The 72,089-nt window shown below is 35.5% G+C and overlaps 1 protein-coding gene across 2 annotated transcripts; it reads left to right on the top strand.

Annotated features, from left to right (window-relative positions):
- The first annotated feature begins 22,069 nt into the window (after nt 1-22,069).
- On the top strand, nt 22,070-69,628 carry Il6st (interleukin 6 cytokine family signal transducer). Of its 2 annotated transcripts, XM_047555342.1 has the most exons (17): nt 22,070-22,299; nt 33,226-33,313; nt 38,386-38,464; nt 41,503-41,808; nt 42,875-42,995; nt 49,465-49,631; nt 50,183-50,337; nt 51,449-51,608; nt 54,491-54,573; nt 55,212-55,422; nt 55,972-56,154; nt 57,992-58,093; nt 58,249-58,395; nt 58,814-58,954; nt 61,428-61,524; nt 63,248-63,329; nt 64,533-69,628. In XM_047555342.1, exons 3-17 carry the CDS (start codon nt 38,401-38,403, stop codon nt 65,271-65,273), a joined length of 2,760 nt encoding a protein of 919 aa, XP_047411298.1. In that variant the 5' UTR covers nt 22,070-22,299; nt 33,226-33,313; nt 38,386-38,400; the 3' UTR covers nt 65,274-69,628. The 2 variants fall into 2 exon arrangements, with proteins under 2 accessions (XP_047411298.1, XP_047411299.1); XM_047555343.1 differs by lacking the exons at nt 22,070-22,299; nt 33,226-33,313; nt 38,386-38,464; ... (2 more) ...; nt 49,465-49,631; nt 50,183-50,337 and adding an exon at nt 51,955-51,989 and having other exon boundaries at nt 51,549-51,608; nt 54,480-54,573.
- Nucleotides 69,629-72,089: the final 2,461 nt, after the last annotated feature.

The following is a 72,089-nucleotide window of genomic DNA, read 5'->3' as shown; positions in this document are numbered from 1 at the left end:
CAGTTTCAGTCACCTCAGCCTGCCATGACAAATTACCATAAACTGGACAGCTTGAAAACAAAAATAAATTTATTTTTTAGTTTGGAAGCTAGGAAGTCCAACATCAAGGTGTCAGCTAATTTGGTTTCTGGTAGGTCTTCCTTCATGGTTTGCAGATGGTCATACTTTCTTGTGTTCTCCCATTGGCCTTTCCTAAGAGATTCTCATTCTCTCCATCCCTCTCCCTCTCTCCCACCATCTTAAACTAAACCTATTGGATTTGGATCCCACCCTTCCTCTTTTACCTTCATTATGGCCCCAAAGTCCTGTCTCCAAATATAGTCATATTGCAGGTTAGGGCCTCTAAATCTTGGGGGAGAGGAGGAATGCAATTCAGTCCATAGATTGGTCTATAGATTTCTACAAGTGAATGTATTGAGAAACACAGAGGAAATACAGTGAGTGAGACTCACTGTAAGAAAATATTCTAGCTAAATTCATTCAACAATAAAAGTAATTGCCCACCCCGGATGCTGTCTGTGATTTCTCTTCTCTCAGGGATCTTGAAGGAGGAAACTCCAACAATGAATGGAAGTTTAGAACTGAAGACTGTTAGGAACTCTCCAGCTCAAAAAATCTAACATATTTATCTTTTTAAATACTGCTTTCCTAGTGGACTCACCCCAAATTGTCCTTATCCTGAAAGATTGGAACCGTATGTGGTTATTTTGGCACAACAATAAAGTCTAGTAAAAGACTTAAAACAACAAAGTTCAAACAATTTTGGATTAACTAAAATTTCACAATTCTTGGTTTTGCAAAGAGCCATGAGAAGCCTGTGATTCTAATCTGGAGAGTGCTTGGGTTTGTGATTTTGTGTGGGGTTGGGAGGAAGTGGTTAAGAAAATTCTTAAACAGCATCCCAAACCCTGCTTGCTATCAGTTTCTTAAGAAAGATCTTCAGAGTGGGTAGGTCTGATTCCATGAATAAGATTAGAAATGTCTAATATGTATAATCATTTCAAACCTACTCTTAGGTCAATTTTAGACAGAAAAATCCAAGAAAAAGAAACTAGATTCAGAAAGAAAAGCAGAAATATTCTTTTACATTTTTCTTCAAGAAATGACATGACCTCCTACTAAAACTTCCAGATGTTGTTAATTTTCAACAAAAACTTTTAGTTCTAGATGAACCAGAAATACTTGGCAACCAACACCATTTATTAGTTCTGAACTCATTTTTACTATAAGCTACACTATGATCAAAGTTGTAAAAAGACAGTATTTTAGCTTAATACAAAATGTTTCATATTTTTACAAAAATTGTTTTTCGGTGAACATAAGCAGAAAAATGAGTCAGTTGCAATCCATGCCCTACTATTTAGTAAAATGAATCATACTCATAAGAATATTAAGATAAAAGAATATCCAAGGCTACAGTTATGAAGAGTATAGTTTCAATATAGATTAAAAGCAATACCCCTAATTCATACCATTCAGTATCCAACAATATTAAATATAGTTGGTAAGGATTCCTGCTCCCAGCTCCCACCGCCATTAACATCTTGGGACATAAGACAGAGAAGAGATCTCCCAGTTGGAATCGCACATTTTATCAATGTATCCTAATTCACAAGCCAGTGTTCATTTGTAGAGAAGGGTCCTTGACTTGAATTCAAAGATCCTTGTGGTAAGGTGATCATGTCATTTATATGTTAAAATGACCAAGATACTTTTGAGAGTGAAGGGGAACATAATTATACTGGCTTAACAGGCATAAACAGGAACTATGCCAGGCAAACCAGAACATTTTTTTTGCCATGTCAATAGAATACTCTGTGGTTGATGCCCTAATACATTCCACCCCAATGGATAATTTTAGATAGTGGTCCTCAAGGCATGATCCTGGAATAACATAACCAGTATCACATCGTAACTTGTTTGAATGCAAAGTTCAACCCCAGACCTACTAAATCAGAAACTCTAGGGTAGGGCCAGACAGTAATGTTGTGTTTCCAAGTCCTCTATTGCAGAATGGTGGCAATGGGGCAAAGTGGGTGCCATCAGCATGAAGCTGAATTGAGCACCAGAGATGGTCAAGGGGACAAAGATATCCTCTCCCCTCACAAGCCACACTCCAGATGCCATACAGAAAGGGGGCTTGAGGTTTGTCTGTAGGAGAGTAGTAGGGAACAGTCAACTCCTCCTTCCAGGACCATATGCAGCCTAACCTGAAGTCACTGTGCTCTCCACTATTCTACTGCTGATAGCCACATCTATAGAATCTATTAGGAAAGTTCATTCAACTAATTAAAGTTGTTTAAACTCTCAGAGTTTTAATTTCCCCAAATGTAAAATAGGAATGACAGCACCTTTCACACTGGTTTGTTGCAAAGATTAATTGGGATATAAGGAACCCAATGAATACATGCAAGAAAGGGTAACAGATGATTATACTTCTTATTTAGGAATTGAAAATTTATCTCTGATCAGTTAGAGGAAACAGCATAACTTATTCCTACTTGAAAAAAAAGTCGTTTTTTAATTTGAAATAAAAATCACAGACTAAGGTTTACAGTTTTCTGCATTTAGGTTGAACCATTGAGTCCTACAGACACTAAAGGGATTTCAAACAGTACAGTTTCTCTTCTCCTACCTCCTACCACTAAAATAAACACCACACAAGAGCTTTGATTCACGCTTTCATTTCTTTTTTCACCTCCATGCATGCAGAAAAAGTCACACAAGGAAGTTCAGTGCCTAGAACAGCTATTTTTATTGTGCCCTTTACTTAGACAATTGAAAGTATGGGTTGCCTTGAACATCACTGGGAAATTTTCTACCTGACCTCTGAGACAATTCCCAAGTGAGTCGAACCTTAGGAAAACACCTAGTTTTATGCTCCAGTGCCATGTACCTGAAAGCAAGTTTTCAGAATCCAGTTGACACTTTGCTAAAGTCTTCTCATGTGCCTAAGCAGCAGGAATCAGATTTAAGATGCATACACTCTTTATAATAAGCTGAGCTTTCTTACTTATGACTGTCTTGGCAGATTTAAAAAGAGATTGCATAGATTTGGGAAAGACAAAAACTTTATGTCAGTATTTCAATATATTTTAGTAAAGTATTTGTTCCAGAATTTTTTTTGCTCTCTGTGCATTTCTCACTTACCAAACTCCCCAGTCTCTGTTTAAGTTGAAAAAAGGCAATACTAGCAGAGAATAAAGGTACCAAACTTCACTTTCAAGTTAAAAATCCTGGTCTAGGTGTAAGTCAGAAATATTTGGGAAGACTGTTTGCTAACCTGTCTTAAATTGCTACTTCCACTAATATCAACTTCCCACCCAACACCCAGGAGAGGTAAAGACTTTTTAAAGGAGGGAGGGCAAAGATGGAGAAATGAGAGTAAGCTAGAGAACTGTATAGGTAGTGAAGAGCTAAGGAAAGGTCTTCCATCCAGCCCTCTACCTTGAGGTCAGCTCCAAGGTGGGGAGAAATGATGGAGGCTCTGGAGAAATGTTGGGGATCCACTGGCATCTGGAACCCTTGGAGGCAGCAGCCACGCAGACATTTCTAGAACACAGTGTTGGAACAGCAGTTAGGGAATGGTGGCCCTGTAGAAAGAGTGCCCTAGGTAGGGAAAGCCTGAGCAGCTCCCTGAATCTCTAGCAACTCAAAGAAGCACAGAGAGCAAAATTGCCTGGTGCCCTCTGAAATGGCAAAAACCTTAGCCAACAAAGGGCCCAAGGGGTCTTATAATCCTATCCGTGGAAAATGGCATGAAATATACATGCAAAACCCAGATGGGATCAAGGACATCTCCAAAGGTGCCTAATGTGGAGGTGATGACACCTGAGGATCACTTGGGGCTGTTGTCTGGCTCAGTAGATGCTGGTGCACATCACAGCTGAGAACAGAATCCCTCTTCTACTGACTAGATGTTACCTTACTCCAGGGAAAAGGAGGGAAAGGAGAAAATCCTAAAATTAGTGGACTTATATCTGGAATCATTGAGAAAACTCAGAATTAAATTTATTTCATTTTCTGTCAGATAGATTAGGGTCTTCAAATAGAGATTAAGGTTGGTTTTCTTTTCTTTTAGGACAATATGAATATCATTCTCATATTATAGCTGATAGGTATAAGTAGAAGAAAAGGAAAGGTATATTGGGAGAGGATGATGCAGCCACAGAAAACAGTGGCCAGGATTCAAGAGGGATGGGGATCAGAACTAGAGAGTCTCCAGGTCCCTAGAAAACTACTCCAACTGTCTCTTAAGGCTGTGGTTTCTTATTTAGTTTCTCTCTCCCTCCTTCTCTTTTCTTCTCCCTCCTCCTCCTCCTTCCCTTCTTTTTCTCCTTTTCCTTCTTCTCTCTTTCTCCTCTTTTCTCTTCTCTCTCTCTCTCCCCTCTCCTCTAGTCCAGCTTCAGCTTCACCACACCCAGCTCCTCCACCACAACCAAATGACTATCCTCCTTCAGTAAGTTATCAAGATATCCAGGAGAAATATAGAACCAGACACAGTGGTGCACACCTATAATGCCAGCTACATTGGAGGCTAAAAAAGAAGATGACGAGTTTGGAGCCAGCCTGGGCCACTTAGTGAGCCCCTGTCTCAAAATGAGATATAAGGGGCTGGGGATGCAACTCAGTGTTAGAGCCTTTGGGTTCAATCCCCCATACCCTACCCCCACCCCCAAAAATGAGAGAGAGAGAGAGAGAGAGAGAGAGAGAGAGAAAGAGAGAGAGAGATTGGAATTTTTTAAAATTTTAATTTATTTTTGTTTTGTTGGTATTTTTAAGATACATCTTTCATTATGGTTTCAAACAAAGGGTGAATCTGATCCATGGGTCTGGAATTCCTCAGAGCTAAGACCTTACACAAAGAGAGGAAAGAAACAATGGCAATGTGTAAATTTTGCATTATAACCGAGGGCTCCACACAACCAAGTATCAAAGTGAATTCAACGTCTTCAATGTCGGTGATGAAGTGCTCCACTCCTGCTCACCATCCACCAACTTGTCCATCTCTAATGTCTCCCTGACCTCATTCCTATTTCCAACGATGACCAAAGGAAACTAAAATAACACATATGTATTGGATCTCTTCTCTGTACCAGGTCTTTGTGCCAGTTACCTGCAAGGTTATCTGATTTCAGTCTTTCAGAAACCTGAAATGCATGCATTATGACTAACCATTTTATAGGTGAGCAGTCTGAAACTCGAAGAACACACAGTTAATCACCACTGATTGCACCAGGCTTTAATCTCAGATCCAACATACATAATTTGCTCACCATATTCCACTGTTAAGCCCTGTCCATTCTATCTCCCAGGCATCATCAGTCCCACCATCCTCCCTCCTTTCCAGAAGTGGAAACTTCTCTAGTTCAAACCCTCATCAGCACAAGCACAGACCCTTGAAGAAAAACCTAGACCCATTTCCTCCAGTCTCCTGCTCTTGCAGTTCATCACCCACAGTATGAACAGAATTTGCTTTCTGAAGCACAAGTCTGTTCATAGCAGTTTTCTACTTTAAAAACATTAACACTTCTCTACAGTATGAAGTTCAAACTCCCTATGTAGCATGGCATCTAAGGAAGGACTCCATTTTCCTGTCCCATTAGTTTCTCACCCCTGGACTTCTGTCATAAGACCTCTTCATCATGCTTTGTCCTTTCACATTCCAGCTGCTTCCTCTTGCTGTTCCATCTGCCTAGAGCTACCTCCCTCTATTTTCTAAATTGGTGAGTCCTTATTCACCTTTCAAGAGCCCAAGTCACACCTCCTCTCAAAAGCATCTTTAAATCTCTCCAGGTAAAAGTAATTTGTCTTCTGAACTACCATGCACTTTATTCACCTGGTCAATATAGCATTTATGATATTGCATATGTTGAGTGAGACTAACTTGTAGAATAAGGAATTTTTCCAGTCTACCATTTTACCTAGCGTATTAGTCCATTGTGTTTTGCTATAACAGAATATCTGGTTCTGAATATTTTATAAAGAAAAGAAGTTTATGAAGCTCCTAATTTTGAGGTTGAAAATTCAAGATCAAGTTGCCCCATCTGTTTGCCTCTGGTAAGAAAGCACCCTGACTGCATTGCAGCATGGTGAGAAACAGAAAGGAAAAGAGTCATGTGCACCTTGGGGTAGGCTCCTATGCATAGGGTAGGCCTACCTCCATAACAAGACTGGCATTAATCCTTTCTGAGGCAGTATACCCTTAACCTAATTACCTTACATTAGGCCCCACCTACTAAAGGTGGCAGACCACCTCTCAACATCACTCCAATGGCAAACAAGCTTTCAGCACATGAACCTTGGGGGTGACATACTCAAACTATATCCAAACTATAGCACTGATTTCCTTCATTCCCTTTTTACTCTGTGGTCTAGAAGTCTCCAACTTCAGTTCCTTGTCTAAGGTAAAAAGCTACTCACTTGGAATCATTTGCATTTGCTGTGAGTTTCTCAAGGACTAATACAGATGTCTGGGAGGAAATTATTTCTTAGATGAATATTGGAAAGTGGTGAGCAAGTTAGGTGAAGAAAAAGAAGATGGAAATGATAGACCCAAAGAACAGCATAAGCTGACTTTTCTTGGCATAGAAACAGGAAAACAGTATATTGGATGCTGGCCCAGGAACCATTAGCAAATAGGTAATATGAGAACCTAGAGTTGGAGGTCATGTTAGGAGATAAGGTTGGTGGCAGAGGGGAAGTAGTGGAGAACTTATATGACATACATAAAGGGCTCGGGCAATAGGAAAGCACTGACAGATCTTCAAGGAGATTAAGATTTTCAGCATTTGTGCATGATAAATTTGACAGTTTTACTCTGGTTATAGTACTCCTAACAAACCAGTGACTTACAACAAACATTTTAAAGTATCTTACAATTTTCAAGTTGGGAATTTGGGCACAGTTCAGCTAGACAATCCTTCTGCTCTGTGTGGCATTGATTAGGGTCAATTGGCAGAATTTATCTGGTGGCTGACCTGATATCAAAGTTCCAGAATGGCTTTACTCACATGTCTGGTGCATTGGCAGGTACAACCAAAGGTGGGGATCAGCTAAGCCACTCTTCTTCTCCAGGTGGTCTTAGCCCTGTCCAGGCAGTCTAACAAGATAGTTGAACTGATTACATGGAGGCTCAGGACTCTCAGAGAGCAAGGAAAAAGTTCATCTTAAAGGAAAGTCCCCAACTGGCAGAGGATCACTTTCTTTGTCCTCCTTTGATCTATGTACTACTGAACTTGCCCAATTTCAATAAAAAGGAAAATAGACTCAACTCTCCATAGGAGAAAATTGAAGAATTTGTGGCCATCAGAGTGTGAGGATGTATAACTGGAGAAAGAGGGAAGCCACAGAGTTCTTTTAAAGTTCAATTCCAGAAGCATTCATGTGTGAATGCTTCCAGGAAATTCTCTTAACACTTTCCTCATTAGTACTATGACATTGCTATAATCGTTCATTTATTTATCTATCTCATTAGACTTTTAGGTCCTCAAGGACAACACATATGTATTCGTTAGATCCATATCTTAGTGCAGGCACATAGTTGATGCTCAATAAATGTTTATTGAGTGAATGAATTGAATAAATTAGAATGGTTAGGATCCTCTTAATTTCTGGAATTCAGGACAACTTGCCTCTTGCTTGATATAATTTCCTTCTCCAGATGCAGATCTTCTTAATGACTTAAGAAAAGTTTGATTTGCATGTGTAAAATTCATATTTTTTCAGATCATATTATAGGAATGTTTAATGTATCCTATAAATCTAAATCATTCTCATGCAGCAAAAAAAATTTTAAATACATTTACAGACATATGTGAATATAGAGAATATTTGTCCATTGTTACTATAATTTAGTAAATATTTTAATGAAACACTAATGAACAGTTACTTCTTTTTTTAATTTGTTGTAATTAGTTTTACATGACAGCAGACTGCATTTCAATTCATTGCACACAAATAGAGCACAGCTTTTCATTTCTCAGGTTGTACATGATGTATAAAATTCACATTAATCATGGCTATTTATGTGAAGAACTTTCAACCTTTGCCCACTGTATTAGTTCTTTATTATTGCTGCATAACAAATTCCTGCAAACTTAGCAGCTTTAAACAACATACACTCATTATCTTACAGTTTCTTTGGTCCAGGAGACTAGGTATGACTAAGCTGGATTCTCTGCTTCAGGTCTTAAAAGGTGCAATAAAATTGCTTTTTGGGGATGCTGTCTCACCTGTGGTTTGAGTGGGGAAGGACCTAGCTACATTCCTTGAGGTTGAAGGACTTCAATTTCTAGCTGGCTCTATGTAGGAAGAGGCTGCCTTCAGTTTAATCCATGACTGTCTTCATATGGAACCTCACAACATGGGAGTTTTATTCATTAAACACAGCAAAACTGTCTCCTTAAGAGACAATCACCTCTTTTTCAAGATGGAGGAATAGAGAAGGTGGTTTTCCTGTCTGCTTTATGGTGTGAAACCAAGAAAGCAAATAAGCAGCTTCTTAGCAAGAAGGGTGAAAAAAGGGAGGGAAAACTTTACTGGTATTTAATATTGGGCATTTGAAGCATATTGGGGACTCAGGAGGTTGGATATAATAAAATAAGAAAGAAATGCCCAGGGCTACCACTGCTGCTATTGCCAGAGGTACCAGCCAGAGCACTCCCTCTGCAAGCAAAGTGGACAGATAATCCCCATTTTTAGGAGATCTGAGGCATGTCTGGGTATGGAGATATGAGCATGAGCGACCAAAGACACTTCCCGCTAATATCCTTGTGATATCCTTGTGCGGGAAAGAAGCTGCACTTCTACTCGTGGTCTGCAGAAGAAGAAGGAATCATTTTGCAGTTGAGATGCGGGGTAGCAGCTGGGGAAGCTGATTCCTGGCAAACCTGAGTTTGGGCCAAAATACAGGCCAGGCCAAAGACACACCACACAAGATAGAGTGTGACTAAGTACAGGAGGAAATCAAACATGGAGGGGCGTCAACACAGAGGAATACTGATCATGGAAACCCACCTGGCTCTCCCCCTCCCCCTTCAATTTGGCCACTTGAAAGACCAACTGGGAGCCATGCGCCTGGCTGGAAATTCCAAAGGGCAGGGGTGGGAGAGATTGAGTTTGGAGACTGAACCCAAGAGAGCAGGTAATGTGGGATCTGCAAGTGATGGAGGGGACTAAGAATTGGCTCCTCCACTGCATGAGTGGAACCCAGGGGACATCCCTGAGGTGCAGTCTTCCAGTATGGACTGGCAACTGCTGGGACCTGGAGTTGTGCTGATTTAAAATCTTCAGACCAATCGCCATTCAATGAAGAATCTGGAGCCAAGCTAAGCTTAAACCTTGCCTCCAAGAGTTCCACCCCAACAACCCCATCCTAAGGGTGGGGAACACATCATACTCCTGGCCACCCCACCTAACACTACTGAGAAGGGAAGCTGCGACTCTTTTGACTTACAATGGAAATAATTCTTTAACTTTTCACCAAGGTCTTTTTTAAAATTTTTATTTAAATTTTTTTCTTTTTTCTTTTCTCTGTTTAATTGCAACCTGAATGGTTCATGGACACTTACATATATTCCTATTTAGATTTTTTTTCTCATTTCTAGCATTTTGAAGCCAGTTATTTTTCATGGAACAGTATTTTGAGGACTAGGATGTTTAATTACTGTATTTCAGTTTTGTTTTGTATTCTTTTATTTTTATTTTGATGTTTATTTTTATTTCTTAAATTTTTACTTTATATATTTTTTCCTCTCACTGATCTGTTTCCCTTAATTCTCTCTCTTTTCTTCTGATAACAGCAAATCTCTATTGTTATCTCTTTCACTCTTACTTTAATATTTTTGTTTTGTTTTTGTTTAGTACCAGGGATTAAACCCAGGGTCTGTTAACCATTGAGCCACATCCCCAGCCCTTTTTATGGTTTATTTTGAGACAGGGTCTTGATTAGTTGCTTAGGGCCTCACTAAGTTGCTGAGATTGGCTTTGAACTTGCAGTCCTCCTGCTTCAACCTCCCAAGATGCTGGAGTTATAGGTGTGCACCACAGCACCTGGCTCTTCCTTCAATTTTTTACTTCTCTTTTCTCTCCTCTTCCCTTATAATCATCACATCCTACATCAATTCTGTTCTCTCCTTGTCCATCATTGAAATTGTAAATCCTTTTGTAAACTTAGTTATTATATTGGGCAATAATTGATCACATCATTTCTGTTTATTGTGACAATTAACATTTTAGATGTCAAAGCAGGAAATACTGGCTTAATGTTACATATTGTTTGCATCAGTTATTATTATTTGTCTCCTCCTAAATGTTGAGGTACTGGAAACATTCAAGGACACTGTAAGTCCAAAGGGTGGAAACTCTATTGCCTCAGATCCCTACTGGGCATACACAGAAAAAAGCAAGGGAACAAATTGCTACAAACAAACCAAGATACTTCAGGAACAGAATCCACCAACACTACAGTGGAAGAAATGTCAGAGAAGGAGGTTAGAACGTTTGCAGTTAAAACTGATCTGCAAGTTAAAGGACGATATAAGGAGTGGAATCAGAAAATACAGAAAGTGAAAGATCATTTCAGTAAAGAGAGATTCAGAAAAAAAATCAACCAGAAATCCTTCAAATGAAAGAATCAATAAACAAAATTAAAAATTCATTGGAAAGTATCACCAGCAGACTAAACCACTTGAAAGACAGTTTCAGGCAGTGAAGACAAAATATATAATCTTTAAAGTTGACCAAGGGGAAAAATTTCAAGAGACCATGAACCGAACTTCCAAGAAATATGGGGTAACCTGGAAAGACCAAACTTAAGATTTATTGGGATAGATAAAGGCTCAGAGATACAAACCAAAGGAATGCACAATCTTTTCAATGAAATCTCCTAAAGTTTAAGAATGAAATGGAAAATCAAATACAGAAGGCATACAGAACACCAATATATACAAGTACAACAGACCCAACTAAGGCACATTATTATGAAAATGCCTAACATACGGAATAAAGATAGAGAAAAGCCACAAGTCCCATTTAAAGGAAAACTAATCTGGATCTCAGTTGATTTCTCAACCCAGACCTTCAAAGCTAGGAGGTCTTAGAATAACATATAACAAGCTCTGAAAGAAAATGGATGCTAGCCAAGAATACTATAGCCAGCAAAATTAAGCTTCAGAACTGATGATGAAATAAAAACCTTCCATGATAAACAAAAGTTAGAATTCACAACTAGAAAGACTGCACTACAAAACATACTCAATAAAATATTTCATGAAGAAGAAATGAAAAATAAAATGAAAGCCAGCAAGGGAGGAACTACATTAGAAGAATAGTTAATCAAAGGAGAAATTAATTAAAATTAAAAACCAGAAATAAATCAAAATGAAAGTGTTGTCAATAATCCAGATTGGATTAAAAAACAAAACCCAATAATATGCTGTCTCCAAGAGACTCACCTCATAAGCAAAGGCATTCACAGACTGAAGGTAAAAGGATGGGAAAAAAACATAACATTCAGGTGAATCTTGTAAACAAGTAGGAGTTTCTATCCTCATAACAAATAAAACAGACTTCAAAAGTTACTAAGAAGGGAGTGAGAAGGTCATTTCATGCTCTTTAAGGGAATTATACATCAACAAGACATAACAATCATAAATATTTATGCCCCAAACAATAGAGCATCTACATATATCAAACAAACCCTTCTCAAATTCAAGAATCAAATAGACCACAACATAGTAATACTGGTGACTTTAACATGCCTCTCTCAACACTGGATAGATTCCCCCAAACAAAAACTAAATAAATAAGTTATAGAACTAAAAAATACAATATTTAGACTTAACAGACATATATACAATATTTCATCCATCAATAACTAAATACACTTTCATCTCAGTAGCACAAAGATCCTTCTCTAAAATAGACCATATCTTAGGCCACAAAGCAACTCTAAGCAAATACAAAAAAGTAGGGATAATAACTTGCATTCTATCAGATCATAATGGAATAAAGTTAGAAATCAATGATAAAATGAAAAATAGAAAGTACTCTAATACCTGAAGACTAAATAATATGCTATTGAATAACCAATATACAGCAGAAGAAATGAGGGATAAAATTCAAAAATACTTTGAGGTAAATGAGAATGACACAATATATCAAAATCTCTGGGACACTATGAAGGCAGTTCTAAAAGGAGAGTTCATTCCATTAAGCTCATTCACTAAAAGAAAGTTACCAAATAAATATGCTAACATTATATCTCAAAGCCTTAGAAAACAAGAACAAATCAACACCAAAAACAGTAGAAGAGAGGAAATAATTAAAATCAGAGTCAAAATCAATGAAATAGAAAAAAAATCAAAAAATTGATGAAACAAAATGTTAATTCCTTGAAAAAAATAAATAAAATTGATTAACCCTTAGCCAAGCTAATGAAGAAAGAGAGAAAACTCAAATTACTAAAACTCATGATGAAAAAGGAAATATCACCACAGACACTACTGAAATACAAACAATAGTCAGAAACTATTTTGAAAATTCATACTCCAACAAAACAAAATCGCAAAGGTATCAACAAATTTCTAGGAACATATGACCTATCAAAATTGAATCAGGAGGACATACATAGAAAATTTAAACAGATCAATTTCCAGCAATGAAACTGAAGACACCATCAAAAGCCTACCAACAAAGAAAAGTCCAGGACCATATAGATTCTCAGCCAATTTCTACCAGATCTTCCAAGAAGAACTTATACCAATACTCCTCAAATTATTCATGAAATACAAAATGAGGGAACCCTTCCAAACTCACTCTATGAAGACAAAGATATATCAAGGAAAGAAAACTTGACCAATATCCCTGATGAACATACATGCAAAAATTCTTAATAAAATACTGGCAAATCACACACCAAAACATATATAAAAAATGGTGCACCATGATTGAGTGGGGTTCATTCCAGGGATGCAAGGTTGCAAGGTTGGTTCAGCATGTGAAAATCAATATACATAATTCATCATATCAATAGACTTAAAGAGAAGAATCACATGTGAGTGACTCTTATCTCAGTAGATGAAGAAAAAAAAGCATTTGACAAAACACTAGAAAAACTAGGGATAGTAGGAACATACCTCAACATTATAAAAGCTACATATGGTAAACCCAAGGCCAACATCATTCTAAATGGAAAAAAATTGAAAACATTTCCTCTAAACACTGGAACAGGACAGGGATGCCCTCTTTCACCACTTCTATTCAACATAGTCCTTGAAATTCTAGCCAGATAAATTAGGCAAAAGAAAGAAAATAAATGGATACAAATAGGAAAAGAACAGCTCAAACTATCCTTATTTGCTAATGATATGATTCTATCTTAAGAAGACCCAAAAAACTCCACCAGAAAATTTCTAGAATGAATTTAATTCATTAATGAATTAAGCAAAGTGGCAGGATATAAAGTTAACACCCACGAATCAACTGCATTGCTATACATCAGTGATGAGTCAACTGAAAGAGAAATTAGGAAAATTAAACCATTGACAATAGCCTCGAAAAAAAAAACTTGGGACTCAATCTAACAAAAGAGGTGAAAGGCCTCTACAATGAAAACTATAGTACACTAAAGAAAGAAATTGAAGAAGACCTTAGAAGATGGAAAGATCTCCCATGTCCTTGGATAGGCAGAATTAATATGGTCAAAATGGCCATAGTACCAAAAGCGCTACACAGATTTAATGCAATTCCTATTAAAATTCCAGTGATGTTCTTCACAGAAATAGAAAAAGCAATCATGAAATTCATTTGAAAAAATAAGAGGCCCAGAATAGCCAAAGATAATCATTAGTGAGAGAAGTGAAGTAGGTGGCATCACAATACTAGACCTTAAATTATACTACAGAGCTATAGTAACAAAAGTGGCATGGTATTGGCACCAAAATAGACACATAGACCAATGGTACAGAATAGAAGACATGGAGACAAACCCATATAAATACTCTTCTCTCATACTAGACAAAGGTGCCATACACATACATTGGAGAAAAGATAGTTTCTTCAACAAATGGTACTGGGAAAACTGGAAATCCATATGTAGCAGAATAAAATTTAACTCCTCTTACCCTACACAAAACTCACTCAAAGTGGATCAAGGACCTAGGCATTAGACCAGAGATCCTGCACCTACTAAAAGAAAATTTAGGCCAAATCTCCATCACGTCAGCTTAGGAACTGAGTTCCTCAACAAGACTCCTAAAACACAAGAAGTAAAATGAAGAATCAATAAATGGGCTGGTATCAAACTAAAAAGCTTCTTCACAGCAAAGGAAACAATCAAGAACATGAAGAGAGAGCCTATAGAATAGAAACTTTTCCACCTGCACCTCAGATAGATATTAATTTCCAGGATACATAGAGAACTCAAAAAACTTAACACACACACACAAAATAATATCCCAATCTATAAATGAGCAAAGGAACTGAAAAGGCTCTTCACAGAAAAAATAAATATGGTCAAAAAATACATGAAAAATGTTCAACATCTCTAGCAATTAGACAAATGCAAATTAAAACTACATTGAAATTCCATCTCACTCCAGTCAGAATGGCAATTATCAAGAATACCACTAAAAATAAATGTTGATGAGGATGTGGGGGAAAAGGTACACTCATACATTGCTGGTGGGACTACAAATTGGTGCAACCACTCTAAAAGCAGTATGGAGGTTCTTCAGAAAACTTCAAATGGAATCAACTCTGACCCTGTTATCCCACTCCTTGGTATATACCCAAAGGACTTAAAATCAGCATGACACAGTCACATCAATGTTTGTAGCAATTCAATTCACAATAGCTAAGCTATGGAATCAACCAAGGTAACCTTCAACAGATGAATGGATAAAGAAAATGTATATAAATATACACAATTGACTGTTACTCGGCCAAAAAGAAGAATGAAATTGTGGCATTTTCTAGTAAATGGATAAAACTAGAGACTATCATGCTAAGTGAAATAAGCCAATCCCAAAAAACTAAAGGCCAAACGTTCTCTATGATATGTGAATGCTAATACACAATAAGGGAGTGGGAGAGAAGCAAAGAAGTTCATTGGATTAGACAAAGGGGAATGAAAGGAAGTGAAGGAATAGGAATAGGAAAGACAGTAGAATGAATTGGGCATAACTTTCCTATATTCATGTATAAATAAATACACAACCATTATAACTCCACATCATGCTCAACCACAAGAATGGGATCCTAATAAGTTACATTCCATGTGTACACCCTACCATCATGTATGTCTAAAAATATATATAAAAACTTTAAAAGACCATCATTACAATGTCATATAATAAAGAGCCCACAACAAGGCAGTTTGATTGACTGATTGATTTTGGTACTGGGAATTGAATGTAGTGGTGCTTCAACACTGAGTTATACTCCCAACCCTTTTTTATTTTTTAGAGACAGAGTCTGGCTAAATTTTGGAGTCTGGCCTCAAACTTGTGATTCTCCTGCATTAGACTCCCAAGTCTCCAGGATTACAGGCATGAACCACCATGCCTGGCACAGTTTCATCTTTAAAAACCACAAGGAATGAGAGAAACTAGCAAAACGGCACTTAGATCTTATATAACCTAATCATGTATATCCCTTCACACTTAAGGGGAGGAAATCACATGGGAAACACCAGGAAGCTAAAGACCACAAGTTCACCATAAAGTCTGTCATTCACCTTTACATCAAAATAATCATCATTTGACATGTGAGCTAGACTAACTTTGTTTCCAGTTTCATTTGACTCTGATATTAAATTTGACTCCTTATTTGTTAATCATGGAAGATTGACTTATCCTAAAATTCTAAGAAAAATCAGAGTAGTCAATTTTCTGCAAATTCTGGTCCTCTCAGGGAGTATATTCATTTAATTTTTGCCTTTTCAATGACCACTGTCATGTTCCCTTAAGGAACCCAACACACTTTTGCCTAAGTCATTATTTAACACAATCTATAATATCTCTTTATTCAAATCCTATGTACAGTAGGTAGGTATCTATACAAGCCCACAAAATAATTTATTTTTAAGTTCATGTTGGTACTTTTTTTACCTCCTTCATTTTAGTATTGTCAGACTTGGAGCCAAGGAATCTCTTTTGCAACTGCAGAATATTCTTTCCAGGAAGATAAGTGAAATGAGAGTAAACAAAAGAAAGTGTTTGCCTCCCAAACTCCCCAGAATGGGATTCTGAAGCAAGTCTGAGCCATTTTGAAGCTGCAGTCCCAATACCTGATTACATTATCCTATGCACACATCTAAGAACAGGATGCTCCTAACTGCACTTCCACCCTGGAACAATCCTGGGCACGATTATTGCCCATTCCCCGGCCATTTGACAGAGTTTCCCCAGAGGTCCAGAAAGCTGAGCAGTTAGACCCCCCTCCTCTTCAATCTGCATTCATAGACAACCTTTACAGAGGGAAGCACTTAATTTATTTCAAACTCTTGCTCTATTATAGTTGTGCAAATATGAGTAATATAGAAAGTTTATGTTAACTTCTCAATTTTAAAATGACAGCTAGGAATCAGAATTGTGATCCCTTGTGACCTTCTAGCAACTGGAAGGGAACTGGAGGGGGTCTTCTGAAGTACTGGTCATGTTCTTTCTTGATCTAAATACCAGTTATCTGAGTGTGTCCAGTTTGTGAAAATTTTTCAAGCTATACTTTTATGATATATAGATTTTTCTTAATACATGTTATTCTTTGATAAAATTTTAAAATGATAGTCATTAGTTTTATTGCCATGAAATTAATTTTGTCTGTTTTCCAACTTAGAAATTTAGCTACAGCTTGATTTAAATTCATATTATATCTCAAGTTCCTTTTACCAAATGGATTACAATGTAGTTCAACCTGCTTCATTTCAAGATTTATACTGAAGTAGCTACTTTTCATTTTGTTTGATGAATTCCATGATGTTATCTTACAGAGGTTTTAAGATATACAAAGAAATTATCCCTGACTTACTATTGAGTTAATATTTAACTTTTTTAAATTTCTAGGACATTTAATGCTAATAATGAAAAATACAAAACAGGCCTGAATTTAGTAGGAAAAGGAGCAAAAACATAGGAGAGAATGAACTTCTACAAGAAAAGGGAACTTTCTTCCTCCAAAGCAGAGGGCAAAAAAGAGGAAAAGGATAAATATATATAGTAGTTGAATCTTAGGCTGGAGAAAAATCAAAGATGCTCAAAAAATAATAGTTTTTATTTCTCTGGGGAATAATGAAACAAGGTTCTGTATCAAGAATAAATGACTTAGTGGGGCTAAGAGTTCAAGGAAAAGGGAAATAGGAAACAGACTGACAAGGTAAACATGGCTGAAAGTCAAGAGAACTGAAGATACTAGTGAGAGTGCAGTTAAAACAGTTGATAAAAGGGTTCTCATTACTTAAAAAAATAAGAGAAGGTAGGAAATAAGTGATAAGCTATAAGAACAAAGACTGGAAGTCACACTGAGGACAAATTGCAAATTCAGTGGGAATGAGCACAAAGGGGAAGCAGAGGGAAAGGTGGCTATGGGTAAAAAGAAGGAAACTATCGCGTTCCCTCTGGCCGCAGAGAGAGACACGACAAACGTCTGAAGCTTTGGAAGTTTATTATGCACAGTCCCTCTCCTACACTTCTCTTACTCCCAGCTTCCGCGCACTCCCAGCTTCTCTTCTCTCAGCTTCTTCTCTCAGCTTCTGCACACTCCCAGCTTCTTCCGCCCCCAGCTTCTTCCGCCCCCTTCTTCCCCGCCTCAGCTTCTTCCCCACCTCAGCTTCTTCCCCACCTCAGCTTCTTCCCCACCTCAGCTTCTTCCGCCCCCTTACTCTCCCACCCACCAAGCTTATATACACTTCAACCAATGGGGGGGGTCACACGAGGTAAACCGCGGACAGCTGCAGGCATAGAATAGGTACACGAGGGGGCATGCTCTAATCACATCATTAACTAGCCAATCATTGGAATTCGCTGGTTGTTTACTGTATAGCTGGCCGCTTTTGGCTCAGCGTCAGGCGCCATCATGACCGTGCCCAAGGCTGGGGGTCCTGGAAACCCCGACAGGAAACAATCCAAAATTTTTGGAGGTAGAGTAATTTCTTTCAATGACTAGGTTGAAGGTGTGGCTCTTTGTATGGGTTTCTTCTAACAGTGAAGTTGATCACTGGAAAAGAAAAGGATGAGAAATTGTGAGGTCAGGAAGCTGATTCATTAACATGGATGCTGAAATCATTAGATTGATACAAGACATATGGTTAGGTTTAGGACTGACACAGAGTTTCAGAAATACAACTGGGCCCAGACAAGAAAGTAAATGGATGTTCTGCTCAGGGCCAGATTTAGGTGAACAGGAAGGCAGGCAACAAAGAAAGCTTGCCACCTGCAATTTTTTCCCATTTACCTTTGCATTTTGACAGAACTTGCTCTCTTGTTTTCTTTTTTCCACCCTCTCCCCCACCAGGAAAACTGTTATCATCAAAGTGGTATTTGGTATCAACCAGATGCCACAACTACTTTTAAAAAGCTGCCCACTGCAATCTTTGATGAGTTTTTTTCTTCTTTTTTCTTCTTATTGGTGCATTATAATTATACACAACAGTGAAATTAGTTATTACATATCCATATGCATACAATTTATAATAGTATAATTTGATCAAATTCATTCTCTTTTCCCTCCCCATCCTCATCCCTTTCCTCTTCTCTACTGGTCTCCCTTCTATTTTCATAATATTCCCCCTCTACACACACACACACACACACACACACACACACACACACACACTTATTCCCTCTCTCTCTTTCTCTCCCTCCCTTTCTCCCTCTCTCTCTTTCTCCCTGTCTCACACACACTTTTGTCTTTCTAGCTTCCACATGAGAAAACATTTGACCTTTGACTTTATGAGTTTAGCTTATGTCAGTTAGTTCCATCCATTTACCAGCAAATGACATAATTTTATTCTTTTTTATTTCTGAACAAAACTCCATAATGTGTATCTACCACATTTTCTTTACCCATTCATCTGTTGATGGACACCTAGGCTAATTTTGTGACCTGGCTATTGTGAATTGTACTGCTATAAACATGGGTATGCACTATAGCATGCAGACTTTAATTCTTTAGGATATATACCAAGGACTGGTATATTGAGTCATGTGGTGGTACCATTCCTAGTTCTTCTAGGACACTCCAAACTGATTTCCATAGTGGTTATACTAGTCCACAGTTCCACCAACTGTGTAAGTGTTCCTTTTCCCCATCTTCTCCAGAATTTGTTGTTCAGATATTTATTTTATTTTATTGTACTAGGTATTGAATTGAAGTGCACTTTACCACTGAGTTGCATCCCCAACCTTTTATATTTTGAGACAGGGTCTCACTAAGTTGCTTAATGCCTAAATTGCTGAGCCCAGCCTCAAACCTGCAATCTTCCTGCCTCAGTCTCTGGAGTTGCTGGGATATAGGCATGCACCACCCCACCTGGTGTAGTTTGTATTCTTGATGGCTATCATTTCAACAAGGTAAGATGAAATCTCAGGGTTGTTTTGATTTGCATTTCCCTAATTGCTAAAGATGTTGAACATTGTAGCATATATTTGTTGGCCATTTGCTATTTCTTCATCTGAGAAGTTGCTGTAGTTAACTTCCCCATTTATTGATTGACTTAGCTTGTGTGTGTTTGGTGTGTGTGTGTGTGTGTGTGTGTGTGTGTGTGTGTGTTGAGGGGTGTGGGTGGAGCTCTTTATGTATTCTAGATTTATCCTCTGTAAAGAGTTGCTAGCTAGCAAAGATTTTCTCCCATTCAGTAGGTTCTCTTCACACTATGGTTGCCTTTGCTGTGCAAAAACTTTATAATTTGATGCCACTCCATTTGTTAATTCTTGGTATTAGTTCCTGAGCTTTAGGAGGTCCTGTTGAGGAAATCATTGCCTATGGCTATATGTTGGAGTACTGACCCTGTTTTCTTCTGTTGCAAAATTTCTGTTCTGATTCCTAGGACTTTGATTCATTTTGAGTTGACTTTTGCAGGGTGAGAGACAAGGATCTAGTCTCCTTCTACATATAGACAACCAGTTTTCCCAGCTCCATTGGTGTAAAAGGCTGTCTTTTCTCCACTTTGTTTCTGGCATCATTATCAAGGATCAGATGACTGTTTCTGTGTGGTTTGTCTCTGCGTCTTCTATTCTGTTCCATTTGATAGGGCTTTTTAGTGACAATTTCTTAGCCTGAAGAAGTCATTTCAGGGCCAGTACTCTACAGAGGTGTCTGCAAAGTCATGTAAGTCCAGGAGAGTAGATGTTTCCTGCTGTCTTGCTGATCTGAAAATTCTCTCTCAAATATTGATTCATCATTTTAACCTAGGTCTTTAGCCACCCACACAAAATGTGAGTTTCTTGGCAGCAGGGACTAAGCTAAACCAATATAAAAAACACTTACAAAAGAACCTCACTTTTCAGAACAGTGCACCAAGGTAGGCTAATGTGTGGTTGTATACTGATCCCCTTCTATCCACTCCAACGCCTAAGAAATATTTTCATCATATGCCATGATTTAAAAAAAAAAAAAGGCTGGGAAGCATTAACACAGAAGACATTCAATAATGATAACAGCTAACATTTATTGAACACTTACCATGTGCCAGATACTTCATGTATTTTAACTCATTTTATCTTTGCAATAATCCTATTAGCTTGTTACCATTACTTTCATTTTGTAGATGAAGACATTGAAAAGACTTACCCAATCTCAGTCACAGAAAGCAGCAGCACCAGGATCCAAGTTTAGACAGTCTGGTAACAGCCATTTAACCACTGTATATGGTCTCTAAATAAATCTTTGCTGGTTCAATGTAAATTTTCCAAGTTTTTATAGTTTGTCGTAAAATAAACACCCATAAATGGCAAAACTAGAATACAATCTGGTCTCCTGCAGGTTAGATATGATGATAAGGAGCAGCAAGAGATGAGTACTTCAGCTGCAGTATCATTCTGAAGTTTGCCTGACACTCCTTTAATAGGTCCACGTCACTGTTTTTTTTAATTATTTATTCAGCAACTAAGATATCATAAGTTGTTGTTTTATTACATCTGAATCCTCAGAATAATGAATAACCTTAGTAATTGTTAATTCAGGGGTATAATTTGTTCACTAAACCATTATTGCCTTTCTATAGCCTGCCATTCTTCCACGGTAGATCTATGTTGTTTCTTTACAGACACACCCCTTATCTTTTAAGCTTTTCATCTTGCTTTGGAAAAAAATATGTGTACCAGTGCAAGCCTTTATATTCATTTTCCAGGCAGCAGGGTCGGGGAGTAGGGGTGAATTCAATGAAATTGGTTTTTACTCGGTGTTTCTTTTTATCACAGATGGGGAGGCACAAACCGCAAAAAACACTTAATTTCTTGGCAGGTTACCAGTTCTGGGATTCACTGATTAATCATACACAAACTCATTTACTAACTTAAAAAAAATTATACCGTGGCAAGGTTCGTTTACATGACTTGGACCGAAGCCGCCACCACAATCTGCGGCAATCTCGTGTTCAGTCACAGCCACCAAGCCCTACACAGTCCCCAAGGCGCTCCCACGCCTCCCCAGTCCGCAAGGGAGCCCCGCGGTCCCTCGCGGTTCCGAGTCCCTGGGGAAAGGCCGCCAGGGGAGACCGAAGGCACCCTGGTGGGACCGCGGGGTGGGAGGCGCGGGCGGCACCACGGCTCCAGTTCCTGACCCGTTATTCCACGGAAAAATGGAACATTCTGCCCCTTCCGCCTGTGCAGGGGCGGTGGGGGACGCCTTCGATCTCGTCTGGGAGAGACGACCCAGGCGCAGCCACCGGAATCCGGGATGCCGGGAGCCGCGTTACGGGAATCTCAGCCGCCTGCAGTCCCACCTCCTCCTCGTCGGCGGCCCCTGGGCCAATGCTGGGGTGCGCCGGGACTCGCAGGAGCCAATCAGCGCACAGACCCCGGGTTCGGGGCGGGGCGCGGCGGGGGCGCCGCGGGGCGGGGTTAGGGGAGCGCAGCGCCCTGGCGCTGGAGGAGGGCCGCGCGCCGCGTCCGCAAGGAAGACGCTGCGAGCGACCCCGGGTTCCGGCGGGCAGCTAGGGGACTCACGGAACTCTGCTGCGACGTCTGGTCGCTACTGAGCTGGGCGCCGCGCCTGCCTGGCCGACGGGTCGGGCCCGGCCTGGCGTCGAAGGGGACACGCGCGGTGGAAACGCTGAGGATCGAGGCACTGCGGCCTGAGGTGAGGAGGGCCAGGGCGGAGTGAAGGAAGGGTGGTGTGGCGCGGCGTAGGGGCTCGGTCGGCGCGAACCGGCGACCCGGCTCTAGAAGAGCCGCCCCTGCGTGAAGGAGGCGTCCCCGACCGCGCGCGTGTCCAGAACTTGTCAGTCCCAGTATGGAAATCCCCACATTCCTCTCTCCCTGCTCCCACCTCCGAATTCGACTTCCCCAACTTTGTCACCTCGATTTCTCAACCCTAGGTACAGACCTTAACCCGACCACGCACACACTCAGGCGCACACGCTGGCACACCCTTCCTAAGCTCCCTCCTAGAACTCCCTTGGCGATCGTACCTCTGATCACCAGAGCCCACGTTTTTCCAGTTCCACTTCAATGCCTTGAACCCTGTACTTGACCCTTCATTCCCTACTCGGAGCTTGATTTCTCTCCCCCAGAGCCTTCTTTTCATACTTAAATCGTAAATCAGCATTGTTGCAAGTTCACAATGGTTATAAGTATTATTAACATGGTTATAAGTATTATTAACATTTATTTTTGTCTTTTCTATGTATTGTTCTGACAAATCCCACATACCACTGTATCCTAAAGAGAACAAATTCGTCTTTAAGATTACATTTCTTCCCCGAAAATTAAAGGTTTTTCCAAGTAGCAAGGTTTTGTTCTTTTGTGGATGAACATTTACTCTTAACGCCAAACCAAAAAAGAAAGATCAGGATTAAAATAAGATTTTTATTAGAGTTAAAAATCCAAGGCTTATCTTTTTTTTTTCCCTTTTTTTCTTCAAAAGGAAATTCCTTTCAGTTTAATTTGTGTAGTATTGAGTATTTCAGCAACTATACTGCTTTAAAATAATTAATTAATATTGGAAGGGCAGGATGAATCTTCTAAAAGGTTATTTAGTTTAGTCCATGCTGTAAACAAACCCTTTAGACTGTGTGTGACTGCCAGCTTCAAGTTGGAACAGCTCTTAATTTGAAATTACTGACTCAGATCATCATATGAGCTGTTCGCCATTATCTTGATTTCCTAAATTTACATTAATACATATTTGTAAGAATTTTTGGACTATAAACTGGAATACTACATTTATAGAACCAACTTGAGATTAAGTTAGGCTGTGCTTTCCAAATACTTCATTTTGGGCATAATTTGTACATTTGTTTTTAATCACAAGTGAAAAAAATTACAAAGAAGAGTCAAAAGATAAACTTTGTAGTAGAATTTTTTTCCTCATCTCAGATCTGTATTAATACTATTAAGTTTTTCATAGGTAATTTAGAGCATTGTAAACACTGCTGTCAGCTAATGCAGCATATTCTTATGTAACTAAAAAGTTCTCATTTTTATTTATGAGTTGCAGTGTTTTGAGTTCATTTAAAATTTTTTTCCTGAGAGAATTTGGCATTGCAGTTATATGTTAGAGTGGATGTTGATTATTACATACCTGTGAAGTAGGTATTACAGTATCTACTTTATAGACAAGGAAACAGGCTCAGGGTCCCTCTGTAAACTAGATCTGTGTGACTCCAAATTCTTTGCTCACAAACATCTTGTGTTGATGTTTTTCACAGAGAGTTCAGTGCTACAGTTTGGTTTGAGAACTTAAAAGCTAAACCAGAACTCCTCTACAGCAGCAGGCATGTTCCCCACCCCACCCCCAAACCAGAACTCCTCTACAGCAGCAGACATGTTCCCCACCACCACCCCCCAAACTATTTCGGAGCTTCTCATGTTAATGGGAGTCAGAATTCCCTAGCCTTAATGTATTTGCAGCTTGGCTCCTAGAGAAGCATGGAATGTTCTCACAGGCTTCTGTATTTCTGTTATTGCAAAGGCAATGTAATCAGAGTTGAGCTTTCTATTGAGCTTTATTATTTTATGCAACAAAACTCAGCATTAACTACCTGCCACAGGTACTCAAAAGATGCCTGGATGTCATCAGGACCTTCAAAGAGTTTACAAAACTTGGGTTGAAAAATTACATGGATGCAAAGCAGTTTTAATTAAATATAGAGTGATACAGAAAATGTTACAGATATTAAAGAGTGATCACTTAAGGATTAGAATGAACAAGGAATCTGCTGGAGTTCAGCCTTGAAACCTGGGTATAATTTGGATGAAGGGAAAAAAAGTGGGAGCCCTTTTATAATATAGAACAGAGGACATAATATAGAATGGAATCTAAAGAATGTAATAGATGACTAGCATGTGGAAAGGGTCAGGAATATCTAAGGTATATTAATTATAGTAACCAATACATATTTAATGCTTATTTTGTACTGGTTATATGTTTCGGGCATTTTCCTCCTAATAAAGCATTTAAACCTCATAACCTTATGAGGTAGATCTTTTTTACACAAAGGGAAAGCCAAGCACAGAAAGATTAATTACCTTGTCTAACCAATAAGTGGTAGATCCTAAATTTGTATTTAGATAGCCTGGCTTCAGAATCTGTGCTCTTAACCTTAATGCATATGCTTTTTCATTTGTCATTCTTGAGTGACAGAGAGTAGAATAATGTGACCATACTAGAGATCTTTTAAGCCCATTCTTGGGCTAAGAATGTATCCACTTGTAGAGTGGATAAATAAATAAAAACCCACTGTTGTCCACTGAGTACTTAAAAGTATGTTAAATATTAAGACGTAAAATAATTATTGTGCAAATTTACAAGTCCTTTTAGGGAACTATATAAAAGTGCACTGGGAACAAAGATGTTTGTGAGAATGGGGGAAATTCCGCAGAAGAGATGTTCCATCTGAGTTAAGAGTAGAGCAAAGCTGAGTCAGGAAGGCATTGTAGAGGCAGGGCATAGCATAGAAAGAAGTACAGACTCTGAAAGAAAAACATATGTTAGAGGAAGTCTAGTAGTTTGCTGTGGCCTGATCTTAGAATCTAGAGATGATAGGAGGGAACAATGAAAGATAAAACCAAAGTGTGAATGGCATGCTGAGGCCAAACAGAATGAGAAGCGTCAATATTTGCTTTGCAGTTGGAAAACTACAAAAATAATTTCAGCATGATTGGAGTAAAAGCCAGATTGCTTGCAGTTCTCTCCGGAAGTATGGTAGTGAGGTAACTTGAGGGAGAAGTCTAAAGAAGGATTTTATTTATCTGTTTTGCAGTGCTGGGGATGTAACCCAGGACCTCCCACATAGTAGGCAAACTCTGTGACTGAACTACAATGTCCCTCCCACCCCCTACCCAAGCACAGAGTCCCTTTTTTTAAGAAGAGAGAGACTTGAATATTGGGAAAGATCTGCTGGAAAAAGCAGGCACACCAAAGCCAAATTTTGAGGTGCTTGAAATAGCTAAAGATTTTGGCATTATTGTTCACCCTGTAAACAGCTTTTTTTTAAGAGTGAGTGACAGCTTTAAGGTAGTGTTTTAGAAAGATTCCTCCACCAACAGTGTTCAGAATGCTTGGGAGGTAGGAAAGAGACTGGAAGTAGGAAGGTTGTTAAAAGTAATGAGGTGACCAAATTAAATCGGTTGTGATAGAGGATAAAAAGAGACAGGTGGGAAAGACATTGTGAAAGAAGTCTGCATGAGACTTGTAACTGAGAAAAACCAAAGTATAATGGACAAATAAGGGAACTGTGGACTGTATTGACTCAGGCAGTTGAAGAGGGTGGGGAAAAAGTCCCTGTAAGCCCCTGTAATTTAAAAAAAAAAGAAGTGTGTATTTATGTTTATGTGCATGCATGAACATGTACACATATAGGTACTGTTTTCAGGCCTTTTAAATTGATTTGAGTCAGAGACAGAATATGCGGGATGATGATATAACGGGGGAATTAAAAGAAAGATCCAAGCCAGAATTCTTGAAATTATTTGGTTTTCAGGTAATAGTTCAAGTCACATGTATTCAAATAAACTTCCATTTTAAAAGTAGCTGCCAAATACTTTATTATTCATAGCCAGGAGATAAAAACCAGCAGAGAATTCAGTAAAGGAGACAAGAATCAACTGCATCATTTAGTTACATAGGAACCAGAATCAGTTGCCACAATGCTACAGATCTCCCCACCCCGTTATATAGTATATTTAGTGAGATTTAATAAGAAATGTTAGCTGATAGAGGACTCTTTTATTATATGACTATCGTATAGATTATTGGGGTGTTTTAGTCTGTTTGTTTTAGATTATTGCTTTAAAGCTGCATGTATACATACCCAGAGCAGAACTCCATTCCCTTTAGCACAATAAATTAAAATTTGTTCTGCCTCCAGATTTTCATTTTCTCTTCAATAATCAGTTTCATCCTTTGCTCTAAGAGAGATTGATTTAATTGTTACTTCTGAATAGTGTTTTATGTCAGTGTCTTCTGCATAGTCTTTTTGTTTTTGTTTTTGGCAGTACTGGGGTTTGAACCCAGGGCCCTACTCTACCATTGAGCTACATCCCCAATGCCTTTTTAAATTATATTTTGAGACAGAATCTTGTTAAGTTGCCCACGCTGGCCTGGAATTTGGGATCCTCCTGCCTCCTGAGTAGATATCTCTTGCATTTGGATTTTCTGTTTTATATATGCCCCCTCAGTTCCACCACTTATGCAAAGTTAACTCATCAGAGCTATATGTCATATAGCACAACTCTGGTTAGTAGACAGGTATCCTGGGATTTTGCCATTGCTAATCTTGACTGACAATTAAAATCAATGATTTAAAGTTCATGTGTATGCTATTTTCTCTGTCAAGAAAACTCTTTAACTTATTTTCTCTCTAAGCTTTGAACTTCTTGAATGCAAGAATTATTTATTTGGCTCCAATTACATTTGTAATTTTTTTTCTTTTTTTCCTTCTTTTGCTCTACTAGGGATTGAACCAAGTGTACTTTACCAGTGAGCTACATCTCAAGACCTTTTTTTTTTTTTTTTTTTTTTTTTTTTTTTTTTTTTTTTTTAATTTTTTGATTTTTTATTTTGAGACAAGATCTTGCTAAGTTGCCCAGGCTGGCCTCAAACTTGTGATTCTCCTGTCTCATCATCCCAAATCACGGGGATTAGGCATGCACCACAGCACCCAGTTTGTAATGTTTTATTTCTTAAGCAATGGTGAGAATATGGGTGCTTATCAAAGTACTCTTTGAAACCTCTTCATTTGACTAATAAAATAGTCAAAGATAATTTGTAAAAGGCCTTCTCTGTGAAGTCATTAATACATTTCATATTCTCTTCCTGAAACCTTGCAATTTTGTTTTTGCATTTAGTTCTGTAATAAATCTGGAGTGTTATGTGCATGTGATAAAATAGAGCTCTTTGTTATTGTTTTTATTTGTTTGTGGAACCAGATGTCCTAATAATATTTATTGAATAGTCCTTTTTACCCCAGTGATGTAAGATGCCTTTTTAAATATTTCAGATATTAAATTCCTAGTTTATGTGTATGTTTTTTGTTTTGTTTTGTTTTGTTTTTGAGATGTGATCTTACTATATTGCCCAGACTGGCCTCAAACTCCTGGTCTAAAGTGTCCTCCTGCCTCTGCCTTCTAGTATCCAGAACAATAGGCACACACCATTGTTCCCAGCCTGTAAATTTTTATATGTACTTGAGTCTGTTTTATTTTGTGCCATTGGTTTCGTTGTATATTCTCCTGTGCCAGTACCATGTTTTAATTACTCTACCAGTATGTTTTAATAGATGATACAGCAAATATTCTCTTTATAATTTTGGCAAGTTGACTTTTGGCTATTTTAAAATTTTTTATATGAAATTTTAAATTGGTTTGCAAAATGCCCTAATTAACTTCTTTGCTATTTGAATTAAAGTTGTATTGCATTCATTGGGTTTGATCCCCACCACATTAAAAAAAAAAAAAAAAAAAAAAACTAAGTGAACAAAATGAAGGCATTGTGTTCATGTTCATCTACAACTAAAAATATTTTTTAAAAAGTTGTATTGCATTTATGTATTACTTTGTGAATAATTGATAGCTACATATATATATTTATTTATTTATTTAATTATTTGTGTGTATATGTGTGAGAGAGGAAGAGTGGTGCTGGGGATCCAATCTAGAGCCTCATGAATGCTAGGCAAGCACTCTTCATTTGAGCTAAATCCCCAGCATGCCCCGCTTTTACATAAAGACCTTAGATATTATTAATGTACCTTTTAGTAAGGTTTTATACTTTTCTCCATAAAGTTCTTGGATAGTTCTGATTAGATTTTCTCTAATCTCTGTGGCTTGAGGTGCTTTTATTAGTAGGATTTTTTTCTATTACAATTTCTAATTGGTTATTATTGATATATAGGAAAGCTATATTTTTTAATAATCGTTTGTTCAACTACTAAGTTAAACTCTTAATCCTAGTAGTTTATCATTTTCTCATTTTTGATAGATTATCTTGTGTACAAATTTTTCTTTTACCATTTTATCTTATTTTATTTTTGGCCCCCCCCTTCTGGAACAATGTTGAATAAATGATGACTCCAATAATCTTGTCTGAATCCTGACTTTAATAGAAATCTTCCAATTTTTACCTTTAAACCTATAAACATTTACTGTAGGTTTGTGATAGTAGTACTTAAGGCAGCAGCAGCAAGAGCTGTACTAATAACAGCTATTACCATTATTGAGTATCTACTGTCAACCAGATAGATTCTGAGCACTTTGTGTGTTGATTAATCTTTGCAGCATTCCTAGGTGGTAAGCAGATGATGATGTTATGTCCATTTTTACAGATAAGGAAAAGAAGTGAGGAATATTATATAACTTTCCCAAGATGAGGGACTGGGATCTGAACACAATCTGGTTCAGAGTCCTTCCTCTTATAATACTTCATTAAAATAATAGTCTCAAAAGAAACAAAAAGGTCTTAGTTTTCTGATGCTTTGTTATTATTTTTAAATTTTAGGTGAACAGTTATTGAATATTACCATATGCTTTTCAAGCAACTGTTAGAATGATTGTGTTGTTTTTCTTCTTTATTAATGCAGAAACATTAATATCTTTTTTATTTTGAAGTACAGTAGTCTGCCTCTGTCTACAGAGGTTATAATCCAAGATGTTTCAAGGATGTCTGAAACCATGGATAGTTCTGAACCCATAAATGCTGTATTTTTTCCTATACCTGTATATTTATGAAGTTTTATGTATGAATTAGGCAAAGAGATTAACAAATAAGGTAGAACAATTAAAATAACAGTATACTATATTATTTCAAACCTAACGAATTATTTACTTTTGGAATTTCCATTTGATATTTTTGAACCTTGACTGACTGACTATAGGAAACTGAAACCGTGGGATAGAAAACTGTGGATATAGGTTTATATGCTTATATTTTTAAGCTAAGTACTTGTTAGTATCACATTTTAGTTTTGTTTTCAAATATATTTAGACTTTTTTACACAAATATTTGTAATAATTTTGACAATATTTTTGCTATGTAATTTTTATTTATTTGGTATCCAAATGTCTGTGCAACTTATATTTCCAACCAAAATGGAGTAACAAGGAATGTTTTTTGATTTTACAACCAAAAAACAAAACAAAAAAATATATGAAACAATGGTTATCAAGGCACTGAACATCAGATGATGAAAGATAGTGATGTTGATTGATTGATTGATTAACTGACCAATTTGATATTGGGAATTGAACCCAGGGGCACTTAACCACTGAGCCACATCCCCAACCCTTTTTATTTTTTGAGACAGTATCTCACTAAATTGCCAAAGTCCTCACTAAGTTACTGAGGCTGGCTTTGAATTTGCAATCCTGACTCAATCTCCTGAGTCACTGGGATTACAGGCACGTGCCACCAGGCCCAGCAAGACAGTGATCTTGGGAGATGAGAAACAAATGAGGTAAACCCTGCAATTGCTCTTGCTCGCTGCCTTGAGAGGTTTTAAACCATGACACAGGTAGGAAAACCATCACTGAGCTACTGGATACTGTTGATTTGAAGAATGTGACTGGGGAGACCAGAGTGGCTAGTAGAGTTTACAGAACACAATACTAAAGAGAGGACCCTACAGAGAATTCTGGAAAGCTTCAGAGGTCCTTTTCAACTATTCAGATGATTACTGATAAATGTGAGCCTATAAAGAAACTATGAAGGGCAAGGGGGAAAAAAAGAAGAATTAGAAGTAACAGGGCCTGACATTCCCACAAAGTCTGAAATAGTGCCTCTTCTCACCAGTCAGGTTAGAAAACATCTTAGTTCATGGGCTATTAGGAAGAATATACAGAAGAGTCTTACCTCAATAGAGGGATTATAATTAGCCCCAAGTATATCATCTCTAAAAAACTCAACAAACTTGAAGTGTAAGAAACATGATGAAAACTATACTAAGGGGCATCACAATCAAATTGCTCAGTTGCTCAATCAAATTGATAAGAGATAAATCCTATATATAGCCAGAGGGGATAAAAAGACTTTTCATGCAAAAGATTAATAAAAGTGATAGCTGGGTTTTTTTTAAAGCATACAAAGAACACTGATTTCAAGATTTGTAAACCTGTAGTTATCAAACAGTGTAGTAGTTGCATAAAGATAAGTAAATGGGTGAATGGAACAAAAAGAACAGAATTTTGCAGACTGCAGCCCACTTCCTATTTTTATAAAGTATTATTAGAACATTAGCCATCCCATTTGTTTATTATCTTGGCTACTTTTGTGCCACAACAGTAGATTGGCAATTTCAGCAGAAACCTCATGGTCCATATTTACTTTCTAGCCCTTTACATAAAAATTCACCCATTCCTAGAAATAAAAGTGCAGAAATAAATCCACATATATATAGACAACTGATTTTTCACCAAGGTGCAAAAGATAGTTCACTTAAGAAGGAATAGCATTTTCAACAAATGGTTCTAAAACATTTGGTTACTTATATGTACAAAATGAATTTAAAATTCCTACTTACAACCTGTATAATTATTAATTCAAATGATTCAAAGACCTAAACATAAAACCTAAAACTTGGAGAAGAAAACAGGAGAAAGAAATCCTTGTGACTTTTGGCAAATATTTCTTAGATACTACACCAAAAACAGAGTCCATTAAAATAGACTTCATTAAATTAAACCTCTGGTTTTCAAAAAACAATGCTAAGAAGATGAATAAACCACAGGGATAAAATTATGTGCAAATCAATTTTCTAATAAAAGCCTTGCATTCAGAATATATTTTTAAAACTTTCAAAATTTAGTGATGAGAAAACAAGAAACCTAATTTAAAAGTAAGCAAAATATTTAAACAGATATATCACCAAAGAGAATATATAGCTAAATATACACTTAACTAAATGACCCAGCAATTCTACTCCTAGGTATTCCCCATCCCTCTCCCCAGAATTAAACCATTTGTTCATACAAAAACTCAGCACTAAATTACAGTACATTCATTGACATATTATGTATATATTCAAAAACGGAAGTTTTTCTCCATCTGACATAGGTCAAGTGCTTTCTACACTAAGTATGATTATAGATTCTAGGAATATAGCTGGGAACAAAATAGGCAAAATTTCTACTTTGTATTCTTATATTGTTTTGGTACAGACAATGTATTAGTTTCCCAGGGCTACTGTAAAAAGACTACCACAAATTGTGTGACTTAGAGCAACAAAAATTTATTCTCTCAAGGTTCTAGAGTCTAGAAGTCCTGAGTCTAGAAAGAAGCCTTTACTTCTTCCTAGCTTCTGATTATAGCAGTTCTCAACGTTCCTTAGCTTGCAGCAGCATCAGTCCAGTCTCTGCCTTTTTTGTCATTTGACATTCTTCTGTGTCTCTCTTCTTTAAAGGACACCATTCATTTGGTACTCAGAGCCCACTCTATTCCAGTATGACATCTTAACTAATTACATCTACATGGCACTATTTCCAAATGGGTCACATTTTCATATATTGGGAGTTAGGACTTCAACATATCTTTGGGGGAATGCAGTTGAACTTGTAGATCCTTCTGCCTTGGTCTTACAAGTTATAGGGGTTGTAGGTGAGTGCCACTGCACCTGGCAGGAATTAATCTTTGTATTAACTTAGATGTGCAGTATATAGAGTTAAGTAAAAAAAAAACAAGTAATAGATTATTTATACTTATGTGATTCCAACTTTGTAAAATAGAAAAGTATATATTTAAGCAATATAAAGTTATAATGTATTCATAGAAAATTTTGCAAGACTTTTTGGTGGAATTACAGGGTATTTATTTTCACACGACATTTTTCTACTTTTCATTTAAAAATTTTTTTAAATATAAATATATTTCCTTGTGTTATTAAATTATATCAGTCTTAATGTGTTTTAAACAATAATGGAGGATTCCGTTCTTGGTCTAAGTTTTAACTTAACTGTATTTCAAAAAGGAGTCACCACTACTCATACTAGAATTTAACCTAGTACTGAGCAAACCTTAAAATGAATTTGTGACCATTTATGCATAGAGTAGATTGCAATTGGAGAATTAGCAGTTTTAATTTAGTGCTATCAGAAGACAAAAGATAGGATTCCATTAAAGTACTGCTTTTATGAATTCAAGAAAGCATCCTTTTCACATTTCTGTGGTATTCCATAGATATCAAGGAATTTGGAATTAAGTGTGAGTGAACCTTAATGTTTTCTAGTATGTATCTAAACATAACACTAGACCAGTGTGGTCCCAATTACTCTGGAAGCTGTGACAGAAGAATCACTTGAGCCCAGTAGTTTCTGGCCAGCCTGAGCAACATGGCAAGACCCTGTCTAAAAAAAAAAGGAAGAAAGAAAAGGGAAAAAAATAAATAAATACCACTAGACTATTTAATACTCTTACACAGTTTTTATGGGATTATTTTATTCTGAAGATCAAAGGGTCTCTAAAATGGGATACTTCATGCAAACCTGAAAACTAATAGCAAATAAGGATTTTAGAACTATATATATAACAAATGTTACCAAAGTCAGTTTTCTGAACAAAACTGTTCTTTCCTTACAGCAAAACCCAATAAAAGAACATGACATTCGGAGATAGAAGACTTAGTTTCAAATTCCTGCTCCTTCACTTACTATATTTGTGATTTGGGGTAAGTAATTTGTCTTGTCAGAATTTTTGTCTTTTCTTTGCTAAAGTCCAGTAAATAATTGCTGCCCTACCCACCTGCTTCCCTAGGATATTGGGAGAATTAAGTGAAATAATTTATGTGAAAGTATTTTGTGTAAGGTAAGAGTATCCAAATGTTAATGAACTCATAATTGGTTGTAATGGAATAGGGTAGATAGTTTTTTAAGTAATTTAATAATTATTTAATGTAAGTATAATCCGCATTTTGCAAATTAATTTAAATTAGCAATGTACTATAAAAGATAACATATAGAAATTTCCCCTGTCCTAATCCCTGTTCAACTTATTCATTCAATAAACATGGCTTTGCTTTATATTTCATAATTATACTTTACATGCTGTTCTACAATTATAGTAGTAATCTAATCATAGTAACAAACTGATAACTCTACCTCACATGTAACGCTGATGCATTTTTCATGGGTTTTTTTGTTCTTGAGTTAGATTTTTAAGAAAAAAATACAAAAATCACAGTCTCGGGCAATAAAAATTTATAAGGGGCATAACTCAAGATATTCATCAATTATAAGTCTGCTGCTTTTCCCCCTACTTAGAAAATCCATGGAAATGAAAGTGAGAATAAACAACTAGAGTAGTTATCTCATATTCTAATTTTTTAAATAAGTCATTCATAAACTTTGTTACTTTAACATTAATAGTATCAAATTACTTGTGACACATTTCATAGCTACTTTTAACACACTGCTATGTTGAACTCCCATGGTTGAAGAATTACTGTTATAGAAGAACCACTCAGTTCTTTGCTTTGTCTGTCTATAAGTCATGATTTGGCTTTATATATGCAGATTACAAGAAAAATAAATGTAAGCAGGATTGTTGCAATATATGCATAGAAAATTCTACAAGAAGTTAGGAGAGGGTAGTGCTCTTAATAGAATTTTAAATTGAGTGTTCACTGTCAGTAAAATGAAAGGAAGGAAAAAATAAGCAGAATACTGTTAGTTCTGTCAATTTTAAAATAAGACAAGGCCCCAAATGAAGTTAACTGTATAGCATATATTTTATAAATTACTGCTGTTGTCCATCTCTTAGATTTGTACTGTGAAATCAAGTGTTTTAATAAATTTTTTCCTCTCACTTCTCAATGATTATCTTTAAAAATTAGGAAATGTTACTTTACAACTGTTAAAATGTGAATCTTTTCTTTGCCCATGTCCTTTTACTTGTGTCTCATGACACTGCTCAGTTAAATGAGTGCTTTCAGGTAATCACAAATATTTTCACTATAATCATAAATATTTTGTTTTGTATTTTGTTATAAGAATATAGTACATCAATAGAAAGATTGCCAATTTTCCAGAACTGTAGAGAAATCTCTACAGTGTGAGCCAAGTATCTGGTAGAATGAGTGATCAGGTTCACATTACCACACATATTTTCTTTGTTTTCTGTTTTCATTAGTAGTTAAACAGTGTGGTAGAGTTTTCCTGAATGGGGCTATTAAAAGTGCTTCCCACCACCCCCCCTTCCTTTTTTTTTTTTTTTTTTTTTTAACCTTGGTTGGAATCAAACCCAGGGCCTTGCACATGTTGACATGTACTCTGCCACTGAGCTATGTCCCCATTCCTAAATTAGACTATTTAAAGTTGGGGAGTAAGGAAAGAAACAGGTGGAAGAAAAGGATTCCTGCAACTTAGTTCTTTTATACCTTCTAATGCAATCTAAACAATTCATTATCAATTAATTTTGTACGAATTGATTTACATGGTTAGTAAACACATGGTCAAGTTAGGATATATATTTAATAAGAGAATATTCTGTTCTAAGTGTAATACTGTGAAGCACCAATCAAGAAGTTAATAGTTAGGAAATAAAGTTCACACATTCTCTTTTATTTAAATTATATGATTTTGTTTTTGTTGTAGTAGGGATTGAAACTAAGGCCTTGCAAGTGCTAGGCAAATACTCTACCACTAAGCTACATCTCCAGCCCAAATTATGTATTTTTGCATAAATGCTAAAGTCACATTGGTTTATCACTGGAAAGTTGCAAAGAGGGTAATAGAGAGTTTCCCTCCTACCTCAGTTTCTCAAACACCCAGCGACAGTCAGCGTTTAAACTTCTATCCCTTCTAGAAATATTTTATTCATGAATAATGAAATGGGTATTTTTTTTACTTTTGTCTTACCCACAAATAATAGCAGATGTACATTTCTGTACCTTAACTGTGTATTCTAGATTACATTATGTATCTATAACACAGGACTTCTTTTTTTGGAGGGTAAGGGGGTACTGGGGATTTTGAACCCAGGGGCACTTTACCACTGAGCTATATCCCCAGCCTTTTTTGTTGTTGTTGTTGCTTAGGGCCTCAGCCTTCTGAGTTGCTGGGATTGCAGACATGTGCCACCTTACCCACCCTAAAAAAATTTTTTTTTTAATGACTACATGTATACAGTGTTTAGGCATACCATAATTTAGTGCCCTATCAAAAATCTTTAGGTTATTTCAACCATTTACTGTTGAAAACAGACCTGCAGTGAATAACCTTGTACATGAGTTGTTTTGCTCATATCTGAAAAGATAAAATAACTAGAAATAAAATCATTAGATTCAAATGTATATGTATTAATTTTTACTGATATTGCAGTATACCTTATATAGCTATGTTCCTTATCTGGGTATAGCCATCTTTGTTTTTAATTAAGATCTAATTTACAAATAATAAAAATTTACAGTTTTAAGTGTACAATTTATTGAGGATCTAATCCAATTTGTACTGTAATCTGCAAGTGAGTAACAATACCTTTATTGCTTAGTCTCACAACACTGTGTTGATAACTTTCTGGGATTTATGTTTTTGTCAATATTATATAAGTAGAATGGTATTGGGATAGTTTTTGGTTTGTTTTTGTGTACTTTCTTGATATTACGTAAAGCTTACACACTCCAAAGTCCAAACTTCATGAGCATACAGCTCAGAGAGTTCTTAACATTGTCCAGCTCAAGATACAGAACCTGCCCAGCACCCTGGAATGCTCCCTTTTGTCCTTTTCCCCATATAAAAATAGCCACTCTTCTGACCTCATCACCAAAAGTTAAATTTTGCTTGTTTTTGAATTTCATATGAAGGAAATCATGTGGAATTTGCCTTTTTAAATGTCTGGTTTGTTTCATTCTGTATTATATGTGAGATTGATCCATGCTGCATGTACTTGTAAATAATTTGTTTTCATTGTCATGACTCAGTTACTTGAAAGAATATACCACAGTTTATCTGTTCTAGTGCTATGGATATTTGGTTGCTTTCCTTTTGCAGCTTTTTTTTTTTTTTCTTTTTGGTGGTAGAGATTGAACCCAGGACTTAAAGGCATGCTAAACAGATGCTGTACTATTGGGGCTATACCCCCAACCTTTAATTGATAGAAAATGTTCTGTGTATCTTTGGAAGAGTTAAGCATTGGTTTCATTTGGCTCTAAATCTTGTTTATGTAGCTTGTGTTTGGTTATAATCGAGGTCTAATTTATAAATACCAAAATTCACCAATTCTTGATATACAATTTGATAGGAAACCTGTGAGTCTTTTGCATTTCTGCAGTCTCTGAGCAGAAGCCCTGACTGCCTTTTTTCTGAATTATCTTTTCAAGTTTGTTGGAAGATAGAAATAGTTTCTTCTTGTATAGCAAAGAGCAGGTTTTCTTACAACTTTAGAAGATAGAGATAATATCTCCTTTCAGAGTAAATGGCAGGCATATTTCCTGCTTATATTTAAAGATTTGGGTTTCTTAATCTTGGTCTGTTTCTCCCTCTGCTGTAAGGTGTCACCTTACTCTTCACAACACCCTATAGAGACTTGAGGCTTCAGTTGCTGGAACAAAAAATGTCCTAACTCTGACTACTGCTATTACAAAGAGTAATAAAAGTCTTTTCTCTCTGACTTAAGAAGTTTCATCTTTCACCAGATTCCCTGAAACTCTGGCAGGCTAACATGTTAGCTCAAAAGTAAGGTAAAATCTCACCTCAGAACCTTTGTAGTTCTTGACAAAATTCAATAAATTTTGTCAAATCTATGGCATCTTATAGCCAGCACCATAATCAGGTCATAGAATATTTCCATCACCCCAAAAAGTTTTATTTGTGCCCTTTCTCTACTTCAGTCCAGGGAACCCCTGATCTGCTACCTGTCACCTTAGTTTTGCTATTTCTAGAGTTTACTGTAAATCAAATTACATATTACAACTTTTGTGTCTGGCTTCTTTTATTCAGCATAATGCTTTTGAGCTTCATTCATGCTATTGCATGTATCACTAATACATTCCAATCATTTTGGGTTGTTTCCAGTTTAGAACAATTATGAATAAAGCTGTGAACATTTGATTATGTCTCCATGTGGACATGTATTTTTATTTTTTTAGGGTACATTCTTAGGAGTAAAAATGTCAAGTCTTACAGTGTGCTTTTAACTTGATAAATAACTGCCAAATCGTTTTCCAGAGTGATCATTTTTCATTCCTATCTGGGTATTTTTATTTTGTATCTCTCATTTCCAGTGAGTTTGAAAGTATCTTCATATATTTGCTTACTTATATTTCCTTTCCTATAAACTGCCTATCAAATATTTTTGCCTATTTTTCTAGCAGTCTTAGAATTTTTCTAGTGATTTATAGCCATTTTTCATATATTAGGGAATATTTTTGGTCATGTCGTAAGTTACAGATTTTTTTTTCCATTTGCCAAGTGTCTTTTAAAAGGTTTCTTATAGTGGGTTTTACCATGAAGAAATTTGTGTCTGAAGTTCTTAGTCTCACAGTTATTCACTGATGTGTTAGACTTCATATGATATAGAAACAGGATTGATCTCTTAAGCTGAAAGTATAAATTATGTTTTCTGTCACTTCTATGTAATAACTTCAGCAGGAATAAAGAAAAATATCCTGAAGACTAACTTTCTACATTCTCGTAAGAGTTTTACCACCATTTAGAAAACAGTTACATAAAGGAAATAGGAAAAAAAGTGTTTTAAGCTAGGTGTATATTAAAAAGTATTAAAAATAATATGTGTCTGTTACAGAAATATCTATGCAAGATGTTGGCGTTGCAGATTTGGCTAGTGAAAGCTTTGCTTATTTTCCTCACAACTGAATCTATAGGTAAGGTTAATGAAATGCCCTACCTTCTAACTCCACAAATTAGGTTTATGTATTTTTATATACTTGTATAATTACACTTACGTTTAAAATTCCATTACTATGCTTATGTTTATTCTTTCTAGTGTTATTGAATGTGTAATGTTGCTTTAAAATGATTTTAATGAATAAAAATACTCTTAATAATTTGTTTTATGTAAATTCTGTTATTCAATAATCATAAATGAGATTTAACTATACTACAGTAACTATAAGGTGGGGAGGGCAAAAAAATTATTAAAATAAAAGAATTGGAGAAAAATATGTTAAATCTTAGCACTTCACTTCTTAATTGCCAAAAGTGTCTCTGAGTAGTGTGATTGTATTACTGTTATGAAGAGATAGCTGAAGCTATTCAAACTGTAGTCTGTAGCCTGATGCCCATCTGAGAACTAGTCATTACTGATCCACTATGAGATAAATACAGAAATAAAGAACACACATTTAGAAACTAACAATTTGGTATAGCCATGACATCCAAGTACAGAATTAGTGAACATAGCAAACAAAAGTGTAAGTCTGATGGATTGGAAAAAGAAAAAACCGATCTTTCATCAAGATAGTTTAAGAAGCCTTGCTTCTTAAGTCCCTCTCCAGCAGTGCAACTTCTTTGAGGGTATTTTAAGTGACAGAAAGTTGATGCGGAAAATCTTTCTTTCTTAGAAAGGCCTTCCTTTTTTTTTTTTTTTTTTTTTTTTTTGTGGTGGTGGTAGTGCTGGGGCTCAAACCCAGTCTCACATATGCTAAGCAAGCACTCTGTTCCTGAGCTATATCCTCAGCTAACCTTCCTTGTTGTTGCTTTTTCTGTTTTGCAGTATCGGAGATTGATCCCAGTGGTGCTTTACCAGCTGAGCTATGTTCACAGCCCTTTTTTTGTTTTTTGGGACAAGGATTCACTAAGTTGCCCAGGTTGGCCTCAAATTTGTGGTCCTCCTGTCTCAGTCTCCCAAGTAGCTGGGATTACAGGCACACACCATCACATCCAGTCTAACCTTCCTTATTTCTTGAACCCAATTTTCTTTCTTATATTTTTCTCCATTAATTATTGATTAGAGTAGCCCGATTTTCTTTTCCAACAGTTCAACTTTTCAAGTATTGAAGGACCATTTTTCTGTGTCTGTGGGCCCTTTTTCCCAAACTAAACTTAGCCAGTTATCCTAATCATTTATTTTAGGATATGGCTTCCAATCCTGCACATGCTCACTGCCCTCCTCATTCTTTTCTTGGTTGCCTGTATCACATCATGTTACCATCCCAGTTCTCCATCTTAGCAGATGTAGGACTTTGACTCATCATTTAGTCTGTGCCTCAAATTTTCACTCCTGTAAGATAGGGATAATAATGATCCTTAACTCTAGGCTTATTGTGATGATTGAGTTAATATAGGCTAGTGTCCAGCTTACAGTAGACATTACAAAAAGGATAGTTATGGTATATTATTATAAAAATGATTGAATAAAATGCACTTTATTTTAAAAATATATCAGAACTAGACACTAAACATGATCTGACTAGTATCTCTGTTACTTACTTTGATCTGAACATCATTTTTATAAAGTAATAGCTTCCTAGCTGCTAAAATATAGCAATGTTTCATGTTAAACTAGTGATGAACAAAAATTCTCAGGTTATTTTCAGGTGAATTACTTTTTCTTTTTTTTTCTTTGTGGTGCTGGGGATCGAACCCAGGGCCTCGTGCTTGCAAGGCAGGCACTCTACCAACTGAGCTATCTCCCCAACCCCTCAGATGAATTACTTTTAAGCCATATACCTAAATCAACCTAAATCGGAGATACTTTCTCCATTGCAAATGTCATTGTATTAGTTTTAACCTATTCTAATCTTTCAACAGAATTGTACATTTTTTTTCTCTTGGAACTAGGAATTGAACTCAGGCCTTGTGCATGGTAGGCAAGTGCTCTACCACTAAGCTGTGTCCCCAGCCCTTTTATTTATTTTTATTTTTATTTTTATTTTATTTTTATTGACACAGATCTCACAAGTTGCCTAAGCTGACCTCAAACTTGCAATCCCCTTGCCTTAGCCTCCCAAGAAAGCTGAGATAATAGGTATGTGCCACCATAGCTGGCACATTTTATTTTTTGACCCAATATAATTTTTTGTTTTTTATTAGGAACTCTTATCCCATGCTTTTAAAATTAATACATTTCTAATACATGTAAATAAATGTAATCTATTAAATTTCTAATACATTTACATTACATGTGGCTAATGTATTTATTGTTAAAACTACTAAGAATTCCTATAAGAAATAGGAAATTCTATTCCCTACATTTGTTGTTAAAACCAATATATTTGGTCATCTACTTACATTCAGTTTTTGTTGCCCCCTTACTATTTCCTTTGTTGTCTAAATTTTGTTACGTGGATAATACATTTCTGTCTTTCTGTACCCCATCTAAACCACCCCTCCTTGCCCAACAGCATTCAGGACTGGAGAAAGGAAACTACCACTGCCTGTCTTCTGGAGAGTTTAATTAAGATTCTGTTCAAATCAAGGAACAGGACAGATGGTGGGCAAATATGAGTCATGCTGCAGTCAGTCAATATCTCCTAAGAAAAAATGTGAATATTATATGAGCTGAAGCATCTACAGGTTTTCTTAATCTAGTTTGGTATTTTGTGTATTTCTTTACAAATAGACATTAAATTCAAACCACATTAATTGTCAGTTGTATATCTTTTTTTTAGGGAATATTTTAGTGAAAGTTGGAGTCTTCATTAAGTGACACCAGCTAGAAACCATTTTGTACCAGCAAAACTTTTTTCTTTTCTTTCTCTTTCTTTCCTTTCTTTTTCCTTCCCCTCCCCCTTCCCCCTTCCCCCTTCCCCCTTCCCCCTTCCCCCTTCCCTTCCCTTCCCTTCCCTTCCCTTGGATCAAACCTAGGACCTTACACATGCTAGGAAAGCACTCTACCACTCAACTATATCCTTTGCCCAGTCCATTTTTATGTTTTAAGAAATTTTGTTCCTTCTTTCAGGTGAACTTCTGGATCCCTGTGGTCACATTGACCCTGAATCTCCAATAATACAACGTGGCTCTAATTTCACTGCAGTTTGTGTGTTAAAGGAAAAATGTATGGATTATTTTCATGTAAATGCTAATTACATTATCTGGAAAACAAACCATCTTACTGTTCCTAAGGAACAATATACCGTCATAAACAGAACAGCAGCCAGTGTCACCTTTACAAATTTAGTTTCACCAAATCTTCAGCTTACTTGCAACATTCTTACATTTGGACAGATTGAGCAGAATGTTTATGGAATCACAGTTCTTTCAGGATGTAAGTTTTGTTTTGTTTTTTTGTCTTATTTCTGATTTTATCATGACTATTGAACTACATTTTTGATGTTTTCCTTTAGTCTTTTTGAAATGGGGTAACTTGTAGGCTCAGTGACTTCTGGATATGCTTTTAAAAAAAGTAAGCATAGAAGTAGGACCTACATTTGCTTTAATATTCAGAAATCCTAAAGAATAACACAAGCATTTTTCCAGTTTTCTAGAAAAATATTTTGGCTTCAGACTCCCCCCCATAAAAGTTATTATTGATTTTGAAATCCGTGAATATATTCATAGGAAATTTCAGTATCCCTTAATTGCTGTGAAAATGTATATGTAAAGCAGCACCCTCAGAGTGGTAAATAAATACTGGAGAAAGACCTTCTTAATGATCAAAGTAAAGTATGTAAACTGTCCCAGTTGTGGTAGCACATGCCTGTAATTCTAATGGCTCAGGAGGCTGAGGCAGGAGGATCATGAGTTCAGAGCCAGCCTCAGCAACTTAGCAAGGCCCTAAGCAACTCATTGAGACCCTGTCTCTATAATAAATTATTTTTTAAAAAGGGCTGGGGATGTGGCTTAGTGGTTAAGTGCCCCTGGGTTCAACCCCGGTACCAAAAAAAAAAAAAAAAAGAATGTAAATTATGATCCAAAAATAGGTTATCAAATTTGCAGATGACTCAAAATTTTAGCATTTGCTTTTCTTGCAGTAGAGTTTGGGAAAATAGTAAGAACAGAAAGATAAATGAATCATTTTTGCTGCTACTAAATTGCCTTTTATCAGCAGAGAAATTATTGATTTTTTTTTTAGCCAGTTATTAATGAAAATTGATTTTTATGTAGAAAATTAATGTGAAACAAACAAGTTAATGACAGCTATGATATAAAATATGTATTACTACCTATAATTGAGTTTTAAAGTTTGATTAGAAAGAAATTAACTTTTCAGTCACCAGTCTTTCATTATGTCCATAATTTTGTCTTGGGTTTGTTTTTCTGTCTAAGGGGGTATATAAATTGGGTAATATTTGTGGATGTGAAGATTTTTTTAATTGATCATTTCCTTTTAGTTCCCCCAGAAAAACCTAAAAATTTGAATTGCATTGTGAATGAAGGAAGAAAAATGATGTGTCAGTGGGATCCTGGAAGGGAAACATACTTGGAAACAAACTTCACTTTAAAATCTGAATGGTAATTTATTTTAAGTTTGTGCTATGTTGGATTTATTAATTAGACTTTTTACTGGAAGTTTTATTTTATCAAGCAATAATATTGAATCTAAAATTTTAAACAGTATATCTTCTATTTTGGAATATCTCAAATATATATGAAAGTAGAAAGAATTTTATTATAAATCCTCCTGTGTACCCATCACCCCACTTCAACAATGATAGCACTCATGACCAGTCTTACTTTATGTGTATTCCACCCCATATTATTTCCAAGAAAATCTCAGACATCATCTACTCATAAATATTTCAGTACATAGCTCTAAAAGACAAGGACTTTTAAAAAACATAACCACATACCATTATTATACCCAAATAATTTAAAGAACTTTAATATCAGTTTTTCAGTTAGTACTAATTTCCTCAATTATCACATAGAATGTGTATGTATGTACATATATGCATGTTTGTGTGGGGGTGTATTTTATATTTGTTTGAATTAAGATCCAAATAAACTCCATACATTGCAAATTGATACTTGTCTCTCTCAAACTACACTATCTGCTCACTTTTTCTTTTTCCTTACAATTCAGTTGTTAAGATAACTATTATACATTGTTTAAGATATTGTCATCCCTAAAAAGTGCCAAGAGCTACAGATTTGATTAAATTTGGGTTTGATTATTTTTCCCCTAGAAAATATTTCTTAGGAGTGGTATTTACTTCCATGAAGATCCACTGCATAGTGTCTCATTGAAATTTTTATCTGATACTAAAATTGAGCCTTGATTTCAGGTGTTGTTGGCCTATTCATTCTTTTTAAAATTTCTCATTAGCTGGGTGTGATGGCTTATGCCTATAATCCTAGCTATTTAGGAGTCTAAAGCAGAAGGATCATTAAGTGTGAGGCCAGCTTTGGCAATATAGCAATACCCTGTCTCAAAATAAAAACAGGTCTGAGGGTGGAATTCAGTGCATAAGACCCTGGATTCAATCTGCAACACCAAAAAAAATTTTTAAATAAAAGAAAAATTTCTCATTGGTTTGTTTCAGACATTAAAAAGTTGAAAGAATTTTATAGTGAATAAATTCATACATACCCATTATCAATTAACATTTTTTGTATCTGCTTTATTATGCATCTATTATCTATATATCCTTCCATATGAATTGATAGATAAATGGATCTATCAGTTCATATTTTTTGTTATACATTTCAAAGTACAGGCATTAGTACTTTTTGTCATTAAAGACTTCAGTATAGGGCTGGGGAGATAGCTCAGTTGGTAGCGTGCTTGCCTTGCAAGCACAAGGCCCTGGGTTTGATCCCCAGCACCGCAAAAAAAAAAAAAAAAAAAAAAAAAAAGACTTCAGTATATATTATTAAATTACTTTCTTAAACATAAAAAAGGTTGAAAAAATCAGATTCTCCAATTAACATTTTTCTATATTTGCCTTATCTATTTATCTATGTCTCTTTCTCTTCATCTATCAATCCATCTCTCTTTTTAGCACATTTCAAAGTGTAGGCATTGATATTTTTTATCCTTAAACACCTTTGCATATGCATGATCGAATTCAGTATATGCGTGCAAGTTTTGATTTTGTTTTTAGGTGAAATTTACATATAGTGAAAAACACGACCTTAACTGTATCCTTTAGTGAATTTTGGCAAGTGTATACACCTGAATAACTCAGACTAAAATGTGGAACATTAGTAACACTCCCAGAAAGTTCTGTTATGCTCCTTCTCAGTCAATCCCAGTCACCACCCCACCCCATGAGGCCACTCCTTGTCTGAATTTCTTCACCATAGAGATTATATTTGCCTGTCATATTCATGTAACAATACAGTATACACCCTTTTGTGAAAGGTTTTTATGACTCAGTACAGTGCATCTGAGATTGAACCTTATCACATCCCATTAGTTTTTCCCCTGAAGCTCTGACCAGTCATAAATGATTATTTGTTTTTAAGTTTTAAAAAAATTTGGTTTGTTTTTTTTTTTTTTTTGGTTTTGTTTGAGTTTTTTGTTTGTTTTTGTTTGTTTTGTTACAGTAGTGAGAATGGAACCCAGAGCTTCATGTATGTTGGGAATGCCAGGCAACTATACTGCCACCGATCTACAGCCTCAGTCTTTTTTGTTTGTTTTTTGTTTTTTGTTTTTTTTTTTTAGTTGAGATACTTAAAACTTTCTTATATTGATAGGTTACTTTCTTCAGATAGGAGAAGCAAAACAGTGTTAATATCTTATTTTTATTACCAGTCTTATAATGATTCTGTAGCATCCCCAGAAGTAGATGAGGGATTTCCTCCCTAATTATGAAATTTGATATATTTCAATTCATTATAGTTATTATTCTTACTGATGCCCATACTGTCCCATCCTTAAGTTGGACAAGTTATGCAAATTAGCTTGTGAATCCTTTGACACAATTTCATTAGTCTTTGATGTCTTTCTTGATTTCTGATAGGATATTTTCCAGGGTCTGCTTTTTTACTCAACCATTTCCCAAGTGTCCCTGGTTCCATTTAGTATGAACTACCATAATCTATCCAACATTTATATCTCCTTTCTTCTGCACAGAAAACTCTTACTTCCCAACCTACCAATATAATTATTCATTTACCACATCCCACCATAAACACAACTACAGAATAACAGGGTCAGTATTAGCATCAATAGTGTGATTACTGAACATTTTAATATTTTTTCCTGCACAAAGAAAATATGTAGTCAGATTACTGTATTTTGAAGTACTTGAAATAGTTACTTTCTATGTGGTTGTACCATAAACTCATTACATAAATTAATAATTTTTTTTCCTTTTTTTTTCTGGTGGTACTAGTGATTGAACTCAGTGGTGTTCTAGTACTGAGCTACATCCCCACCCTTTTTATATTTTATTTTGAGACATGGCCTTGCTAAGTTGCTGAGGCTGCTCTCAGACTTCTGATCCTCCTGCCTCATCCTCCCAAATCATTAGGATTACAGGCATGCATCACTGTGTCCAGCTAGAAATTTTTCTGAATAATAATGTAAAATAATAAATTATCCTGGACTGGGGATATAGCTCAGTTGGAAAGAGTGCTGGCCTCGCAAGCACAAGGCCCTGGGTTCAATCCCAGCACCACAAAAAATAAATAAATAAATAAATTATCCCCAAAAGTCAAATCTTTGAAGTGAAGTATATTCATAGAGGTCTAGGTTCTATACTTGTCTCTTCTTTATTATTTCCTTCCTTCCCCTAAAGGTTATCCATTTGGGATTTTGGTTTGCTTTATCCTTTTATTTTTAAAAATAATGTTTGTATATAAATATTCTAATGGAGACATAATTTATACTCATGTGACTAAATAGCATTACTTAAAATTCTCTGTGGTGACAGAAATCAGAAAATAGTTGCCTGGTTTGGACTACAAAGTGACTGAAGAAATTATCTGCCTTGAGGAGCTGGGGTTGTAGCTCAGTGGTAGAGCACTTGCCTAGCATATATGAGGCACTGGGTTTGATTCTAAGCACCACATATAAAAAATAAAGGTCCATCAATGACTTAAGAAAACTTTTTTAAAGAAATTATCTGACTTGACAAATTCTTATACCTAACCTTCGGTCACCTTTTTGTGTGTTGTGCTTGGAGAAGCATATTTTGCTTAAAGAAGGATATTGCTGGCACAGTAAAGATTCTGTTTCAGGGAAGGAGAAGAACAGTACAGTAATTCCCCCTTATCTGCAGTTTCAGTCTGAAAATATTAATTGGACAATTCCAGAAATACACAATTCCTAAATTTTAAGTTGCACGTTGTTCTGAATAATTTGATGAAATCATGTAGTATCCCTCTCCATCCTGCTCAGGACACAAATCATCCCTTTGTGCAGCATATCCATGATGTTATATGCTGCCTGCCTGGTAGTCACTTAGTAGCCATTTTGGTTATTGGATTGACTGTTGATAATGTGGCAGTGCTTATATTAAGTAAAATTTATTTTACTTAGCAGTGGTCTCCAAATACAAGAGTAGTAATGCTGGCAATTTGAATATGCCAGAGAGAAACCATCCAGTGTTTTTTCTTTAAGTGAAAAGAAATAAGTTCTTAAATTAACAAGGAAAGAAAAAAATCATATACCAAGATTTCTATGATCCAAGAAAGAATGAATCTATAAAGTTGTGAAGCAGGAAAAAGACAATTGTGCTACTTTGGCTATCAGGCCTCAAACTGCAAAAGTGATAGTCACAGTACATGACAAATGCTAGTTAAGAGACATTCTTATTTGTGAATGAAAGATATGAACAGAAAACATGTTATAATTGATAGCAACATGTTACACCAAAATGCATTGAGCCTATGAGAAGATTTCAACAAGTGATCTCCTGAGGCAAGTGACACCAAGACATTTACTATAAGTAAAGGATGGTTCTGTGGATTCAGGAATACATTTGAAATGAAAAATACTGAAGAGGCTACATCTGCCAGTGAAGAAGCTGTTGCCAGAGTTGAAGAGTTGAAGTTGATTAAGGAAAAGGGATACCATCTGAAAGAAGATGCCCAATAGAACCTACATTCATTAAGGTACAAAGGCACCAGGGCATAAAATATAGGAGGACAGATTAACTCTGGTATTATGAGGCCACACTTCAGGCAGATGAACTCACATGCTGTCAACCAAAAAAAAAAATTGCCTGTGTTTTAGTAACAATCATGTTTTAATACCAGAATTACCAAGTGTGGGTGATAAGCCATCTGGTTTATGGAATGGTTCTATCAGTGCTTCATCCCAAAAGTAGAAAAATCCTTGAAAGAGGAAGGATTGAAAGTTAAAGTCATACTGATAATCGTGCATCTGACAATTTTGAATCTGTTTGCTATGAAAATGAAAAGGTCAAGGTGATATTTTTACCTCCAAATACAATTTAATTGCTTCAGCCTCTTGACCAGAAAATAATTGACTTGTCAAGGGCACATGTGGCCATCTGGTGTTTGAATACATTCAATCAGCAATTAATACAGATCATAATTTGTACATAATGCGGTGCAGAAAATCATTCACTATTGCTGAGGTAATAACTTTTGTCAAAGCTGCAGTGGATGAATTAAGACTAGAAACTAGCAAAGTATGATGGTGCGTGCCTATAATTCCAGCTGCTTGGGAGACTGACACAGGAGGATCATAAATTCAAGCCTGGGCATCTTAGGCCCTGTCTCCAAAAAAAGGCTGGGGATGTAGCTTACTGGTAGAGAGCACTTGGCTCGCATGTGCAGTGCCCTTGGTTCAACCCAGTGTGATTAGAAAAAAAAATCCAGAAAATGTGAATACCCACTATAAGAATTTATAGAGTGAAGTGTGTGATTTTAAAGGATTCTCAGGGAAGTTAGGAAAATCATTTACATAGTAGGACAAGTTGATGGAGAAGGATTTGCCAACATGCTTACTAAAGAAGTAAAATACTATATTGGAGGCCTTTGAGAAGTATTAAATGAGGAATTAGAAGAACTTGTTCAGTCCTCTACAGAGGAAGAAGATGAAGAAGAAGAAACTGAAACAGAACCAGCAAAGTAAACATTCCAGAAATTTGCCAAAGTATTCTGAATTGCACAGACATTAAAGAACAAAATTATGTAATATAATCATTAGATGGAATGCATTAAAAGCACTTTTATGATCACCAAAGGATTATATCCTCTCTAGCAACACTTCAGTGAGTTAAAAAGACAACAATTTCCAATTATGATGTTCTTCCAAAAGGTTTCAGGGAAAAAAAAAACTTCAACGATCAAGGATCCCCAACTGTTGACATCATCTGCTGCAGACATCATCATGGTTTTCTTATCTATGATCAACTGAAACAGTAATATTCAGTTATTTTCTCACAATGCCTATATCATTCACCTCACTTCATCTCATCATGTAAACAATATATCATCTCACATCATCACAAGAAGGGTTAGTACAATAAGGTTTTAGAGACCATATTCACATAACTACAGTATATTGTTACAATTGTTCTGTACTATTATTTTATAGAGTGAAGTGTAAAGTATAAATTTCTTCCATACCTAATTTATAAATTAAACTTGATCATAGATATATGGGTAAAAACATAGTGTATATAAGGTTTGGTACTATCTGAGGTTTCAGGCATATACTGAGGGGTCTTGGAATGTATCCCTTGTGGATGAATCAGGACTACTGTACAAGGATCGCAAGGAAATTGATAATTTTTGGAAAAGAGTCACAAGAAATAGAGCATAAAGTTCTAAAATACAGTATTCTTTGATTAAAACTTTGAAATAATTTTGTCTTAAGATATAGTTTTATAGAAAAGCAGGTTAATTTTTAAGAAAAGTCACTTGATTTTAGTTACAAGCTAAAACAAGTGCAAACTTTGCTGAAACAATCTGAGTCTCATCCAATTCTTTTCAAGTAACTTTTCACTGTAATTTTTTCAAGTCTAATTTTAATGACTAATTCTTCCATTTTTGTATTTAGGGCAACAGAGAAATTCGATGATTGTAAAACAAAACCTGACACCCCAAACTCATGCCTTGTTGACTATTCTCCTGTGTATTTTGTCAACATTGAAGTCTGGGTAGAAGCAGAGAACGCCCTTGGGAACATTACATCAGATCATATTAATTTTGATCCTATAGATAAAGGTAGTTATAAACCTGAATTTGAGAATTTAGTAGATTAATGATGTATCAGTTATTTTTCAGATTTTAATTAATGTAGAAACAAGCATTTATTTAACAGTGATTTTACAAAGTCACTTCTTTTTATTCTATCATCAATATTAAATAAAATCTGGGAAAAGAAAATGAACCGTAATCCAACCACACTAACAATGATTTTCACTTTAAATGTTATCTTCTAGTATTTGTTCCATTCTGTTAACATTTTATACCATTGCAATCATAATATACATGTTCCATTTTTATTCTTTTCACACTTTGATTTATCATATTTACTTGCTTTTGATATCTGAACCTGAAAAACATAATATACTAAAATGACAAGGAAAAGTAGTTTCTTTATAAATCTTTTCTTTCCATTTTATAATATAGCACAACATTTTCAGAGAAATTAGTTTATGTGCTAAAAATAAGTGACTATTATAAAGATAAATGTAAAAAGAGTATATTTCATTTTCTTTTTGAAGTTGTAAAAGTAAAATGTGATTAACATTAGATTCTATTTTATTCTTTAGTGAAGCCTAATCCACCACGTAATTTATCAGTGAGCAACTCAGAGGAACTGTCCAGTATCTTAAAATTATCATGGATCAATCCAAGTATTAACAGTGTGATAAGACTGAAATATAACATTTTATATAGGACCAAAGATGCCTCAACTTGGAGCCAGGTAAATTAAAAGTTACTGTTTATTCAAGTAATCTTTCTTGAACCTGTAACTTAAATGTCTCAATCATTTTCTGAATGTCTGAATTTCTGGTTATGTGAAATATTTTGCTTAACCCCTATTGTAGATCTTTATTTCTAACAAGAGCAAACAGGAAAACATCCAGATAGAAAAATACAACTATGTCGTATACAGTAACCTTTAAATGAAATGTGGAAGTGATGCAGGGTGACAGAAAAGAACACTTTTGATGGGAGGTAAAAGAAACACAAATAATAAGCAAATTAAGTAGAGGAACAAAAATAAAGAGAGTATTAGGATGAAGGTAGAGCAGGTGTTGGCACACTACAGTTTACAGACAATGTTCAACCTGCCATCTGATTTTGCAAAGTTTTATTGGAACACAGCCACACTCATTTGTTACATACTGTCTCTATTTTTGTGCTGCAATGGGAAGAGTTGAGTATTTGCAACAGAGACTCTGGCCCTCAAGTCTAAAATAATTTACTATCCCTTTATAGAAAGTTTGCCAACTTCTGAGGTGGGAGGTGGGGTGGGGCAGGGTGGGCTTGGCAAAAGAGAGAAGGGATAAAAGAAATGAGATAAGCATGTTTATTTCCCCTGCTTGTTCCCTGAAGCAGGATGTGTCTGTCCACCTAAGATTGTGCCCATCAAGGCAGCCCTCTCTATTGGACCCTCATCTTTCAGGCTCTGGTTCCTTGCCTCATCCCTCAGGCCTTAAAGATGGTAATAGCTACAAGCCCCAGAGTGTTAACTGCACTAAAGGAATCCCTATACTCTTGTTCATAGTCCTTTTACAAAACCCTCTTCGAATTCATTCTTAGTGGGATGTGTCATCTGTTTCATACTAAGATCCTGAGTGGGAGGGAGGAAAAAAGGAAAGAGGGAGAAGGAAGGAAGAAAGGAAGATAAACAGATGTTTCCATACTCATCAAACCTAAGAATATTTACTGATTTTTGACTTGCATTTATTTCTCTCAGAGGTCGAGTTTAATTTGTTAGTCTTATTAAATTGTTTTCTAGAATTGTATACAATTTAGTCCTAATTTTTTGGGATTTGTTGTTGTTGCCGCTGAATTAGCTTTATTTTCAGATTCCTCCTGAAGATACAGCATCTACCCGATCTTCATTCACTGTCCAAGACCTGAAGCCTTTTACAGAATACGTGTTTAGGGTTCGCTGTATGAAGGAAGATGGTAAGGGATTTTGGAGTGATTGGAGTGAAGATGCAAGTGGGATCACATATGAAGATAGTAAGTAAATAAATAAATGAAGATACAAAGCTAGTAGAATTTCTGTGAATCATGTCTGGTTTTAATAACAGATCTCATTGCTTCTTATTTTATGATCAAACTAAATTGTTTTATACTTTCATTTTTAAGGATATCAAGATAGAAGATTTAATATACATTATTGATAGTTTATATCTATTTTATACTTACACTTTCATGGAAAGGTACCTTAAATGCCATCAAAAAAACCTTTGACTTAACTGTTGATAAGTACAGAACATTTTATTCAGGAAGAGTGGTCCCACAATACCCCTAACTAGAGAAAAGATATTTCTCTTATATCTTTTATTCATTTTTTTTCTATCAGCACTTGGTAAGCCCCTGGAAATGGAATGATCTGGGATCTGAATTGGTTGATTTTCATTTTCTTTATTCCGCTCATGGATAATAGAAAATGTATAGTGAGGAATACAGCAGGGTGTAATGTCTAAAGTAAATTTCCTGCGCAAAGCAGCTAACATTACCATGTCTCTTGTGTAACCATCAAGCAATAATCCTGTGACATATAGATTTTTCATTTTGAACCTTTTCCTATTGCAGTTTCACCCTTTAGTTGTCAGCAACAGCAGCTGTGCTTATCTGTATCCCTTCACTTCCAGCTGTGTTGGAGGTTTAGGTCATTGTGTGAATTGAGAATGTCAAAGGCCCAAAAGTAATCTTCTCCCCTGAGAATTTCCTCTTTGTGCCAGGAAAGAAAGCAGTCCTGCTATTTGCTATTTGAGAGTCCTCAACCAAAAATCCTTTGACTTGACCAGGAATTCTTAACCTAGGATTCTTAGGTCCTTTAGAGTTACACAGTTCTTTGGAGAAATTCATGAAATACTTCAAAATGCAGGCAAAATATTGTGTGGTTAGAGTTAGCTTGTACATCTCTCTAGGGTGAGGTGTATAATCTTAGATAAGAGATCTTTGGAGCCAAGAACATGAACCATTGGACAAAGCTTTTCCTAAACTTAAAGAATGTAGCCTCTAGTATCTCTTTATGTTAGAAAATATTTCAGGCCCCTAAATTTTTCCTTAGAACATCATGTTCTTCACTTTGTTTGTGTGCTGCACCATACTTGTGTATATGTTTATTTGAACCTCTGATACTGAGCCTTTTCCCCAGATTCCTGACCTGTTTGTCCTATTCTGTTTTGTCATTTATCATTATTTCTTCATGACCAGCATATCACTGCTTACGTTTTATTCCTATCCTGACTTTACTCCGTTAAATACTGTACTTACAATTCTACTTATCAGATTTTTGAAATATCAGATATAGGAATGTTTTTAAACCTAATTACAGTGGTCCCTCCTTATCTGTTTCACTTTCCTTGAGTTCAGTTTCCTACAATCCAAAAGTACAGGATGGAAAATTTCAGAGATAAACCCTTAATAAGTTTTTAATAACTGTTATTACTACATATTATTATTTATTGTTATTGATCTCTTACTGTGCCCAATTTCCAAATCAAAGTCTATCATTAGTATGCATGTATGTATGTATAGGAAAAACATAGCATATATAGAATGCAGTACTCTCCAGAGTTCCAGGCATCTACTGAAGTCTTGGACGGCATCCCCTATAAGAGGAGACTACTATACTGGTACTTTACACTTTTTTGTTAGTTTGTTTGTTTGGTTTTTGGTTTGTTTGTTTTTTTTTTTTGAAAGGTACTAAGAATTGAACCCGAGAGCACTCTACCTCTGAGCTACATCCCCAGCCCTTTTTATTTTTTTATTTCCAGACAGGTTTTGATAAGTTGCCCAGGGTGGGCTCAAACTTTCAATTCTCCTACCTCAGCCTCCCAACTGACTGGTATTATAGGCATGGGCCACATGCCTGGTGATACTTGACACTTACATCCTCCTATCTCTTTGAATTATTCCAACATAAAGTAATAAACTTATGTTACATTTAGTTTCTTTTTATATTCTATTTATGTGCTTAGAGGTTTTAGGCATGTATTTTTGTATTTCTGTATGATTTTTCAATTTGATATTTAATAATAAATAGTATCAACTTATTTATATCGTGTGTGTGTGTATATATATATATATATATATATATATATATATATATATATACATGTACACACACATATTTGGTGGGGTGGGGATGCTCGGAATCAATCCCAGTGTCTTCCCCAGTGAGCAACTCTAGGCCTATTTTAAAATATTATTGGTGTCAACTGATTTTTTTAAATTAATATAATTGTAAGATATGGCATTCAATAGAATGAGAAAAGATTTAGAATAAAATTAAGCAGTAATGTGTTGATCATGAAGAGGCAGTTAAATGACAAAGCAGAGAAGAGAGAATAGGCAAATCAGGAAGACCGGAGGAAAGGCTGCCAGCACAGAGATTAACGTGGTTGTACATATGAGTATAGTGCAGCATCTGTACAGAATAAAGAACATAAAATTATAAGAAATAAATAATGACATCTTTTGGTTATGACTTAGAACACATTTTTATCTTTATAATTTTGAGATTAGAAAAAGTTCCTTTAATCTGTAGGTAGGCTTAGTGGCACAGGCCTGTCCTATAGTCCCTGCTACTTAGGAGGCAGAGGCAAGAGGTTTACTAGAGCCCAGGAGTTTAGGGCCAGCTTGGGCAATATAGCAAAACCCTATTTCAAAAAAAATAAATAAAGTAAAATTATTATCTAAATCATCAAGCTATTACCCTGTCTGAAGAAAAACTCAGATATATCTTGATGGGATAGGGAAATGCTGTGAAGAATTAGAGACATCATGTAATTGAAGAGCAAGAATATTAAGAACAAAGTAAGAATAATGGATAGGATTTTACCATATTGGTCAGATAAAAATATTGTAAGTTTTTGTGCTTTCTTTAGGACCATCCAAAGCACCAAGTTTCTGGTATAGGATAAATCCATCCCATTCTCACGGCTATAGATCTGTACAACTTATATGGAAGGTAAAAAAAAAAAAGTTTCTATTTTCATCTCTTATAAATACATTTTAATGTTATAGTGTGTTTTAATACTTAAATTTGACGTCTTAATATCAGCAAAGCATTTGATATTTTTAACAAACAGAAATACAAAGCTTTATATAGACCATAAAGAGATTAAGTTCATAAATTGCAAATAATATCTCTTGGATTATTTCAGCACAGTTCTCCGAAAGTTCAACAAGAGGTACCCTTTTGTGTGCTTCATTGAATTCACCAGGGTGCCTCATAGAAAATAATAAATGTTTGCAGTAATCAAAATGTATTCTAATAAATTGATACATGTACATGAGTACATCATAGTAAAAAGAATAGGAAGAAAATACTCAAGTGTAAATAATATAGACCAACATGGCCATAATGCAGAATTCTCTGCAGAACTAGAAGCTAACCAAATAATGCTTCTTCCCCTTGTTCACTTGAGCTTCATGCTTTTACTCTTCATTCAGTGGGTAGTGGTATTACTTCAATACTGAGTGCAAAATAAATTTGCCAGTTTCTTCCAATTAAATGTTTAGAGGTTTGACATAATGGCAGAATTTGTGAATATAAAACAATTATTCAAGATTTATTAAACTTTTTAAAATAATATTTTATTACAGACATTGCCTCCTTTTGAAGCCAATGGGAAAATCTTGGATTATGAAGTGACTCTTACAAGATGGAAATCATACTTAAAAAATTACACAGTTAATGACACAAAATTGACAGTAAATCTCACAAATGATCGCTATACTGCAACTCTAACAGCAAGAAATATAGTTGGCAAATCAGATGCATCCATTTTAACTATCCCTGCCTATGACTTTCAAGGTTTGTGTCTGTAAGATGGAGCCTTGTTCATGGATGAAAATGGTTAGGTATAGATAGGGATCTTGCAAAAACACAAGCAGTCTAAAATTATCACCTCGGTATTAGGGGTGATCATATTTTCAGAAATCAGTCAGAAGGCAGATTTCTTCAGAATATATGGAATAACTTCCCATCCCTATGTGACTCATTTAAACTTTGTAGCATGCTACTGAGCTCATTTAAGCATTTTCTGATTATTAACTGATTTTAGAAATATTTAAGGTTTTGAGAACTTTCTATGCATATATTGTTTATTGGAAGCTTTCAGAGAAGAAAAAATTGCTGTTACAAACTTAAATACACAAAGCATTTGAAGAATTTGGGGAAAGCAAGAATTAAAGTTTCCAAATAATTTGACATATAAGTTATAGTAAAGTACTTTTATTCATGGAAATAAATGTTAAGTGCAACAAAACATGATAAATCACATTTAGAAATGACTATAAGAGATTGAAGTTTCAAATTCACAAATTTTCATTCATTGTATCGGCATCAAACTTTGTTTTAAAGCTACTCACCCTGTAACGGATCTGAAAGCATTCCCCAAAGATAACATGCTTTGGGTAGAATGGACTGCTCCAAGTAAATCTGTAAAGAAATACATACTTGAATGGTGTGTGTTGTCGGATAAATCACCCTGTATTCCAGACTGGCAGCAAGAAGATGGTACTGTGCATCGCACCTATTTAAGAGGTATACCTGACTAGAAACATTTAAGTTGATATCCTTTTTCTAGTGCCTTTAGACAGTTTTTTCTTTTGTATATTCTTTTCTGGTTTATAGGCATTGGAGTCCATTGAAAAGAACCAATTTATCATAACCCTACTAATTACTAGATATGTGACTCCCTGCAAGTCACATTTAATCTCTCTGAGCTATGGACAGAGAAGGGGTAATACTGTATTTTTTTAATACTGCAATATTGTTTTCATCACCACAGGAACACTCACAAAACTGTAAAGTAATGGAGAAATATAAAATAATCTAGTCTTGGGTACTGATTGGTTGTATCTTTTCTGTACCTGACTTGACTCCCTTATCCTTCAGATGAGAAAATAATTCCATAAAGCATCTGGATGATTTACTAAACTTCTTATAGCCATCACATAGGAATGCCCAACCAGAATGCAGGTTTCCTTATACTTTTCAATTTTAAATGCTAACACAGAACAGAAAGTAATGTTTTTTGTTTGATTGAGTTTTTTGATTTGTTGTTTTGGTTGTTGTTTGCCATGCTGAGAATTGGACCCAGGGCCTGGCATATGCTGGGCAAGCCTTCTACCACTGAGCCACATCCCCAACTCCAAAACATGTTTTATAGCATTCCAAAAAGAATTATTCTGTGTAGTAAGTTACCCCTTATGTGGCTGTAAAGTGATGTAACAGCTATAAAGATAAAACAAAAGCATTCAGTGAGTATGTGCTTTTTTAATAAAGAAGGGGACAGTCATTACAGTTTAGCTGTGAATAATATGATTAGTCAGACAAAAGGCTAAACAGAGAGAGAATCTGCCATAAAATTTTTGAGTTTTATTCATTAGTTAGGTTGTTTGGCTTTTACTCACCTATTATTTAATGTACAGTTTAAATACACTCAGTTGTCTAGTTTATCAACCTTCATTGTCAAATAAAAACAATGGTGGAACCAAGGAGAAGACAGATTGGAAAATAACTAAACAATAGAAACCTAAGAAGCCTAGTGTAGGTTCTGGAAACATCAGGGTTTCCGAGGCTCAACAGCCCTGAAAGAATCATCAGTGTCACAGCAGACTTTAAAAATAGCTCATTTCTTGATAATATGGTCTCATCAAAAACAGGTAAAATTAATCTGCTTAAGAAGGCAAAGGTACATATAACTTCATGAGTAATAGTTAGGGAAATACAAGTTCTCATTGAAGATAAAAGATTCAATATAACAAACACTATTTTCTGATATGGATAGATAATACACTGTTTTAAAAGAAGGAAAACTTGCATGCTAAAAGAATAGATTACTTTGATAATTTTTAGAGATTTTTTAATTAAAGAAATTCTGCATTTAAGATAAGTTTTTCTTTTAAAATTGCAGGGTAAATTATCACTTTTTTTTTTAATTATCTTTTTTTCCCCGACTCACCTGAGAAGCCAGAACCCTTAATGCTTTCCCATAGGTCTTATTAGTGGCATCTTGCTCATTAGGCAATTCTCAAAATTAGGTAAGATTTATGAGTTGTCAAACTAAATAAGATCTAGAATAATTTGAGGTCATTGTTTTAAAAATCCTGAATGTAAACATGATCATTGTTTATATTAACAATATAAATATTTTTTATACACTGTATTGGCAATAAAAGTAACCTTGACTTTTTATGAATAGTTTTACTCTTAAGCTTGTGTCCCATGCACAAAAGATAATGTTTACTTAGAAAACTGCCATTTTAAAAGAAAGGAAAAATAAGTGGTAATGAAATTATAATGTAAAAATAGATAATGGAATTATTTTGAATTTTTCATTATCAAAAAAATGCTTATTCTGCTATTCTTACTTTAGGGAAACTAATGGAGAGCAAATGTTATTTGATAACTGTTACTCCAGTATATACTAATGGACCAGGAAGCCCTGAATCTACAAAAGCATACCTTAAACAAGCTCGTAAGTCCACACTTCCTTTGAAAAATGTTGTTTAGTTTTAACAAAGACCTTTTATCATCTTTAAGTAAGGATACATCTCATTATATCCCAATAATTCTAGTTATTTTCTAAACTCTGTTGCTTTTCAGTTAGCAAATACATTTATTCTGTTGCAGCACCTTCCAAAGGACCTACTGTTCGAACAAAAAAAGTGGGGAAAAACGAAGCTGTCTTAGAGTGGGACCAACTTCCTGTTGATGTTCAGAATGGATTTATCAGAAATTACACTATATTTTATAGAACCATCATTGGAAATGAAACTGGTAATAAAACTATATCAGTTACTAAGAATTAGATTTTTTTTTCTTAAGCTAGTAAGTAATAGTTTCTCACCTTGTGGCATTATCCATCTTTTTATTGTGTATATTCTTAGGAGACACTTGAGAATGTCATGCTTCTGTTCATAGATTTATTTTTAAAAGTATTACGTTGTGCTTAAGGAAGAATATGTCAAGAGTTATGAAGGTTGTTTTCTGGGAAAATGTTTTTATTACTTTTTTTTTTTTTTTTTTTTTTCGGTACTGGTGATCAAACTCAGGGCCTTGTGCTTGCAAGGCGAGCACTCTACCACCTGAGCTATCTCCCCAGCCCTTTTTATTACTTTTTAATCCTTGCACAATGCCAAATATAGGACAAAGCAAAGATCTTGAATTACTGAATAAAGTTGTTTATTTCTTCCAGCTGTGAATGTGGATTCTTCCCACACAGAATATACACTGTCCTCCTTGACCAGTGACACTTTGTACATGGTCCGAATGACAGCATACACAGATGAAGGTGGAAAGGACGGTCCAGAATTCACTTTTACTACACCAAAGTTTGGTAAGAAATGTTAAAGGTTTGATTTTTCTTTTCTTCTTTTTCCTCATTTATCAGACTAGAAACGGGCTTACTGTGCTAAAATTTTGTTTCAAAGTTATACCTTTAGCGGATAGGGGCATACCTCTGTGATACCCAAGGCCATGTGTTTTACCCAGCACCAGAAAACAAAACAAAAGTACCTTTGGATTCATTAGAAATGAAGTGTTCATAAATTATGATTTTTATATTTATATGGTTTCAGTTATTTGACCATTTTGGTGTTATACTATTTCTGACTGAATTCACCTATACTCTGAGTTCCACCAGAACTTGCATATCCTCCTCAGTGGGTTCATTTTTTTCCCACTTTATTAGTTATAGTAGTTTTCCATCTTCTCTACTCTTGTTCCTTCCCTTTATAATCAGGTTACTTGAAAAACTACTTGAACCTGTGGCATCTTCACTAGTACCTCCAACTCAGTCTTTAACCTACTAAAATCAGGCTTCTCACCCCACCGCTGTTCTGACACCTCTCTAGTGTTCTCGTTGAAGACCTAGACATCATATCCACTGTGTACTTTATCATCTTTACCTTTTATAGGATCTGTTGGCCTTTCCGTCCTTGAAACTCCCTCCTCCCCTGGTTCATCTAACTGTATTCTTTTTTCTACTAGCACTCTCCTAAATCTTCTTCCTCTCTGGCACTTCCCTCTTTCTTTTTCTGTTCAGTTTTTATGTCATCTATTCCCCAGAGGTCTGTTCTTAGCTGATTTCTTTATCTGCTATTCATACTCCCTGTCCATGACTAAACTATCCTCTCTTTCCTTCTCAAATACATTTCTCTTTCTTTGTTCCATGCCACAAGCATCCAGCTCTGCCAAAACAATTTTAGATGTAATTACAAAAAAAAAATTGTTTCCCTTTTTTCCCTCCTTGACACCAGTGTCAAGTTCTATCAGTTATACCTAATCATTGCTTGCTCCTGTGCTTTCAGAATCAGCTTGCTCTGACTGCAAGCTCCTCATTACTCAGTCCACCTTTCCGCACATTGTTCTAGTGCAGGTCCTCCTCTTTTCTTGTTTTGGTTGTTCCTGTAGCCTTCCAAAAGAAGGCTTAAATGCATTCCTTCTCCCACTATTTGAATTACTATAGAAATTACCTTATTTTCTTGCACTGTATTTGTGGCTCTCATCCCCAAATGCCAACAAAGGGAATGATAAATAGCAATCTCCATGTCCATAATTAGTTCATTGATTGCTGAATGAGAAAATAAATGATGACTACATAAAATAGATAATAAAAGGTCCTGAGCATTCCTGTTAGGGCCAATAATGAGTATAGTTTTGAGGATAAGGTTTGTCCTGTGTGGTGACATGTTAATAGATATATAGCAAATGATACTTGAAATGAAGCATTGAAAAAAAAATAATAAAACATGAAAAATATTTTTCCTAATTACAAAAGTAATGTTCATTATAGGGAATATATACAGTAAAATATAGAGGAAGAAAAATCATTCTTAATTTCTCATTCAAAAATAATCTAACATCTGTCTTTTCTATATATAACTTTTTTTTTCTAAAATTAGATCATACATACTAGTATTAGTGCATAATCTGCTTTTTTTCAATTACTTCCTCATGGCTTTCATTATGGCTTCTTCACATGGTGTGGGGTCTTGCCCCATAGAATCTTGTAACTTAGTTGAAGAAACATGACAAAAATAAAAATAACTAAAAACGGCTGTGTAGATAGTGAGTGGGGGTTTAAAGATGGTAGGGTTTTCATCTTTAAAGTTTTCATGGAGAAGGCAGTGCTGGAGCCTTAAGTTTAGGATGTGGACAGTTAAGAAAAAGAGGATGTCATAGAGTGGCATGAGCAAATGTCCACAGCATGAAAACATAAAAGCCACCTTTTCTCTGCCATTCTGTGTGCCTAGTGAGCATCTCTCCTAAAATTCTCAACCCTAAATCCAGTGTATTATCTTTTTAAAAGTAACTTAAAATTTTTATCCCAATGTATTTTTATTCCTTATAGAAAAGTTAAATTTGTAGTTTAGTTTCATAGCTTTTTCAGTTCCACCCAGTGTTCATATTTATTCTGATATGATTTTCCCATTATATGGTGATGAATATTAGAACTCAGAGATAAACTTTTGCTAAGATTCTGAGAGCAGATCATAAATGTAATGAATGGTTAGGTTTGAAAGCTCTAACTTACCAAGTAGATTGTCTTTTGAGTCATTTTACCCCCCCCCCAACGTGTATTTTATGCTTACTACCTCGCCAGGTTATTATGTAAGGAGAAATGGTTAGGATATAATTTACCAAGGGGAGAGAGGAGAGAAACAAACCACTTTAAAGTCTAAAAGACTGAAAAATCAAATTAGGAAAGTACTTCATCTTTTCAACAGGAATTGGTTGGGAGTTTTTATTATTTCCCTTTTGTGTATGCGTCAGCAGTTATTTCTCATCACAACCTTTTCTTTTTTTAGCTCAAGGAGAAATAGAAGCCATAGTCGTGCCTGTTTGCCTAGCATTCCTGTTGACAACTCTTCTGGGAGTATTGTTCTGCTTCAATAAGAGAGACCTGTAAGTACCTATATTTATATTTTTGCATTCCCTTAGCATTATTGATCTATAATTTACATACAGTAAAATTCATCCATTTTGTTTATAGTTTGATGAAAGCTTGTAAAGGTGTACAGATGAATAACTACCACCACAATCAAGATATAGAACATTTCCATCACCTAAAATTTCTTCATTTCTTTATACTTGCCTTCCTCCCTCAACCCCTGACCTCAGGCAACCACCAGTTTGTTTTCTGTAACTGTAGTTTTGCCTTATCTAGAAATTCACATCTTAGAATCAAACAGCTTGTAGTCTTTGTGTATGATGTCTTTCACTTAATATCTTCGAGATTCATTCATGTTGTTGCATTTACTACTTTTCTCCTTTTCATGGCTGAATAGTATTCAATAGTATGAATATGTCAAAATCTATCCATCTGTTATGGAAGTTTAGGTTGTTTCTAATCTTTGGCCATTATGGATAATAGTGCTGTGAAAATTCATGTACAAAACTTTGTATGGGTGTATATTTTCGTTTATCTTGAATAAATAACTCAGATTGGGAGGGTTGGGTTATATAGTAAGCATATGTTTAACTTTGTAAGAAACTGCCAGACTTTTTCAAAATGACTACACCATCTTGCATTCCCACCAGCAGTGTTCTATACCATCACTAACACTTGATTCTGTCAGTTTTTCATTTTAGAGAGTGTGTAGTACTGACTCATTGTGGTTTTAATATTCATTTCCATGATGATTATTAATGGATCTTCTCTTATGTCACATATCTTCTTTTGTGATGTGTCTTTTGAAATTTTTTGTCCATTTTTAAATTGAGTTGTTTTGTTGATGTTGAGCTGCAAGAGTTCATGCTCTCCTTACTAATTTTTGCCAAATGTGTTTTTGCAAATTTTTGTCCCAGGCTATACATTGCCATTTTGTTTGCTTCACTGTGACCTTAGAAAAGCAGAAGTTTTAAACTTTGAAATTCATTTTAATTTCTACATTCTGTGTCATGTTTAAAAAATCTCTGCCTGACCCAGTGTCACAAATATTCTCTCCTGTGTTTTCTTCTAGAAGTTCAGTAGTTTTCACTACCGTGTCTGCAATTTATTCCGAGTTGATTTTTGTGCATGGTGTGAATTCAGGGTCAAGGTAGATTTTTATCCTACAGATACCTAGTTATAACACCATTTACTTTTTTACATGATTAATGTTTTGCTGTTATTATTTCACTTGCCTTGGCACCTTTTCCAAAAGTCATTGGTCTGGACATAAAGGTTTGTATCTGTTTCTGAACCCTTGGTTCTGTTCCATTACACTGTGTGTGCGTTCTCATGCCAATCCCACATTGTCTTGTCCTTTTTGTGTAAAAAAAAAAAAAAAAAAATGATCATAATTTGTATTAGTGGCTATTGATAATTGGAAATTTTTGCTTTTAATTTTTTTTGGCCAAATTAAATTTTTAAGGGGTTTTATTGTAGGATATGAGAGACTTTAAATTGAATACTGATTGAGTTTTAGTTTTTCATTATGAATATATTAAGATCCCTATGTATTTTTAACAATATTTTTCTGTTTGTCACAAGAAAAATAATTTGTTTGGCTTTAGGGTAAAGTAGTTATGTTTTGTTCTTTAGTTAATTGAGTTGCTTCTTAATAGTATTAATTGACCTATTCAGAAAGAGAATATTAATTGTTCATTACATGTGGTTCTACATATGCCTTTTCTCTCTCTTCAGAATTAAAAAACACATCTGGCCTAATGTTCCAGATCCCTCAAAGAGTCATATTGCCCAGTGGTCACCTCACACACCTCCAAGGGTAAGATAAATGCTTCTGAGTTGTTTGTAATACACAGATATATTAGGATACATTTATAGAGTTCAACCAAAAGATATTCAGTCTGAATCAAAAAGTAAATGAGCCAGGTGCAGACTCAGGAGACTGAGGCAGGAGGATCATGAGTTTGAGGCCAGCCTTGACAACTTAGTTGAACCTTGTCTCAAAATAAAACAAAAAGGACTGGTGATGTGGTAGAGTGCCCTGGATTCAATCCCTGGTACTACCAAAAAAACAAAAAAATAACAAAATAACTGAAAATAATATAGTACATAGATGAATTTTACAGTCAAAATTTTAAATAATAACTACATTTTGGGGTTTAACATCATAGCATATTTGATATTCCTAATTCTGTTCAATAAACATTATAAATATTTGATTAAACTTGCAAACTGAAAGCTTGAAGTGCTGAAACTGCCAATCTGAGAGAAACTGTTATACAAAATTCAGGATTGGATTTGATATTTAAATCTGGTTTACCAATCTACTATTTTAACACTGATGAAATGATTTCTGGGAACCTACACTAAACTCTTCAAACTTAAAATATGTTCCAAAGGGGAAATCATTTGTATTTATTATCCTCTAATAACCCCTGGATTTTATATTAACAAATTAAAAATGTGTTGTATATTTTTTACATTTTATAAAAACTAACTCACTGAAGTCGTTTTGTTTTGTTGGTACTGGGGGTTGAACCCAGGGATGCTTTACCACTGAGATACATTTCCCAGTCCCTTTTTTTTTTTTTTTTTTTTTTTTTTAAAAAAGATAGTCTCTCACTAAGTTGCTAAGGCTGCCCTCGAACTTGAGACTCTTTTGCCTCAGCCTCCTAGATCACTGGACTGTAGGCATGCACCACCACACCCAGCCTGATTTTTCTTCTTTCCTAGTTTTTCTGTCCTTTTAATCATAGGCTGCCTTCTCTAAGCATAAAATATTACTGTTTGTAGACCATTAGCTATCAAAACATGACACCAACAGTATTGATTTAGATATTCTAAGGAAAGAGACTTCTTGCTCATTCTTAGCTCATTTTATATAACATTATCTGCATTTTGAATAGTTGACAGTCATTTAGTGACATTACTTCCACACCCACTAAAAGTTATTGAGAAGTTTCAGAGATATATTAACTAAGTGTTGTGGCATAGTTAATAATCCACTTTTTTTCTTTTCTAGCACAATTTTAATTCAAAAGATCAAATGTATTCAGATGGAAATTTCACTGATGTAAGTGTTGTGGAAATAGAAGCAAATGATAAAAAGCCTTTTCCAGAAGATCTGAAATCACTGGACCTGTTCAAGAAGGAAAAAATTAGTACTGAAGGACACAGCAGTGGTATTGGGGGGTCTTCATGCATGTCATCTTCTAGACCAAGCATTTCTAGCAGTGATGAAAATGAATCTACACAAAACACTTCGAGCACTGTCCAGTATTCTACTGTGGTGCACAGTGGCTACAGACACCAGGTTCCATCTGTCCAAGTCTTTTCAAGATCTGAGTCCACCCAGCCCCTGTTAGATTCGGAGGAGCGGCCAGAAGATTTGCAGTTGGTAGATAATGTAGACAGCAGTGATGGCATTTTGCCCAGGCAACAGTATTTCAAACAAAACTGCAATCAACCTGAAACCTGTCCAGATATTTCACATTTTGAAAGGTCAAAGCAAGTTTCAGCAGGCAACGAGGAAGATTTTATGAGACTTAAACAGCAGCAGATTTCTAATCAGAATTCACAGTCCTGTGGATCTGGGCAAATGAAAATGTTTCAGGAAGTTTCTGCAGCAGATGCTTTTGGCCCAGGGACTGAGGGACAAGTAGAGAGATTTGAAACAGTTGGGATTGAGGCTGCAATTGATGAAGGGATGCCTAAAAGTTACTTACCACAGACTGTTAGACAAGGTGGCTACATGCCTCAGTGAAAGACTAATTCCTTCAACTTCACCTATGAAATAAAGCTAAAAATATTTTATCTGTGACGTCAGATAAAAAATTATCTTCACTCCCTGAAGATGAGTATTTGCCCTGAAGGACAAAAATCTCACCTGAACTGTTTTCATTCCAGAACTCTGGGATTTTACTTTAAGCACTACAGAAACTGACTTTATCCTCTGAATAGCTGAATGACTTTGTGCTGTTTTACAATGTTTGCACTGAAGAAAAACAGAAAGCTTGTCTGAACTTTATGGAATTAAACTTTGTGTTTTGCTATGTAGAAAATAGAGTATTTACATAATGAGTAGCGATCGAATAGTTTTTCTTTGGGTGAGAATAATCATCAAAGAAATTGGTTTAGGGATGGTTAATGTGAAAAAGAAGAGCAAGATCTAGATCCTCTACTTCATCTGACATCACAATTTAAAAAGAGGTCCATAAGGCATGACTGAGCCCAGCGTTCGAAGTCTCACCAAAGAAATGGTAGGGGTGGGTTCATTTATAGGACAGAGAATATTCTTTAGTTCCCTTGTTAAGGTAATGATGCTGCCAATTGTTATTTGAGAAAAGGAACTCCAGATCTTTAACTTGGCAGATTAAAAATATTTTAAATATTGTATAATCAATCTCACTAAATTTTTAAAAAATTGACAACCTCTTTGAAGGTCCATTTCACAAATTGAGCAGAGTGCCCTTACAAGAGCTAGGAATAAACATCATGAACTGTCTCAAGCATTTTAAAAGTTGTTTGCCATTTTTAAGGCTTAAATTGTTAACATTTTTTATATACGTGTGTAAACATAAGTGACCCTTGTTAAGACTTCACAGAATTTGGTTGACAAAGCATTTTATACAATGTCAGCAGTTTAAAATGTATTTTTATTGAATATGCCTTGTTTTTAAGTATGCCAAGGTTAAAATTTTTCTAATAAGCATTTGAAGCAAACTGAGTTAGAGGGCAGTATTCATCACAACAAAAAGCAGAACCCTAAAAATGTATATATTAATTATAGTAAATATCAATTAGCAAATAACCTTATTGTAAAGAAACCTAATTGAGAGGTTTTTTTTGTTTTGTTTTACATGGGTAGGGGGATCAGTTTTTGTTTTTGAGATGAGGTCTTTCTGTGTCGCCTGGGCTGGCCTCAAACTTCTGAGCTCAAATGATCCTGCCCAGCCACCTGAGTAGCTGGGACACAGGCATGTGCCATGCATCTGGCAAGGGATAGTATTTTAATATCTGCCAGTTCTGAGATAGAGTGGAACTTAGTTCTACATTGTGATTTAGGAATATTTTAAACCTCTCCCTTCCAATTCTGTTCTTCAGTGGAGAAGCAAGCCAGGCTTCCAGGGTTTAGCATTGAAGTCACTAATGCATTTATGTCATTCTCTAATAACTGTATGTGACCTGGAGGCAGGGGTTAAAGAATGGGGTTGAGTAAGAAGAATTGTCATGCTCTGTTAGTGGTTAACTACTACCATCAAGCGAATTCAGAGGGGAAAGGTTTGTTTTTCTACTATTAAGTTTCAGAAAACAGGCAGACTTAAAATAGTTTGTAGATGTTATTAAAAAAAAAAAAAAAAAAAGCTAAAAAAAATTGGAATGTATTTACAGTTGAATTCTTTTTACTCAGAATATTGACCTTATTAGGCTTCCTGTTTTATTTTATCATTTGTATACTTACATTTATATAATGCCTAATACTTCTCTGAGCTCTTTCACATATATGATCTTCGTGAGAGTAGATGCTTTATTGTGAGATCTAATTTCCTACTTTAGGCAAAACCGACATGAGATTAGTAAAACGATAGAATAAGTAGATGAAAATAGGGCACAGAGAGGTCAAGTAGGGACAGAGACCCCCAGATTCACACTACAAGATTACAGTGTCACCAGCATTCTAGATGGGTCATCAAATGCTGGTCCAGATCAGGACTAGATGTGTCTTTTGCTATGTATATTTGTTAGGAAATTTGTACCTATTTTATTTTGTTTCCTCAAATTAAGTAGTAATGTTATTGTGATCATGTTCAGCTCTAACCTTCCTCATAACAAATAGCAGTGTTGTGAAGAACATTGTGAAGTTTGTTCATTTGGGGGAGCATTTATAAAATGTGAACTCATGATCCAAGGGCATGAGAATAGAGGGTCATGGAAGAAAAGACTGCATGTAAGTAAATTTGCATGTTGAATCTCATATAGAACATGGGACAGTGAGAGAATGTCACAGAGCACTTTAGACATATTAAGTGGTTACATGGTTACTGTGCAAAAATTCATTCAGGAGAAAAATATTGACGCACCAATAAGTAATGTGCATTTTTGCCCAAAAAGAAAAGCAATCATAAAACTTGTTTTAAATACAAAATTACTTTTCTAGAGCATGTTTTAGAATAATCTTTTAATGCATGTACATTGTATTGTAGGTAGACAGAAATCCCATTTATTTATGTAAAAACTAGTTTAATAAAGTTAGTGGATCTATTACTCTTTAAATCTTCAGTGTGGTTTAATGCTAGCACACCAGAAAACTGTCTCTGTGGACAAAACTAATACACTGCTTCTAATGCAGTTTGCCCCCTTTAGGATTAAAGAAAAAAAGAATATAACCTGTTATATGTGCTGCTATTGTAATTTAAGTGTCAGTTACTGGTCTGTTTGGTATCTTACCCTTAGTTCTCATAAAGGCATAATACTGAATAATTATTAGAAAATTAAAACTTCAGACTTTTTTTCTATTAAAATCTAATTTTTTTATCCTTTTTTAGAATGAATCTGTGAGTACTCAGGAACATACCCAACATTTGAATAGTCAGGGAAAAAACACAAAACTATTTATATGTCATCATGCCTGTTCTCTACCTAGTTCATTTAACTTCAACCTTATTCCTTGAAAAGTGATTTTACCACCTGAAGTCACCTGCAACCCTAGCTCTTATCGTGAAATTAAAGGTTAATGAAGTTTGTATACTTATAAGACATTTATTAAAGCTCATATTTAAAATAGTTTTAGAAATAGAAATCAAATCATTTTTAAAGGTGTCATTTTGCCCATATTAACTAGTTAAAACCATACATACATGTAAAAGTATAATAGTCGTATAGAATTCCCAGAAATATTTATCTATTGGTGTGTGTTTAAACCAAGGAAATCAAGCAGGAGCCATCTTTCCCCATTCACTTATATTCTACATCATTCTCCTATTTGATTTTACTCCGCTGGTTTTAAAAGCAAATTTCTGAATTTGCTTGTGTTTCAGTAAAGTTTACTTGTGTTTCAGTAAAGTTTTATTATGGCAAAATGAGTAAAATATCAAAACAATAAGCTATGTAAAACAATGTTATTTAAAGGAATTGGAATAGTGCTCTATTGTAAGCATTACCATTAGATTATATTGCCCAGGTAAGATTGCTTTTTAAAAAATTTTTGTACTTTTATGTAAATTTAGAAAATATGCAGCCATAAAATGGCTTAGCCTAAAATCAGGGATGATCACAGACTGCAAAGAAAAAAGTCTATACTAGCAAACCTACAGCCTAATTCTTTAGAGTGGTCCTTGGCAGCAGTTCCTATTCCAACTGTTAAATAAATTGGATTCAGATATAAATCAGAAGAAAATTTCTAAAGCTGAGTATAATAGCTTTTGAATTAATTGATTTTTTTCATCATATATTCTCTGAATCTGTGCATTAGCATGATATTCTAGAGCACACAGCATTAGATAAAAAAGGTGGCAGCTCAGGGTGAGCTCTTCTGTTACTCGTTCCTATATTTTTAAAGGCTCTTTGCAGTCAGTAACTCCCTCAGAGTGGTTAATTTTATTACCCAATTGTTGATAGTTGATGGATCATGATAAAAAAGCATTTAAGGCCAGTGGTGATAAATATTCCAAATCTTTTATCCCTTGAACACATGCTCTGTCTGGTAGCTACAGGTTTCAAGTGTTGTTACATGAATAACAAAATGATGTGTCAGAAACAATATAAAGGTGTGTATTTGAAAACTGTTTAGTCTTAATGTGCATTATATTGAATGATATACTCTAAAAGTAAATGTGCAATTTGCCAGCACAACATGCAGTGATTAGCATTAGGTATGTGTCCTGTGTATATCCTAGCCATGCCCTGTTTCTTATGAGTGCAATCCTTTATGTTCACATGCTGTCTCGCTCCACCTCATCTGACTTCATTTAGGAAGCTCTATGTATTTTTACCTTTGTAGTGAATTGCATGTGCTAATTAAAACCATGGCTGTGATTTTATGTTGATGTAACTAAATATTATCATAAATGTTTATATATCAGCTCTAATCATTTAAGAAATAAATTCTCATTCAAGTTTTTTCTGTGTGGTTACAACCATGTGTGATGCGTAATGCTTGCGGTAATGTCAGTTGTCAGTACTGTTATTGGTTAAATAAGGGTCTTAGTGTAAACAAGATGTTTTATGAGCTGTGGCTTTTTAAATGTTCACTTGGCATTATGGAATAGGATTTAGAAGAGCAATACACGGTATTAGCCTTAGTAATGTAGGATGGAGATGGCAGATTCATTTACCAGCCTTCTAGATTTACTCCACCAGTTCTGGAATCCCAGCAACTTTTTCCTTCAGGGATGAAAGGGACCTAGCACAGAGGTACTTGCCTTCTCATGGACTGTGTGTGCCCACACTGTGCTTCATTTTCCCTCCTTGTCAGGGGAAACCAATCAGTGAACTAATCCCTGAGTTAATGGGATTAACTCAGTGGTAACTGAAGTGGTGGGGCATGGCTGGAGGAGGTGGGAACTGGGGGCATGGTTTGGGGGTACATATTTTGTATCTGGCTAGTGGAGTCTCTGCTTCTAGATCATCATATGAGCCACTTTCCTCCAACACACTCTTCTGCTATATGAGCCCCGAGGAGTGGAGTCTGCTGTCCATGGATTGAGACCTCTGAAACTAAGAGCCCCTAAATAAACCTTCTCTCTTCCCGACAGTTGTTCTGGTCGGGTCATTTAGTCACAGCAGCAAAAAAACTAAGGCACAGGTTGACACAGTGTCCCACTGTGTCCTGTTGAGATCACTGAGTAGGAGTTTATGAAACATGCAGTCAACAAGCCCACCTGGAAGGAAAACATCTTAACTATTAGAATTTTGTGCCTTCACATTATGATTTCACCTAATATATGCAGTGAGTTAAAAAATACACAAACCAACATTTTATCCCTTCAAATATATCAGTTTATAGAAACAATATCTTGGCTCTAGACTGTGTTTGTTATTTAAAATCACGTTTAGGTATGCCTGTTTTTTGTTTGCTTTGTTCTGCTTGGCAGTACTGGGGGTCGAACCCAGGGGAATCCTACCACTGAGCTACATGGCCATCCTTGTTATTTTTTGAGACAGGGCCTAAGTTGCACAGGCAGGCCTCCAACTGACAATCCCCTGCCTTGGGCTTCCACGTAGCTGAGATTACATGAATAGGTCACTGTGCCTGGCTCAGCCTGATATCTGGAATGTATAGTGCCTCTTGTCTGATCCTAATTTGAACAATGGATATAGCCCTTCCTGCTTCCAAAAAGATTACAAATTTTGTTTTTCTGGCACTAAGGCCAAGAAATGATTCAGGATTACTTAACTTTCCATTTAAGTTTCGTTCTTTCTGAAGTAATATTACACATTCTTTTTATACTTTCAACACAAAAAACACTACCTCAAACTACATATATGCTCTTCCATACACAGTTAAGTAATGCTTTGGCTAGTTAATGGGATAAATGGGGAGAAAAGGAGAAAGTTTGGTAAAGCAGCAAGTCTGGAGGCAGTCAGGGCCCTGATGCATGTTTGGGCTGCCTCTCCACCAAACTAGACAGCCCTTAGCCAAGCTATCTAATTTCTCAACAGCCTAAACCAGTTTTATTTCCACTGAAGAGATAAAACTCACTTTATTCAAAATTCAACATTTTTTAAATTATGTTTTCTCTCAACTGCCAAAGCATTTTTTTTAACTTGGGTTTTTTGTTTGTTGTGTAGCAGCAGTGGGAATCAAACCCAGGGCCTCATTCATGTTAAGAAAGTGCTCTACCAGTGAGCTTCACCTCTATCCTCTAAGGGTTTTAAGCAGATGAGAAGGCATAGCTTAGTTTTAGAAATCTGTAGACAGAGCATTAATCTCCAGGATATACAAAGAACTCAAAAAACTTGATACAAAAAACCAACCTAATCAATAAATGACAAAGGAACTAAAAGGCACTTGACAGATGAAGAAATACAAATGGTCAAAAAATATATGAAAAAATGTTCAACATCTCTAGTAATTAGAGACATGCAAATTAAAACTACCCTAAGATTCCATCTCCAGTCAGAAATACAATCATAAAGAATAAAAATCATAAAGAATACAAGTAACAATAAGTGTTAGCGAAGATGCAGGGAAAAAGGTTCACTCGTGTTGCTGGTGGGTGCAACCACTCTGGAAAGCAATATTCCTCAGAAAACTTGAAATGGAACCACCACTTGATCCAGTTATCCTACTCTTCGGTATATACTCAAAGGACTTAAAATCAGCATACTACAGTGATGTGCCACATCAGTGTTTTTAGCAGTTCAATTCACAATAACCAAACTGTGGGATCAACCTAGGTGTCCTTCAACAGATGAATGGATAAAGAAAATGTTCATATACACAATGGAATATTAGCCATGAAGAAGAGTGAAATTATGGCATTTTCCAGTAAATGGATGGAACTGGAGAATATCATGCTAAGTAAAATAAGCCAATCCCAAGAAACCAAAGGTCAAATGTTCTCTCTGGTAGGTGGAG

The sequence above is a fragment of the Sciurus carolinensis genome, chromosome 6 (genome assembly GCF_902686445.1).
Source record: "Sciurus carolinensis chromosome 6, mSciCar1.2, whole genome shotgun sequence".
In the NCBI taxonomy this organism is placed as follows: Eukaryota; Metazoa; Chordata; class Mammalia; order Rodentia; family Sciuridae; genus Sciurus; species Sciurus carolinensis.
This window is presented reverse-complemented; position numbering and strand designations above follow the sequence as displayed.

Bases quoted from the DNA above. Each gene is read 5' to 3' on its own strand.
- Il6st (XM_047555342.1), top strand. From the start codon at position 38,401: ATGTTGGCGTTGCAGATTTGGCTAGTGAAAGCTTTGCTTATTTTCCTC. The intron at 49,632-50,182 runs GTAGTTATAAAC...TTTATTCTTTAG, and splicing joins TTTTGATCCTATAGATAAAG to TGAAGCCTAATCCACCACGT. The intron at 56,155-57,991 runs GTATACCTGACT...TTCTTACTTTAG, and splicing joins GCATCGCACCTATTTAAGAG to GGAAACTAATGGAGAGCAAA.